Source organism: Anopheles ziemanni, chromosome X, assembly GCF_943734765.1.
Source record: "Anopheles ziemanni chromosome X, idAnoZiCoDA_A2_x.2, whole genome shotgun sequence".
Taxonomy (NCBI): Eukaryota; Metazoa; Arthropoda; class Insecta; order Diptera; family Culicidae; genus Anopheles; species Anopheles ziemanni.
The window spans coordinates 15,385,097-15,457,185 of record NC_080707.1 but is presented as its reverse complement, the minus strand read 5'-3'; the positions used below and the strand labels follow the sequence as shown (position 1 = coordinate 15,457,185).

At 42.5% G+C, this 72,089-nt stretch overlaps 1 protein-coding gene across 1 annotated transcript; it reads right to left on the bottom strand.

The window, feature by feature from the left end:
• Positions 1-36,442: 36,442 nt before the first annotated feature.
• LOC131291314 (uncharacterized) lies at positions 36,443-40,068 on the bottom strand. Its single transcript, XM_058320511.1, has 3 exons — positions 39,780-40,068; positions 37,074-38,541; positions 36,443-36,989 (listed from the first exon to the last, which is right to left on the bottom strand). The coding sequence occupies exons 1-3, from the start codon at positions 40,066-40,068 to the stop codon at positions 36,443-36,445; spliced, it is 2,304 nt and encodes a 767-aa protein (XP_058176494.1).
• Between the last annotated feature and the right edge of the window lie 32,021 nt (positions 40,069-72,089).

The following is a 72,089-nucleotide window of genomic DNA, read 5'->3' as shown; positions in this document are numbered from 1 at the left end:
AATAAATGAAAAGTGTTAAATCAAGTTTTTTTATATTCTTAAGTAATGCATTTATTGTTATTTACCTTTATTTATTCTGCACTATCTTATTTGTCGTTTAGTAGGTTGTAGCTATTTTGCAGAAAGAAGATATTCATAGTTCGAGTTATTTACACACCGCAGAAGCTGAAAGAAATGTTTGAACAATAATGAACCATACTTTCTAGAGACCAATTATTATTACACAAATCATTGGAGAATTATTTACCTGTCTGGTTGAAATTGATCCAACCTATGTTAATTTGCAGTCCCGTTGAGGTCTGATGACAGTTATCGCCGTCATAAATACACAGCGTTGAAACTGGAGAACAGAGTTGATAGAAGTTGAAATACAATATGTCAAGTGGAAAAAGCAACTAGCAAAGTACCTGTAAAATGCGACGCATTTGATTTATTGCTCGCAGATTCGGTCAGATTTCTCTTCAGTAGCAATCTGCCGCCCCTTCCCTGTTAGCATACGACACGTCAACATCGGGAACCGGGTCTACTTAAGTAAACCCGTTTACCGTCGGTGACCTATCGTACCCCAGCTGGCACTGCGTGGAAGTAGGGATAGGAGTTGCTGAACGTCAGTTCAGCTTTGCCAGCCAAAAATTTTGTTTGCAATCTGTGCAGTTTTATTTCAAACTTTGTGTAGATACATTACATCTGACATTTAACTTTCTTCAAAGTGACATATGCATTTGGACGTTTATATTGGCCTTACAAAAAATAGACTTCCTTGCTACGTGGAAACTATGCAACGAACTTATTTGATTGAGTTGGAAAATGTGAAAATTATTATATTCGTGTCGAAATTTTGATACACAACACAGCGAATCATTGTTACTTTCCAATGGAATTTTCCGAAGTCATTTTGATTGTTCTTTTTAAGTGCAACGACAAAATCAATACCGGATAAAACAATTTCGAGTCATACCAACGATTTAATAATTTGTCAACTCGCTGGAGGCTGAATCCTTCCGGCGGAGCGTTCAAACTTGTAATATGGCACATACTTTCTTCCATCTTTGTTGTCTTGTACACGAGCTAGAGTCGACATTCGATCGACATTCAAAGCGTTACTTAAAAGTAAAACGTATCATAAAATACACACGCGTGCTATCCTAGAAAAACCCCTGGAAGCTATATATCAGTTTAGATGGACTGTATATATCAAAGAAGATATCCGGGAATGCACGTGGAACGGAAGAAACTGGGGCCATCACACCTAATGGATCGCCGCATTTTATGATACAGTTGCCGGATTTTCACCAGCAGCGGCATGCATAACGTTATTCATCGTAATCTCACTCGTACTTGTCTAGTGCAGTCTATTCTAGTCGCAGAGCAACGCGTTTGCTTAGAGCCGAAAATCAGCTTTTACGGAGCTTCTTACTTAGAGGTAGACATTTTCAATACTGTACAAGTATTGAATTGAAAGTATACAAAGCAACGCGTTTACTTAGAGCCGAAAATCAGCTTTTACGGAGCTTCTTACTTAGAGGTAGACATTTTCAATACTGTCCATCGTGCTGTCCGAGGGTTAACTCTATCCCTCTATCTATCTATTCGTAAGGTTTCACAAACAGAAAATATATCAAAGGAGTTCCCAGGGGTTGCTCGTGAAAGTGTTTAGGGCTATTTAACGCAAATGCTTGCCGCTTTTTATAATACAGTAGCTGGGTCTAAACCAGCAGCGGCATGAGTTACGCTACTAAGCGCAGTAAATCATAATATTCTGGTGAAGTTATCATAGCCGTAGGTACTCAGTTTCAAATGTTACAAATGACTGACGCTAGTACCTTAGTCTAAATCACAATTATCTAGTGAAGTTATTACACCTTTTACCGCCTTCTAGTGTGATGGACAAGGCTACTAATAGCCTCCGTTCAACCTAACCTTTTGTTGAATGGATTAGTGATTCGAGCAGAGTTCGCGAACCATTTTGGAGCAGAAAAAGTTAGTCAATTTTGGTGGATACCACGAAACCTTTGCGCGAACCTTTTGACAGATTCCGTATGCATTGACCATTTGTTTACAATGCTTACTTTGATTTGAAGCAACTCTTTGAACTAAAGCGATCACAAAAGGATCATAAAAATGATTGCCGCTAAATGGAGCGCAAACGGACTAATAGGTGCGGCCAACGCGCTAAGCGTGTCCTCATTATTTTAGATGGGTGTGGCATCTTCTTAATACTGTGGACGGAGTTGCTCAACAACGCTTGCATTAACTTAATTGCTCCGACGATCGTATTAATAGGCTGGTCGGAGTCACTTATAGCCTTGACCGTCGCGCTAAATTGTGGTAAAAGGTGTAAAGCAATAGGTACTTCGTTACAACTGTTGGACTAGTAGACAATGGCGTTTCGTTCCTCATCCCATTTGACAGCCATATTCGGCTCATCAATGCTGTACAAAGGTTTGTGGAACTTTGCCATTTGAGAGTATACATAATCAAATACTGTTGGTAGAGTAATCGGGTGCCATCTTTCCAACGGGAAACATGGCTCCCGCAGACTATTCGTGGACTATGACTAGCGTTATACGCAGCTTTGGTTTCCGCACTTTGTGTTGCAATTGCTGGATTTACTGCAGATGCGTTATAACTTTTATTAGTTACTTTTCTGTAACCTAACTCCTACTCATCTAAAGATCGTTTTGCATCCTCCCGTACTTACTTCTAGGACTTATTGATGACGATAATCTTAATGCATTGTAATGGTGTGTAAGGCGTGCTAATAGCAATGTCAGACCCATCTTACTGGATAAGAGTGTATAACAGTTGCGTCATAAAGCAACGCTTTCTTCTTAGACTTTAACTTAAGTAAGTTGTCCAAAGTGAAATGAAAGAGGAAAGGTTGCTTGCTTAATACTTTGTCGACAAGGGAACGAACATACCCGTCCTCATTCGACTGAACGCTGATTGTCGTGCGGCGCTCCCACGAGCAGCACGCGCATGTGTGTGACAACAGCAAGTGTTGGGTAACAAGCGCCCGACAATAAAGTGTAAAGGTAGACACGTCTGGTTGTTAAATCAGATTGAATAAGTCGTTGCAACTCAAAGAAATCAATCAAACCGAATGGTAGCACAATGACTTACGTGTTGCTTAGCTGTTGTTGTTTTCTGAAGTCTACTTTTCTAATATGAGCTCGGTCAAACCAAACTAATCTCATTCACGTTCTGAAGCAGCTGTCCCCCTTTGTCCTGGTCAGGCATATGGACGATCAATCCAAAGGTTCCCTCGCATGTCGTATGCATCAGCGATCGGATGTTGAATCTGATTTTGCAAGCCGGTAGTGTATAAGACATCCTGTTGAAAGTATATGAAGTTGACAATTATGTTGTGTAAATCCTCAGCCTTTTCATGGTGCTTATTACCTGTCATATGCGTAGCTAGCAGCTTAAATTAATGCTAGTCCTCCAGGGCGATGTATCTACCATGGTGAAGTTCTCCGTTAGCATGCGACTCACTGACATTGGAAGCCGTTTCTACTCTAGATAAGCCACGTTCAAACTCACTTTACACTTTTTTCCTGTTGTGCTATTCAATGTAAGAAAAGTTTGATCAGATGTTGTACGAATCCAAGCACCTTATGCAGTACCTTTCTTAAGCGTAGCTAGATGATTAACTTGATACTTATCTAGCTCGCAAAATTGATTGATATAAATTGAAGAACTTAATATTTGTCTTTCGGGAACTATAATGATGCAGTTGTATGGCGCTGGCCCGATCGTGTTGAGCTTCCGAGGAACTGATGCTGAAGCTATAGGTGAAACCACCACAAAACTTTAAGTTCAACCATCACTGTGAGTGGGGCCACCTACCTTAATGATCCATTCCCATTTATAGAGTGTCTAAATCCTCCTGTCATCGACCAGAATGTTGTCAAACAGAAGGAAACAGCAAACTGCCGTTCCTTCCCAGTCAGACGAAAGCACGTCAATATCGGAAGCATCAGGGGATATGTCAACTTGAGCTCAGAGTCGCCCGGATCTATGGTCACATTGTACAACAATCGCTACTGCAAGTAAGAGAAGTTTAATGTTTTGTTCTGTAGACGCTCTTTCTCTAACTCCGGTATCACCTTTCATAAGCGTAGCTAGCTGCTTAATGTTCTGCTAGTCTTCTTGCGTGTGATAGCTTCAAAGTAATTGCATTAATTACGCACTATAATGCAGATGATATCGACTAGATGAACCGTCATCTGCCGCCCCTTCCCTGTTAGCATACGATACGCCAACATCGGGAACCGAGTCTACTTAAGTAAACCCGTTTACCGACGGTGACCTATCGTACCCCAGCTGGCACTGCGTGGAAGTAGGGATAGGAGTTGCTGGACAGAAGTCCAGCTTTGCCAGCCAAAAATTGTGTTTGCGAACTGTGTAATTTTATTTAAAATTTGTTTCAGAACCTTCTTAATTGACAAAATACAAATCTGACGTTAGCTTTTATCCTCTCCGGATGTTTTGTGGAGTGAGAGATGTCTCAGAGATTCTGCTTTAATCTTGGAAGTATATAGGTTTGATTTGGATTCCCAATATGTTTTTGAATCCTTTTCACAAATATTATAGACTTATCTCCTACATCATGAAACATGTTCGAAGCGTATTTACAAGCTTGATAAGAAAACTATATTGTTACAAATTACTTTTCGTATTACATTGTGTTACATGTCGTACTTCACTCATTGCTCCTTTTTTAACTCTCTTCGTCACATTCTCTTACATCTATCTGTAAGGATATTTTATACATCTGTTGTTGATTTCTAGTTGGACTATGTCGATTATTTGTAATCTGCTATTTTATTATATACACACAAAGAATATAAGGATATTTTCTCTACTTCCAAAGGATCATCAAGTCTTTCATCCTTAAATAAACCTTCTTTACTTTCAAATTATCTATCAGATCTCGCAAGCTATCACTTTCTCTGTTATTGAATGAGGCCGTTCGCTTGGTTGAATGTAAATTGGATGGCAATACTTGCACATGTTTCTACAGACAACAGGTTAGAGGATTGACTAAACACATCGAGCATCCGACTGATTGATGCCCTGCATAATCAACCTGGCTCTTGCGTTTGAATGCAACGACTTATCAAATCAGAGGCTTACAGTTCTCTCGTGTTATAGATAATAAGGCTGAGCAAAAGTGTACACTTGCGTAAAGCGCGTACTAGTTAAATAGAAATAGTCATACTTAACAGTCTTCGGTACACTAAAACCTAACCTAGTTTAAGATACTTGAAGAACTTGATTTGAAATAAGAATAGTAGAATATGAGGCAACACTCTAGGGAACTCTTGTATTTTGGAGCAATCCAGCTGACAAACATTTCTTTCGCTTATAAACATTCGCGAACGCGACGCATCAAAGCGAAGACATGGAAGACAAAGTCGAAATCGAAGTAAACAATAAGAGTAATCGACAGACGGGTTCATTCTCCAATCCATTCTGCTGTTATACGATAATTAAACCTCCTATAGCATCGTGTTGTCCAGACGACGGAGACTTTTTCCTTAGATCCAGCAGGTTATCCTTGCTGGATGGTACCGCGACCAAATTCGAACATTTAAGGTCATGTTGAGCATCAACGAGAAAATATAGCAAACACAAACTTCAATGACACAGAGTACGAAAGTGAGGCCAAGGAGGTTTTCTGGGAACAGCTATCGCTGCCAGAGACACCGCTTGAGGTCAACCCATTTGAATGACCAATGAACGATTTCCTAATGTTTTGTAAAAGACATCGATGACGGAAAAGACAATCCAAATCGAATCGTGATAACGAATGATTATATAAACAATCTAATGAAATACACATCGCAAGTATCCATTTAATTCCCACGCGCGCAGACAATTAACAATCATCCGATCCACGGCGAAGTAAACAAAACAAACTGTGGCGCAGCCCTAGCCGACCAAGCAAGCAACCGACCAAGCAAATACAGCCCAGCCGATGTGTCAAGACTACGGTATATCACACATCACGAGGGATCCAGTTTGCGCTACTAAGCCAACACCATGCTCTCACTACGAACAACCAGCAGACAGTGCAGAAAACTATCTAAACCGGGATGGAGTATATATACGGCGCGAACATGGTTAATTTTCTTTTCTAAGAGACTAGAAAGAGCCGAAAGTAGCCACAAGGCCGAAAGCCTCACTTACCACTACTACTACTACTACAGATATAAACTGTATGTTTGGAGAATTAAAAATGATTAGTCCGAACTTTCGGGATACGCCCAATGAGTTGTAAGAATAGTTATATAGTTGATATAAAATAACTCCCCAGCAGCAAAGTTACGCTGGAGTGTTGTAGTCGAGTGGATTTGTGAAAAATCAATCCGAAAAAGAACGTTTGTTCAAGCGTCTATAGCGACGACTCACACAAGATGAGTAACAAACTTTTTACAAACTACTCCAGGAAAAACAATATAACAGTTAGAAAACGCGATGCAGAGAGTCCATCCTGCAAATTGCCAATGGTAGATGAAGCGTCATTGCACCGATCTGGCGTTTGCATGGAAAACTCGCATTCGTTCGAGGAAAGCCATGAAATAGTACAAACTTTCAAGCCAACCCATTTGAAAAGCCATATTAAAATGACCAATGAACGACTTTTTAATGTTTTGCAAAAGACAGCGATGACGGAAAAGACAATCCAAACGATCAGGTAAAGATTCAGTTAACACACCACGTCGTGATAACGAATGATTATATAAACAATCTAATGAAATACACATCGCAAGTATCCTTTTAATTCCCACGCGTGCAGACAATTAACAATCATCCGATCCACGACGAAGTAAACAAAACAAACTGTGGCGCAGCCCTTGCCGACCAAGCAAGCAACTGACCAAGCAAATACAGCCCAGCCGATGTCTCACTACGAACAACCAGCAGACAGTGATGAAACAGATATAAACTGTATGTTTGGAGAACTAAAAATTATTAGACCGAACTTTCGGGATACGCCCAATGAGTTGTAAGAATAATTATATAGTTGATATAAAATAACTCCCCAGCAGCAAAGTTACGCTGGAGTGTTGTAGTCGAGTGGATTTGTGAAAAATCAATCCGAAAAAGAACGTTAGTTCAAGCGTTTATAGCGACGACTTACACAAGATGAGTAACAAACTTATTGTAAACTACTCAAGGAAAAACGGTATAACAGTTAGAAAACGCGATGCAGAGAGTCCATCCTGCAAATTGCCAATGGTAGATGAAGCGTCATTGCACCGATCTTACGTTTGCATGGATAACTCGCATTCGTATGAGGAAAGCCAAGAAATGGTACACATTTTCCGGTCATTCCATTTGAAAGGCTATAATGTAATGACCAATGAATGATTTCTTGATGTTTTGTAAGCAACATTAGAGCGAAGAAAAACTCTTCTTAAACGATTCTAAAGCGAGATGTCCGATCACGCACATACTCATTAATCAATCTAAGATCTCTAAGCCATCACTTGGATGGCATACGACACATATTACTTTCAATACTCTATAGTAAAGACTGTCCCCAACGCAGAGCTGACCACCGCACATTCATATGAAAGATTACGCTGCAAAGTTAACACGTTAAGCGCTATGCCCAAAATGCACTGCTTTCCGTTCTGCCAGCGATTCGTAGAAACGCCGGCCTACCCAACGGGCTCTGTCGGCCCGAGCAGACCGACGCCGGCTTACGGGGAAGAACACTGTCGGCCCCACGGGGCCGACGTAGCGCTTAACGTGTTAATCAGAAGTTTTAGTAAAAAATAAAACCAAAATGAACGCTCCGACCTGGATCGCAAAAGCAGACGGTGACAGTCAGTCCAAGTAAATGCAAGCTTCAATAGCTTCCTCCTTATAGTGAATAAAACGATTATTTCTCAAGAGAAAAATACCGAATCTATTGCTGAGCAAACTGTTCCAAAGTAGCAAGTGTTCTTCCATGAGCCTAAAGCCAAACGATTGCGTTGAATGAAACATCGAACAAAGGAATGCTCGTTGGAGTGACAAAAAGCAGAACAAACAAACAGCAGAACAAACATCCCAGGAACATCTTTTAGGAATAATGCTTTCCAAATACGATGAGCTGAACACAGGGATAGATGATTTGTTTGTCTGTGTCCGCTTCATGCTATAACCACGTACTACAGACTTTCCCAGGAACAGCTATAACTCGCTGTCACCATATATCTAAGATAACTGCGAAAAAAAGTTGAAAACAACTCGCGGTCGCGGACTGTTCGATGCGAAGGATTTTCTCATCGTGGCAAGTGGAACTTGGCGATAAGTTGTGTTGCGATTAGATTTATCACAACACCGTCGCTGTCAGCGGTACCAGCAGTCAATGTGACAGCGCAGCGGCCCATGCAGCAGCGATGGAGCTTAGACCACGAAGGGGATAAAAGGGCTGCGCGAGCCATCATAACTCTCTTCGCGATAAAGTTGGTGTGATAGAAAGTCGGAATAAAAGCACTAATTTTGTGGTTTTTTTCACCGGAAAGCTCCGACAAAACTTATTTCAACTTACTTCAAATATCACTACCAACATTCCACAAAATTAGTGGGTGTGGAACCAACATTCCACAAAATTATTGTGTGACGATTGTGGAAATACCATTCCACAAAATTATTGTGATTAGAGCAACTTTCACAACTAGCTTCACAAAACGCAATTCGTACGGTGCTGTAAATCCAGCGGGTGTGCATCGCGTATTTGGTACGTTTTCAAGTGAAGCTAGAACAATTCGAACGGTGCTGTAAAATCCAGCGGGTGTGCATCGCGAATTAAAGTTTCGTACAGCTGACCGTGAGTTAAAAGTGTCGCGATTTCGTACGGTGTTATAAAACCGGTGGGTGTACGCCGCGAATCGTTCGTTCTACAATTGCGTGAGTGCAATGGAGGACACACGGAACAAAACGACACTAAACTACACGGACTTCGAAGAAAGTGGGAGCGCGGTAGCATCGTCGTCCGCTAAACTCACCATCATGGAACGTGAGTTGAATCTAGCGCGAAAACGTCTCGCGCTGGAACGAGAAGCGTTCGAGATCGAAATCTCGCAAAGGGAGTTGGAGTTTGAGGAGCACGTCATCGCGCTCGAGAGAAGGATGGCCCAACGGGAGCCGTCCAAACTCCAAACTGCAATGGGTGTGCAACCTGCCAAACAGGCGATGGCGCAGGGCCACCCATCAAAACACTACACAGCTCCGGGTGCGCGGCCAGCCGATTTCGCGATGGCGCAGAGCGACCCGTTGAGCCACTACATTGCTCCGGGTGCGCGGCCAGCCGATTTCGCGATGGCGCAGAGCGACCCGTTGAGCCACCACACTGCTCCGGGAACGCGGCCATCCGATTTCGCGATGGCAACGAGAGACCCGTCGAGCCACCACACTGCTCCGGGAACGCGGCCATCCGATTTCGCGATGGCGCCGAGCGGCCCGTCGAGCCACTGCACTGCCGCCGAATCTACGATGGCGCCAAGCGGCCCGCCGAGGGTTCACCTCGCTTCGGGTAAACGACCTGTCGCAAGTCATGGCGCGGCAACATCAACGACCCCAGACCCCAACGACCGAAGCTTGCCCCACGCACTGAGGATCACGGTTGATCGTTCGACCCGGCCAGGAAGCGTCCAGGTACACCAATCGCAGGATTTTGCGCGATGTTCCGATGATTTTGACTATCCCCGAGTCGAATGGAGGCAGCTCAGCATCGGAGACCGGCACGAGACGATGACGGGTCCGGCAACGGAGAGCGGTGGGCCGTCGAGCACCGCAGGCGAGACGCGTGAGAGCGCGATGGGGACGAGATCGACGAGCGATGGAGGCGCGATGGCGGATGGGTGCAACACGCATTGCGGAAATGCGCAAGTGGCCAGCGAGTGTCACACCTTGGCACTTGCACACGGGCTGGAGTTTACCCACGACTCGGACAGGAAGGATGACCCCGTCGCCGAGGAAACCGTAAGCCATCGCGAGGAAACCGTAAACAAGGGTCAGTTTGTTTATGGTCCACTCGTCGTCACTGATAACCCAGAGATATTCGTAAACAAGGGATGCGAATACACTCACACCACTACCGCAGTCACCGATCGAGGACGCGCACTCGAGAACTGGAACCCGCACTTGCACGGCAACGACACTGTTTTTCGGTGTGTATCGGTTGAAATGTATGATGCTGATGGACGAAAGGTCAACCCATCCGAGCATTTCAATCAGGGGACATCATTGCCATACGATGATCGTCCGTTGAGGTTGGTCAGGGATCCGGATCAATTGCGCCTGCAGTGGACGGGAGATGGAGTGAGACAGGACGTACACTCCGTTGGATTGAAGGCGAGTGTTTCGGGTGTGCTGTCATCAACAAAGGCGTATGCACTGCCGAAAATCCTCACGGTGCAAAGCGTTTCACTTCGCAGACGATCCGTTTACGTTGAAGGGTCGCCGAAACAATCGAAACGCACAGCGTTTTATGATCGAGCGACGCTCGATGTCAGTAACTGCCGCTTAGGTACGGTAGTTACTAAAAAAGAAGGAGAATTAAAGTTGGTTGCGGAAGGGCCCCGACTGGGTTGTACGATGTACGGACCCACACAGTTGAGCCCTACCAGCTCTCCGCAATGCTTCTACAGCATCCGCTGCTACGAGGGAAAAAAAGAAGAGGGAGACAACGTTGCCATGAAAAGATGTGCCACAGAAGCGACCGTGCTTCAACGGATGGGTCTTCGCCGTAAACGGACGGAGGAGTTGCCGTCAACGATGTGTAATCTGAAAATTATCGATTGTATTATCAATTTCAGGACATCAACACACATACCGACCAAGATCGACTCCTTACCCATCACACCCGATAATGTTTTCCTGATGTCAGCAGCGTTTCAACGTCATCGCAAGAACAGCAACAACCGACAAAGGTGTCGGGTGCGAAGGCCACCAACGCGCATAAAATCGAGCAGCGGTGGTGGCAGAAGAAACGGCTCGGACGGAACCAGGCCCAGAGCGGTGCTCATCTTTTGGCGGCTTGACTCGTGCATTTCGTCTAGTAGACCGACAGCTGAGGCGCATCTGGGCAGCCAACCGATAGGATTTATCCCCTTCGTGGTCTAAGCTCCATCGCTGCTGCATGGGCCGCTGCGCTGTCACATTGACTGCTGGTACCGCTGACAGCGACGGTGTTGTGATAAATCTAATCGCAACATTCCCCCGGCCAGTGGCAAAACAAAGTGTTGCCACTCCACTGTCCGTCCTGCTGTCGGCTAGCAAAAAATAAACCTCGTGGTTCGATGTGTAGTGCTGCGTCTTTCGTGGCGGACCACAGGCAGACACCGCTATTCGTCGCTACGGCCGCTTGTACCTGTTCATCGCAGGCCACGATGGTCTTCTCGTCCTTTGGCCTGCTACCATGAGGTAAGCTACCACCAATGGCAACTACTACATCTCCCTTCCTAGTAGATTTTGTCGGCGCGAGCCATCATAACTCTCTTCGCGATAAAGTTGGTGTGATAGAAAGTCGGAATAAAAGCACTAATTTTGTGGTTTTTTTCACCGGAAAGCTCCGACAAAACTTATTTCAACTTACTTCAAATATCACTACCAACAAGTTGTTTGTCACAATTTATTAGTCAGTTGCTTGATACAAACTAACCCACCAGCAACAAAGTAACGCTGGAAGATTGGTATGATCACGCATTGCAATAAATAAATCATAATCATGGTGATAGTCAGTGAAGTTCTTATCCAAGAGAAAATAAACGAACCTACAGCAGAACGGAGTGTGGGAGACTGAGAAGGTTCCATCATGTCACCGAATTGAAATAAAGAAAATAATCATGTTAAAGCGATGCAAAGAGCATTGCTCACGACGACAGAGCTAAATGAAACGTCGTTTCACCATTAATTCAAGGAAAGCCAAGAAATAGCTAAATGACCAATGAATGATTTCCTAATGTTATGCAAAAGACAGTGTCGCTGTTGGAAACCTAATTTCCCTCTTTCAACAATTGGGATTTAAAGTGTGTCACATTGAAATTAAAGTTCGACCAGCAACAAAGTTACGCTGGAAGAATGTGTTGATCCGGCATAGGAAAAACTAAATCCAGCATGAAAGCTGCTCAATCCAAGGGCAAGATATCCACCAATGGAATAAACCACAACTGGTTACGCCTGAGCCCCTCAAGCGCTTCAAACATCCACAAGTAACAAGTAATAAGGTAAGCGCTTCTGATCAGATAAACCGTTGCATATAGACGAAGGCCCTCAAAACCAAAGGTAACGCAATAGCATACGTTTTTGCAAGCTGTGGATGTCACATGACGCCAACCATGCTGAACCGGCTCTATCCTATTAACTTTCTATCTTAAAATACCTGGTTTCGGGTAAGGCTATACCGTTACTGCAAACAGAGTTTCTTGTCTACTCGACCCTGATGATTCTAGTGATCGCTGTACTGTGCTTGTAGATCTCGTTATGCAATGTTCAGTCGTCAGATGCATTCTTAGAATAGAACAGACTTTTGAAACGTTGCAGGTTAAGACTATCAACATTATTTTAAATCATTACCTTTATCAGCGAAGAAGGCCTGAAAACGGTGTTGTTCGGATGAAAGTGCTTAAATCAGGTGCAGCTGCACTGAGTTCAGGTTGATAGAGGAACAGCGAAGCAGAATTTGCAGCTGTTATACGACGACTTCAATCAACCTGAAAGAAAAACTCGATCTCAGCTTTGCTGTTTTCACTTGAAGCCAAAATTTAGTTACTTACCGTGAACGCTGATGAACTCGAGATGTAATTCTGGATATTAATAAACAGTTTATTATTCCAACTGCTCCTTCCAGCTAAAACAAGTGAATAGAAAGGAATAAATTGAGGCACAACAAATCATTTTAGGGTGATTTACCATTATTTGAGCTGCATTATCCGATTGATCGCTTAGTAGACTATAGTGAATATGCGAGCGAATTAAAACTATCGCTTCAATAATGTTAACGCTGCATTAACGCTGCAAAATAGACTTGAACAATTATGAAATGCACTTCAACGAGAGAAATAATTGATTGACAAGCACAACAAACTTGCTTACCTTTCATGTCGAAACTGATTTATCCTAAGTAAAACTTGTAGTGGTTGTGAAGACAGGTGTACAACAGCTCTTAGATTTAAATGTTTCGTCCACCTGAAATAAATGAAAAGTGTTAAATCATGTTTTTTTATATTCCTAAGTAATGCATTTATTGTTATTTACCTTTATTTATTCTGCACTATCTTATTTGTCGTTTAGTAGGATGTAGCTATTTTGCAGCAAGAAGATATTCATAGTTCGAGTTATTTACACACCGCAGAAGCTGAAAGACATATTTGAACAATAATGAACCATACTTTCTAGAGACCAATTATTATTACACAAATCATTGGAGAATTATTTACCTGTCTGGTTGAAATTGATCCAACCTATCAATGTTTGCTGTCACGGTGAGGTCTGATGACAGTTATCGCCGTCATAAATACACAGCGTTGAAACTGGAGAACATAATTGATAGAAGTTGAAATGCAATATGTCAAGTAGAAAAAGCAACGTGCAAAGTACCTTTAAAATGCGACGCATTCGATGTGTTGCTCGCAGATCCGGTCAGATTTCTCTTCAGTAGCAATCTGCCGCCCCTTCCCTGTTAGCATACGACACGTCAACATCGGGAACCGGGTCTACTTAAGTATACCCGTTTACCGTCGGTGACCTATCGTACCCCAGCTGGCACTGCGTGGAAGTAGGGATAGGAGTTGCTGGACAGAAGTCCAGCTTTGCCAGCCAAAAATTGTGTTTGCGAACTGTGTCGTTTTATTTAAAAGCTATGGTGGAAAACATTACGTATGTGTCACGTCATAACGTGAGTGTCACGAATGGAAACAAGGTCCCACTAGTCAATTTAGCCGTTACCATACAAGTTTTCCCACCCCCGATCCCTCTTGGCCCATACTTCGGCCTTTGCACACAACATGTCGAGTATGCCATCTCTTTTTAGCGTGCAGCTCGTCATCGTCTGTCCCGCTCATCTGTATAAATCAACGTTCTGTTGGATCCAACCCGGGTGGTATAAACGTAACTTCCCGTATTTGGACACAGCGATTCAAAAATGTGTCTGTGTTAGTGGAACCGTGCGTGGAAAAAAAGTCAGTGAGCAAATGACAAGTTCGAGAAGCCGGATCAGTATCACAACAAGAAGTGAGTTGAACACACGCGAACGCGTCTAATCGTGGTAATTGTTTTAGTTTCTCCTCGTCTTTTATTTCTTTTAGTGATTCCAGAACATCTTCAGTTCGATGGAGACACTCAACTGTAAAAAGTAAGGAAAGCAGCATCTCAGGAAGCCGACAAAGCGACCGGGGAAACTACATCCGAGGTAGCAAAGTCGGAGTCGGAAGTTCCGACGCAATCGGTGTCGCCAATCCTAGAAGAATCCTAATAAAAGAGTATTATACGTGAGTATTTGTGAAAAAAAGTGTAAAAGTGTTCCAATATGTTTTGAGTGTTAAATAAATGTTTCATATCGTTTGCTATTTGTGTCTGACATTTTTTTTTGCGCCTTCAACCGAAAGAAATCATTTATCACTACTACATACATAAATTCCATGGTTCGCACCAACACATGCATAGATCTGGGCTGTACGTTCTCACTTACACACGCTCATAAGCCCGTGGCTCAAACTCCTGACTTTTCCTAACTTCTCCTAAATTTTGTATGGCCGAAATCGAGGTGACACCAAATTAGGAGTTTGCATACAAGTTTTTGCCTACCCACAAAAACTACAAGTTTTTGCCTACCCACTAGGCAAAAACTTGCATGCAAACTCCTAATTTGGTGTCACCTCGATTTCGGCCATACAAAATTTAGGAGAAGTTAGGAAAAGTCAGGAGTTTGAGCCACGGGCTTATGAGCGTGTGTAAGTGAGGACGTACAGCCCAGATCTATGCATGTGTTGGTGCGAACCATGGAATTTATGTATGTAGTAGTGATAAATGATTTCTTTCCATTGAAGCCGCAAAAAAAAATGTCAGATACAAATAGCTAAAATTATGAAACATTTATTTAACACTCAAAACATATTGGAACACTTTTACACTTTTTTTCACAAATACTCACGTATAATACTCTTTTATAAGGATTCTTCTAGGATTGGCGACACCGATTGCGTCGGAACTTCCGACTCCGACTTTGCCACCTCGGATGTAGTTTCCCCGGTCGCTTTGTCGGCTTCCTGAGATGCTGCTTTCCTTACTTTTTACAGTTGAGTGTCTCCATCGAACTGAAGATGTTCTGGAATCACTAAAAGAAATTAAAGACCAGGAGAAACTAAAACAATTACCACGATTAGATTTGCGTTCGCGTGTGTTCAACTCACTTCTTGTTGTGATACTGATCCGGCTTCTCGAACTTGTCATTTTCCACTGAATTTCAACGCACGGTTCCACTAACACAGACAAATTTTTGAATCGCTGTGTCCAGACACGGGAAGTAACGTTTATACCACCCGGGTTGGATCCGACAGAACGTTGATTTATACAGATGAGCGGGACAGACGATGACGAGCTACACGCTAAAAAGAGATGGCATACTCGACATCTTGTGTGCAAAGACCGAAGTATGGGCCAAGAGGGATCGGGGGTGGGAAAACTTGTATGGTAACGGCTAAATTGACTAGTGGGTAGTGGGGTATGGTTGACATTTGACAACAAGCTGGCGCCAACTACACCGATTAGACCAATTACGCCGACCAACGATTACGCCGACCCAAGGTTGGCGTATAAAAGCGGAAGAATTGTAGAGGCAGGGGCATTAAAAAGTTGTAAATCGATCGAGTGAATAAAGTTACTAAATTTTGGTCGCTTGTGGATGCGCCACAAATTCACCAAAACCACCAAAATCGGTGAACCTTTTCTGCTAGATAAAGGTTCGCGAACCCTGCTCGATTCTCTAACACATTCAATAAAAGGTTCGCAGAGCGTCAAAATTCGAGCAGGGTTCGTATCGTGTGACCGTACCTATTTTGGTGGATATCACGAACCTTTGCCGCGAACGTTTTTGACAGATTCCGTTTGGATCCACAGTTTGTTTACAAAACGATACAGTGAAAAGCGGCGAAAGATTCGTTACGTGTGAACGCTAAAAGGTTCGGCGAACCTTTTTAAGGCATTCGTTTGTAATAGTGTGCGAAAGGTTCGCCATCAAAGGTTCGTCTAGTGTGACCGTACCTAATCGGTGAACCTTTTCTGCTCGAAAAAGGTTCGCGAACTCTGCTCGATTCACTAGCACATTAGGTACGGTCACACGAGACGAACCTTTGATGGCGAACCTTTCGCACACTATTACAAACGAATGCCTTAAAAAGGTTCGCCGAACCTTTTAGCGTTCACACATAACGAACCTTTGATGTAGTTTCATTGATAGTTGGTAAGAATAAATCAAAGTAAGCATTGTAAACAAATGGGGAAAAAGAACGGAACGTCAAAAAGGTTCGCGGCAAAGGTTCGTGCTATCCACCAAAATCGGTGAACCTTTTCTGCTCGAAAAAGGTTCGCGAACTCTGCTCGATTCACTAACACACTCAAGAAAAGGTTCGCCGAGCGTCCAAATTCGAGCAGGGTTCGTCTCGTGTAAACGTACCTATTCAAGAAAAGGTTCGCCGAGCGTCCAAATTCAAGCAGGGTTCGTCTCGTGTGACCGTACCTATTAATTAGTGATGTGCGCTCTGAGTGAGAATGAGTGAGTGATTCGAATCTTAATATTGAATGAACGATTTAAATCCTAACAGATAGTTTTTGTGACTCCCTTTGAATTGAATCCTTAACTGGGATTCGATTCCTAAAAGAATGAACGAGTTGGTAAAAGAGTCGCTAGGCGCCATAGAGATTCGAATCCCAAGTTGTGATTCGAATCCCAAGTTGTGATTCGAATCCCAGTTTGGGATCACTACATGGGCGACTAGCGACTCTTTTACCAACTCGTTCATTCTTTTGGGTTTCGAATCCCATATAGTGATTCCCAAACTGGGATTCGAATCACAACTTGGGATTCGAAACACAACTTGGGATTCGAATCACAACTTGGGATTCGAATCGCAATGGCGACTAGTGACTCTTTTACCCACTCGTTCATTCTTTTGGGATTCGAATCCCAGTTAAGATTTAAAATCACCTCGAAGGTTAATAAATCATTTTTCACGTTTTAAATCACAAAAGAGTGACTTAAAGATTCGAATCATCGTTATGATTATTCACTCTGATTCAAATCTCTAAAAAGAGTTGTTATTCTCATCACTACTATTAATGCATACGAACCATTCATCGTACGCTTCCTTCGATTGTCTTGATCTTTTAGAGGTTCTAGCGTAGCCTTGGGAAAATAACGACGTATCAAATCTTCACTACGCAATTTGATTGGTCACGTATAAAACACTACACTTCTTCCATCAGCACCTGGAGGAATATTCTATTTTCTATTCCGTAACAACTTTCAGCTTATAAGCGAGGACAGTTTCTCGTTTAGAGAAGCATTCCGAAACATTTCTGACGCAGATACTTCATAAAATTCATGGCAAGTTAACACATGTGTCCTACATACATATATTTGATCAATTCTCAGGTGCCCAGAAGACACTCTTGAAGTCAAGTGAATCCAGTACAAGGAAAACAACCAAGGGTATTATGAATCTGCGTCCAATCTTCACCACACAATTATAAAGATCACGTATAAAACACTTCACTTTTTTCATCAGCACCTGGCACGAATATCACATAAGACACATCACTTCTGAATTCCTTTACCAGAATGAGCTGAGTTCCAGCTGAACGACGTCTTTAATACGAGCTAGAGAAAGTCATCATGAGATTCAGTTTCTCAGAGAAATCAGCAGTGCAAATGAGTTCGCTCATCTAAAATTCTCTTCTCGTTGCTATTTGTCTCACGATCTGAAGCAACTTAGAGAAATGACGTGTAAATTTGTATACTCTCTCGGTCGGCCTTTGTTGAGCGAGTACGATCAAGTCACTCAGTATTTTTCGCTCGTCTAAAATTCTCTTGGTCGGCCTTTGTTGAGCGAGTACGATCAAGTCACTCAGTATTTTTTGCTCGTCTAAAATTCTCTTTTCTTTGCTATTTGTCTCACGATCTGAAGCAACTCAGAGAAATGACGTGTAAATATGTATCTACTCTTGGTCGGTCTTTGTTGAGCGAGTACGATCAGGTCACTCAGGGTTTCTCGCAACACAAGCTCTAATAAATCCTACCACTAGGGGAATTTGTGTATCGGAATTTTACTGATTTAACTCCAATCAATGGTTAAATCCATTGATCTAAGTAAAATGCTGAGGGATCAAATATTATTTTTCAATTGCAATGTTTTTGAAACAAACAATTCCATATTAACTTGTTGAACCTCTTGTTCAATGTTCCTCTTAAGGAAATCGTTCCAACGTTTTTGAACATACAAGCTGCGCCTGGATAGGTGAGAGCTATATACTTTGCCAACATGTACATGCTGAATTCTTTCAACACGAATATGTCACGTACTGTCTGTATTTATGAAATCGATGCGCAATTCTCTCTGCGTCACGTCATACTTAGATGAAGTCATCCACTGTCGATCATAAGCAACCTTCGAAAAGATCACATACACACAAATGCGTTGTACATATTCGTTCACCAGATGTATGGAGGCATGAAGCCTACACGTGTACGATTCACACTTGCTACGCCAGGGTTTCTCGTACGTGCTTATTTGATCTGCAAGGCGAAGCGGGGACAACTCTTCATTAGATTTAACCGTCATCCGCTCGACACCATCATGCAAAGTGATGAAAACGACAAAAACTACAGCCGGAAAGGGAACACTCAAACAGGGGGGGAAGGTCTCAGTTTTCTGTCGCCATTGGATCTTAACACTTGAACAGGATGTTTCCGGAGGAACAGGAAAAGTAAAACCGTTGAAACGATTTCTCATCGCGGTTGTATGATGATCTGTGGATGATGTTGGAAAAACAAAGAGGGGATGTTGCTGTTGCCGTGCGCATGTATTGCAGTTGACATATTTTCTACAGAATTTGATGAGTCAGAATGAGTGAAGAGACAGTTGAGAAGTAGGAGGAGCAACATCGTCTCAACGTTTGATGTTTCATCTCGCGCAAGACACTACGGCTTCCTTGGCGACAATTTCTTTCCAAATAAAAAGCCAAATCTATTATTCATACAACAATTGCTCGCCGTCTGAATGCCAAGAGTTGACATAAAGAGAGATGGTCTGATCTGATAAGCTGGTGTTGTGTGCGAAATGTGCAATTGTGTACCTCCGTTAATCGGAAGCCTCGGTTGGCTCAATAATCTTGCAACTGATTCGACCCGAGCAGAGGATATCCTATTTCCTATTCCGAAACAACTTTCAGAATGTAAGTGAGAAACTTCGAGAAACATTCCGAAACATTTCTGACGCAGATAATGGTTCATAAACTTCATGGCAAGTTAACACATTTGTCCTACTTACATATATTTGAGACATTTTAAGGGGTCCAGAAGACACTCTTGAAGTCAAGTGAATTCAACACAGGGCATCTAACCAAGAGTAATATGAATCTGTATCCAATCTTCACCACACTATTGAATAGGTTACGTATAAAACACTTCACTTTTTTCATCAGCACCTGGCACGAATATCACATAAGGCACATCACTTCTGAATTCCTTTACAGGAATGAGCTGAGTTCCAGCTGAACGACGTCTTTAATACGATCTAGGGAAAGTCATCATGAGATACAGTTTCTCAGAGAAATCAGCAGTGCAAATGAGTTCGCTCATCTAAAATTCACTTCTCTTTGCTTTTTGTCTCATAAGCTGAAGCAACTCAGAGAAATGACGAGTAAATTTGTATACTCTCTCGGTCGGCCTTTGTTGAGCGAGTACGATCAAGTCACTCAGTATTTTTCGCTCGTCTAAAATTATCTTCTCTTTGCTATTTGTCTCATTATCTGAAGCAACTCAGAGAAATGACGTGCAAATCTGTATACTCTCTCGGTCGGTCTTTGTTGAGCGAGTACGATCAAGTCACTCACGATCCCTCTTGAAATATTTTTGATGCAAGCAACTGTATGCTCATTTGCCGATTCATTTTGTTCAAGGCTTAGCTCTTGCTGAAGGGACCTGCTGAAGGGGGGAACGCGAACGTTATATTATTACCAATAACCTTTCAAAAGGCACGTACTGGCTGTATTTGTTTTATTGATGCGCAATGGTACAAACGCAATGTCATCAATAGATGTTATTGCGTGTTATTCATAATCTTTCACCCGATCTGGCATGGAGATTCTCACTTGCTGATCTTGCTTGTTGTTCTGCAAGGCGAAGCGGGGACAACTCTTCATTAGATTTAACCGTCATCCGCTCGACACCATCATACAAAGTGACAAAAACGACAAAAACTACAGCCGGAAAGGCAACACTCAAACAGGGGGGGAAGGTCTCAGTTTTCTGTCGCCATTGGATCTTAACACTTGAACAGGACGTTTCCGGAGGAACATGAAATGTAAAACCGATGATGTTGAAAAAATAAAGGAGTGTTGTTGCTGTTGCCATGCGTAAGCAACCTTTAAATTAAAAGAAATGGACAAACTTTCCTTGGCGATAAGAAAAAATAATCAAATATTATTGAATTAAGAAAAATTTAGTTTACAGTTTGTTTGGTTTAATAGTTTAAAAAATACTCCAACGAGCAATAAGGAGGCTTCACTTTTCAGGAGGCAGCCAGGGAATGTCTCACAACAGCAAACATGTTCGTTACGCGATATAGCTGGAAGAGCGAACATAAAATCAAACCTAGTTGGTTTGCTGTTTTTGCCCCGAGAGATTCAATATAAACAATAAAGTTGGCAAACGTGTTTTCAGCACGAAAGAAATACTACTCTTGGTGTTGCTTTCAACAGAAAGTAGCTCGCATTTACTAATTTTGCAAGAAAAATTTTTAAATTTCGTCCATTTTTTTTTAAACAAAGGTTTTGCACTCGACATGCTGTTTAGTATTTATTATGGAATTGGTTGAGTAATAAAGAGTTAAGATGCTGGCGAGAAGTTAGTGGAGCAACAACATCTCAAGGATTGATGTTCCATCGTACGCAGGACAGAACGGCTTCGTCCTTCGCGACAACTATTTTTCTAATGATTGTTTTATTACCTACTGATCGATTGCTCGCCATCAGAATGCCAATAATGATAGGTGTAAAATCTGTTACGCTGATGTTACGCGCTCGTTACCGCAAGGTAATCAACCTGCTTTTTCTTTACACGTAATGGATCGTATGAAGGTTCATTATATACTAATAACTCAAAATCAGCAGCCAAAGGAAGATTTAGACATCTCATCTTAACTGATAAAGTTTACTAAAGCAAACACTCAAAAGCATTAGTGTTATCTTGCCTGTTATCTTGCTTTCTGTTTGTTGATAGGACACTGATCAGATCTTCACCATGCTGCAAGTCTTGGAGAAGATGGCAGAGTACCAACAAAACACTTTCCATCTCTTCATTGACTTTAAAGTCGCATATGATAGCATAGCCAGGGTAAAACTGTATCAAGCCTCATCTGGAAGCTCAGGAATCCCGGCTAAATTAATCAGACTTGTAAGAATCCCCATGGCCAACGTCACTTGTCAGGTGAAGGTGGATGGAAAACTCTCAAGTTCCTTTGCTACCACCAAGGGACTGCGCCAAGGGGATGGGCTTCTCTGCATACTCTTCAACCTAGCGCTAGAGAGGGCCATCCGAGACTCGGAGGTGGAAACTTCTGGGACCATCTTCTATAAGTCAATCCAAGCTATAAGCGACCGTGAGCAGTTTTGGATGGAGCTTCGTCAGGTCAAGACCACTCAGCGGTTGTAGCGCCATATAAGTAAGTAATTACGAATCTTTGCTGTCATCGCAATCTTTAGACCCGAATTTAGTATTTTGTGGTGACTTTCGTTCGTCTGAAGTAAGCAACAAAGCATTTTAAGAGCTTATCAATGTTATCTTCTGGTATTGCCATGCGCCACAGAGCCTATGAACCATGGGAACGAATATCATTCAAGCCACATATCCATGCAACATGCGATTATAAACGATATATTACATCATCTGTTGTAGAACGGACGCGACCCTCGATCTGGAACCTGTCGCGCTCCGGTTTTTTTTTTTTTTCAGGAGCTCAAAACCAGATGGGCAAGATATCGCTTGCCTTATGCCTCCCATCATGCTATGCACCTACACGGTAGAAGCAACGATGGGAGAGGCGCTCTTCCTGGGCAAAAATCTCGGTTTACGGACGCTGTGGCACGCAACTGACTCCTGAAGGGTGAAAGCACGTGATGCTAAGGGACTTACTGGGTAACCCCTGGCTATCAGGTAACGTTTCCCCGCCCAAAGCAATGGACTCGGTGCAGTGCAACTTAAGCGGCCGGCCGACAGCTGTCTTACCTGGCACCACTACCACCTAAAAACCCGGAATGGAGACGCGCGGTTCAGAATCGATCAGCAGCGACTCTAACGGTAAGTGGACTAACCAATGATACAAGATGGTCTACCGGGACTTACTGACGAAAATGAAAAACAGGGGACAAAATGTCCAAAAAAATATTTAAATTTGAAATTTGTTTAATCACCAAAATCTGGGTTAGAATTTCGCAAAACCTGAATGCAACTAAAAAATGTCCACAATCATTAGAATGCGAAAAGATCAGTTTCGATCTCTTACTCTATTTTTATAAATAATTTCAGAAATAACTTTGACGAAATCGTAAGAGAAGCTGTAGGAATAACTGGCATATCGTTTGATGATTGTAATGAGCGAATTCAAAAAATAACAAACATAAAAATAAATACAATAAAAAAAATGAACATATATCTATACCGAGAAAACAATTCAAAGTCAGTACGTTCTATCTAATATATGAAAGTATAATTGTTCAAATAGCAAAAAAGCATACAAATACGAACAAACTATTGAACAGTTCAAGATATTTGTTGACTGAAATTTATCAAAACAAACGACCATGCTGCGAAAAATGAAAAGAAGTTTACGCGAATGACATTGATGTTAATAATTCGGAAGATGGAATTGAACAAATTTTTTCTCTGTTTATACAAGAAATTAATGTAGCAGTTGACACGGAAAACGAACAAGTAAACTTAAATGAACTTCTTCTGCAAAATAATGTTGTCAAGTGAGTCCAAAACAAGGAAACCAACAAAGAGTATTATAAATCTCCGTACAACCTTCACCACGCAATTCAATAGGTCACGTATAAGTCACTTAAAACACTTCACTTCTTCCATCAGCACCTAGAGGAATACAGGATATCCTATTTTCTATTCCGTAACAACGTTCAGCTTATAAGCGAGGACAGTTTTCGTGTCGAGAAACATTCCGAAACATGTCAGCGGCAGATAATGGTTCATAAACGTTATGTTGTCCTACATACATATATTTGATCAATTCTCAGGTGCCCAGAAGACACTCTTGAAGTCAAGTGAATCCAGTACAAGGAAACCAACAAAGAGTATTATGAATCGGCGTAAAAAATTTCACCATACTATTGAAAAGGTCACGTATAAAACACTTCACTTTTTTCATCAGCACCTGGCACGAATATCACATAAAACACAACACTTCTGAATTCCTTTACAGGAATTTTTTTTTTATTTTTTTTACCTTTACAGGAATGAGCTGAGTTCCAGCTGAACGACGTCTTTAATACGAGTCATCATGAGATTCAGTTTCTCAGAGAAATAAGCAGTGCAAATGAGTTCGCTCATCTAAAATTCTCTTCTCTTTGCTATTTGTCTCAAGATCTGAAGCAACTCAGAGAAATGATGTGTAAATATGTATCTACTCTTGGTCGGCCTTTGTTGAGTGAGTACGATCAGGTCACTGAAGGTTTCTCGCAACACAAGCTCGAATAAATCCTACCACTAGGGAAATTTGTGTATCGGAATTTTACTGATTTAACTCCAATCAATGGTTAAATCCATTGATCTAAGTAAAATGCTGAGGGATCAAATATTATTTTTCAATTGCAATGTTTTTGAAACAAACAATTCCATATTAACTTGTTGAACCTCTTGTTCAATGTTCCTCTTAAGGAAATCGTTCCAACGTTTTTGAACATACAAGCTGCGCCTGGATAGGTGAGAGCTATATACTTTGCCAACATGTACATGCTGAATTCTTTCAACACGAATATGTCACGTACTGTCTGTATTTATGAAATCGATGCGCAATTCTCTCTGCGTCACGTCATACTTAGATGAAGTCATCCACTGTCGATCATAAGCAACCTTCGAAAAGATCACATACACACAAATGCGTTGTACATATTCGTTCACCAGATGTATGGAGGCATGAAGCCTACACGTGTACGATTCACACTTGCTACGCCAGGGTTTCTCGTACGTGCTTATTTGATCTGCAAGGCGAAGCGGGGACAACTCTTCATTAGATTTAACCGTCATCCGCTCGACACCATCATGCAAAGTGATGAAAACGACAAAAACTACAGCCGGAAAGGGAACACTCAAACAGGGGGGGAAGGTCTCAGTTTTCTGTCGCCATTGGATCTTAACACTTGAACAGGATGTTTCCGGAGGAACAGGAAAAGTAAAACCGTTGAAACGATTTCTCATCGCGGTTGTATGATGATCTGTGGATGATGTTGGAAAAACAAAGAGGGGATGTTGCTGTTGCCGTGCGCATGTATTGCAGTTGACATATTTTCTACAGAATTTGATGAGTCAGAATGAGTGAAGAGACAGTTGAGAAGTAGGAGGAGCAACATCGTCTCAACGTTTGATGTTTCATCTCGCGCAAGACACTACGGCTTCCTTGGCGACAATTTCTTTCCAAATAAAAAGCCAAATCTATTATTCATACAACAATTGCTCGCCGTCTGAATGCCAAGAGTTGACATAAAGAGAGATGGTCTGATCTGATAAGCTGGTGTTGTGTGCGAAATGTGCAATTGTGTACCTCCGTTAATCGGAAGCCTCGGTTGGCTCAATAATCTTGCAACTGATTCGACCCGAGCAGAGGATATCCTATTTCCTATTCCGAAACAACTTTCAGAATGTAAGTGAGAAACTTCGAGAAACATTCCGAAACATTTCTGACGCAGATAATGGTTCATAAACTTCATGGCAAGTTAACACATTTGTCCTACTTACATATATTTGAGACATTTTAAGGGGTCCAGAAGACACTCTTGAAGTCAAGTGAATTCAACACAGGGCATCTAACCAAGAGTAATATGAATCTGTATCCAATCTTCACCACACTATTGAAAAGGTTACGTATAAAACACTTCACTTTTTTCATCAGCACCTGGCACGAATATCACATAAGGCACATTACTTCTGAATTCCTTTACAGGAATGAGCTGAGTTCCAGCTGAACGACGTCTTTAATACGATCTAGGGAAAGTCATCATGAGATACAGTTTCTCAGAGAAATCAGCAGTGCAAATGAGTTCGCTCATCTAAAATTCACTTCTCTTTGCTTTTTGTCTCATAAGCTGAAGCAACTCAGAGAAATGACGAGTAAATTTGTATACTCTCTCGGTCGGCCTTTGTTGAGCGAGTACGATCAAGTCACTCAGTATTTTTCGCTCGTCTAAAATTATCTTCTCTTTGCTATTTGTCTCATTATCTGAAGCAACTCAGAGAAATGACGTGCAAATCTGTATACTCTCTCGGTCGGTCTTTGTTGAGCGAGTACGATCAAGTCACTCACGATCCCTCTTGAAATATTTTTGATGCAAGCAACTGTATGCTCATTTGCCGATTCATTTTGTTCAAGGCTTAGCTCTTGCTGAAGGGGCCTGCTGAAGGGGGGAACGCGAACGTTATATTATTACCAATAACCTTTCAAAAGGCACGTACTGGCTGTATTTGTTTTATTGATGCGCAATGGTACAAACGCAATGTCATCAATAGATGTTATTGCGTGTTATTCATAATCTTTCACCCGATCTGGCATGGAGATTCTCACTTGCTGATCTTGCTTGTTGTTCTGCAAGGCGAAGCGGGGACAACTCTTCATTAGATTTAACCGTCATCCGCTCGACACCATCATACAAAGTGACAAAAACGACAAAAACTACAGCCGGAAAGGCAACACTCAAACAGGGGGGGAAGGTCTCAGTTTTCTGTCGCCATTGGATCTTAACACTTGAACAGGACGTTTCCGGAGGAACATGAAATGTAAAACCGATGATGTTGAAAAAATAAAGGAGTGTTGTTGCTGTTGCCATGCGTAAGCAACCTTTAAATTAAAAGAAATGGACAAACTTTCCTTGGCGATAAGAAAAAATAATCAAATATTATTGAATTAAGAAAAATTTAGTTTACAGTTTGTTTGGTTTAATAGTTTAAAAAATACTCCAACGAGCAATAAGGAGGCTTCACTTTTCAGGAGGCAGCCAGGGAATGTCTCACAACAGCAAACATGTTCGTTACGCGATATAGCTGGAAGAGCGAACATAAAATCAAACCTAGTTGGTTTGCTGTTTTTGCCCCGAGAGATTCAATATAAACAATAAAGTTGGCAAACGTGTTTTCAGCACGAAAGAAATACTACTCTTGGTGTTGCTTTCAACAGAAAGTAGCTCGCATTTACTAATTTTGCAAGAAAAATTTTTAAATTTCGTCCATTTTTTTTTAAACAAAGGTTTTGCACTCGACATGCTGTTTAGTATTTATTATGGAATTGGTTGAGTAATAAAGAGTTAAGATGCTGGCGAGAAGTTAGTGGAGCAACAACATCTCAAGGATTGATGTTCCATCGTACGCAGGACAGAACGGCTTCGTCCTTCGCGACAACTATTTTTCTAATGATTGTTTTATTACCTACTGATCGATTGCTCGCCATCAGAATGCCAATAATGATAGGTGTAAAATCTGTTACGCTGATGTTACGCGCGCGTTACCGCAAGGTAATCAACCTGCTTTTTCTTTACACGTAATGGATCGTATGAAGGTTCATTATATACTAATAACTCAAAATCAGCAGCCAAAGGAAGATTTAGACATCTCATCTTAACTGATAAAGTTTACTAAAGCAAACACTCAAAAGCATTAGTGTTATCTTGCCTGTTATCTTGCTTTCTGTTTGTTGATAGGACACTGATCAGATCTTCACCATGCTGCAAGTCTTGGAGAAGATGGCAGAGTACCAACAAAACACTTTCCATCTCTTCATTGACTTTAAAGTCGCATATGATAGCATAGCCAGGGTAAAACTGTATCAAGCCTCATCTGGAAGCTCATCTGGAATCCCGGCTAAATTAATCAGACTTGTAAGAATCCCCATGGCCAACGTCACTTGTCAGGTGAAGGTGGATGGAAAACTCTCAAGTTCCTTTGCTACCACCAAGGGACTGCGCCAAGGGGATGGGCTTCTCTGCATACTCTTCAACCTAGCGCTAGAGAGGGCCATCCGAGACTCGGAGGTGGAAACTTCTGGGACCATCTTCTATAAGTCAATCCAAGCTATAAGCGACCGTGAGCAGTTTTGGATGGAGCTTCGTCAGGTCAAGACCACTCAGCGGTTGTAGCGCCATATAAGTAAGTAATTACGAATCTTTGCTGTCATCGCAATCTTTAGACCCGAATTTAGTATTTTGTGGTGACTTTCGTTCGTCTGAAGTAAGCAACAAAGCATTTTAAGAGCTTATCAATGTTATCTTCTGGTATTGCCATGCGCCACAGAGCCTATGAACCATGGGAACGAATATCATTCAAGCCACATATCCATGCAACATGCGATTATAAACGATATATTACATCATCTGTTGTAGAACGGACGCGACCCTCGATCTGGAACCTGTCGCGCTCCGGTTTTTTTTTTTAGGAGCTCAAAACCAGATGGGCAAGCTATCGCTTGCCTTATGCCTCCCATCATGCTTTGCACCTACACGGTAGAAGCAACGATGGGAGAGGCGCTCTTCCTGGGCAAAAATCTCGGTTTACGGACGCTGTGGCACGCAACTGACTCCTGAAGGGTGAAAGCACGTGATGCTAAGGGACTTACTGGGTAACCCCTGGCTATCAGGTAACGTTTCCCCGCCCAAAGCAATGGACTCGGTGCAGTGCAACTTAAGCGGCCGGCCGACAGCTGTCTTACCTGGCACCACTACCACCTAAAAACCCGGAATGGAGACGCGCGGTTCAGAATCGATCAGCAGCGACTCTAACGGTAAGTGGACTAACCAATGATACAAGATGGTCTACCAGGACTTACTGACGAAAATGAAAAACAGGGGACAAAATGTCCAAAAAAATATTTAAATTTGAAATTTGTTTAATCACCAAAATCTGGGTTAGAATTTCGCAAAACCTGAATGCAACTAAAAAATGTCCACAATCATTAGAATGCGAAAAGATCAGTTTCGATCTCTTACTCTATTTTTATAAATAATTTCAGAAATAACTTTGACGAAATCGTAAGAGAAGCTGTAGGAATAACTGGCATATCGTTTGATGATTGTAATGAGCGAATTCAAAAAATAACAAACATAAAAATAAATACAATAAAAAAATGAACATATATCTATACCGAGAAAACAATTCAAAGTCAGTACGTTCTATCTAATATATGAAAGTATAATTGTTCAAATAGCAAAAAAGCATACAAATACGAACAAACTATTGAACAGTTCAAGATATTTGTTGACTGAAATTTATCAAAACAAACGACCATGCTGCGAAAAATGAAAAGAAGTTTACGCGAATGACATTGATGTTAATAATTCGGAAGATGGAATTGAACAAATTTTTTCTCTGTTTATACAAGAAATTAATGTAGCAGTTGACACGGAAAACGAACAAGTAAACTTAAATGAACTTCTTCTGCAAAATAATGTTGTCAAGTGAGTCCAAAACAAGGAAACCAACAAAGAGTATTATAAATCTCCGTACAATCTTCACCACGCAATTAAATAGGTCACGTATAAGTCACTTAAAACATTTCACTTCTTCCATCAGCACCTGAGGAATACAGGATATCCTATTTTCTATTCCGTAACAACGTTCAGCTTATAAGCGAGGACAGTTTTCGTGTCGAGAAACGTTCCGAAACATGTCAGCGGCAGATAATGGTTCATAAACGTTATGTTGTCCTACTTACATATATTTGATCAATTCTCAGGTGCCCAGAAGACACTCAAGTCAAGTGAATCCAGTACAAGGAAATCAACAAAGAGTATTATGAATCGGCGTAAAAAATTTCACCATACTATTGAAAAGGTTACGTATAAAACACTTCACTTTTTTCATCAGCACCTGGCACGAATATCACATAAAACACAACACTTCTGAATTCCTTTACAGGAATGAGCTGAGTTCCAGCTGAACGACGTCTTTAATACGAGTCATCATGAGATTCAGTTTCTCAGAGAAATAAGCAGTGCAAATGAGTTCGCTCATTTCATCTCAAGATCTGAAGCAACTCAGAGAAATGACGTGTAAATATGTATCTACTCTTGGTCGGTCTTTGTTGAGCGAGTACGATCAGGTCACTCAGGGTTTCTCGCAACACAAGCTCTAATAAATCCTACCACTAGGGAAATTTGTGAATCGGAACTTTACTGATTTAACTCCAATCAATCGTTAAATCCATTGATCTAAGTAAAATGCTGAGGGATCAAATATTATTTTTCAATTGCAATGTTTTTGAAACAAACAATTCCATATTAACTTGTTGAACCTCTTGTTGAATGTTCCTCTTAAGGAGATCGTTCCAACGTTTTTGAACATACAAGCTGCGCCTGGATAGGTGAGAGCTATATACTTTGCCAACATGTACATGCTGAATTCTTTCAACACGAATATGTCACGTACTGTCTGTATTTATGAAATCGATGCGCAATTCTCTCTGCGTCACGTCATACTTAGATGAAGTCATCCACTGTCAATCATAAGCAACCTTCGAAAAGATCACATACACACAAATGCGTTGTACATATTCGTTCACCAGATGTATGGAGGCATGAAGCCTACACGTGTACGATTCACACTTGCTACGCCAGGGTTTCTCGTACGTGCTTATTTGATCTGCAAGGCGAAGCGGGGACAACTCTTCATTAGATTTAACCGTCATCCGCTCGACACCATCATGCAAAGTGATGAAAACGACAAAAACTACAGCCGGAAAGGGAACACTCAAACAGGGGGGGAAGGTCTCAGTTTTCTGTCGCCATTGGATCTTAACACTTGAACAGGATGTTTCCGGAGGAACAGGAAAAGTAAAACCGTTGAAACGATTTCTCATCGCGGTTGTATGATGATCTGTGGATGATGTTGGAAAAACAAAGAGGGGATGTTGCTGTTGCCGTGCGCATGTATTGCAGTTGACATATTTTCTACGGAATTTGATGAGTCAGAATGAGTGAAGAGACAGTTGAGAAGTAGGAGGAGCAACATCGTCTCAACGTTTGATGTTTCATCTCGCGCAAGACACTACGGCCTCCTTGGCGACAATTTTTTTATTCAATTTACTTATGGTCACACTTTATTTGCGTGATTTAATGGAGGAAACAAAATTGAATAGTTTGACATTTACAATGCAGAACTTGCGATTGTTGTATCGTTTATTTTTATTTATCAATACATAAAATTGATTTATTAATACATAATACATTTTATGTAATAATACATAAAAGAAACAATACAGTGAAATTATCCCTGAACTAGATCGATGCTCGACGTTGCATGGCAGATGCCAGTTTGTTACCGCACTGAGGCCAACCCAGATAACTGCTCCCAGGATTACAGTTACCTTACCAAGGTATCACTCTGATAGAAGCAAAATCGTACACAAAATTAATCTTTGCTAGTGCACTAGATTAACAATCTCCGGAAGTACAAATACTATTTATACGCAGTTTCGTAACGAATTCAAACAATTACGAAAAATTATCGCGTAAAAGACCGACGTTAATTTTGGAGAATGTTTTCACGCATAGTGGACATATTACTAAATGGTGTAGTGAACTGAAGTGAATAAGGTGCATACGCCGATTTTCATAATAAAAGTAACGAAAACCGGAATATTTACCTTTTCTCCTCGCATTATGTTGGTTTAGTTTAGTTTAGCACCAACGTGACAAGACGAGCACAATCGGAACCGGTGTCACTATAGCCGAACATCGTGGAACGGATCACCATCCGTCCCGGCCGGTAACGGTTGTGCTTAGAGTTGCAATTTTAAATGATAAATTCTGAGGCCAACGCTTTGAATTTTCTTTGAATATACTGAAAACGTCAATCAGAGGTAACTATTTTTATGATTTTCATGATTTTACTTAGAACGTTTTTGGACGACAGCTTCGTTTTTTTCGAAGTTCAGGCTTCGAGTGTGCTTAACAGCGTTTCCAGTGTTTCATGATCTCTTACATAATGTTTTCAAGCTTATTTGCCAATTTATATATGATTTTATCAGCAAAGATGTTATTTATAAATTCTATAACTATGTTATTTATAACTTCAAGCCCTGTACAATCTCGTAATGCTTGCTATCGTCCCTAAACCTCTCGGACTAACATTTCCCAAACCGTTTTGGTCTTTTCTGTCGTTCCGTAAGTTGTTTTCCACGGCCCATACTAACATTAAATTACAAATTAATACGTTGATTGCCACGGCACGCAAAACTGGGTGACAGCAGCAATTAGTTCTGAAATGTTTTTGACCCATACATATAAGAAAATGCAACAAAAAAACTACAGCAATATTAAAAACAGGTTCTTTGGTAAGCTATGTGTTTGGTTGGCCTTCGAAAACTGTTGGTTTAATAAATGTTATAAAAAAAGTTATTAAAAAAGATTGTACTGCTAAAAACGTTTGGCAGTCAACGTCCTAAAGCAAGAGAACTTACAAATTACATTTGCTAACTGGTGACATAGCTAGGAACAGGATTGCTTTATTAATTTCAATAAATTTTGAAGTGAGGCTATCATTATGTGACACCCGAGATTATTTTTAAATTTTTGGCCTTAATGATAATGAGATAAATTATTTTTCTAAAAAACCAGAACTGAAACAAATCTCTTTTCTGTTAAGAAATAGGTTTCTGTTCTCTGTGTCTCTTTCTTCTTTCTATTTCTTCTGTTAAAATAGAAAGGAAAGGAAGAAATTGCGCGATTTAGATATGAACGAAACGGGTGTAAAAATTAATTCATTGAAGTACCGCTTCCGGTAGACATTTCGTCCAAAGGGAGACAGCCAAAGCGATCTAGTCTGGACATTGGAATAAGCACGCCGGACTAAAACCACTTTGGCCGCGTCCTTTGTACATTAAGTGTATCGACAGGTCGAAACGTAGTACAGATATAATTACGTGTAACAATAGATTCAACATACATTTTTTGACTGTACTACTGTAAGTTTCTAACCGTAAACAAATATGATGCTGCATTGATCACGATTCGTCAAACCAAAAAAAAAAAATTATAACAAAAAAAAACAAGACGGCATTGCTCAGAGTTCCAAGCAAAACAAGATTACTTTAACACGTTAACTGCCATGGCTATCATTTTTTAATAGCCAGATGTCATGAGTTCTAAAAAGGTTTTGTCCCTCGAATAAATGAAAATGTAGCTAAAAAATTATCGTAATACCAATTCTTTGGGAACCTAAGATTTTGTTTAGCCTTCCAAAATCGTCGGTTTTGTGAAGGTTATAAACAAATGTTATTAAAAAAGATGGCACTAAAAAAGTGTGGCACACTAAAATTAATAATAAACTAGAAGTCATGAGTCAAATAAACAGGGTGTACAACAAATTGTTAAAATGGAAAATATGTTTAAATAAACTTGATACGATTTCGGTACAATTTGGAAACTGATTGAACTGAACTGATCTTCAATGCGCTTACGACGGAGTTCTCACTGCTCATCATTTCCAATGCTTGAAAATGCTTTCTAAAACAAGTCTTCAGGAGAAGTTTACATAAGCTGGTTGCTTTCTATAAAAAAAATATTCCGTAGTTTTTAAATATTATTATGATTTCGCCAATATTTTATCGATTTTGATAATCAGCATTTTACTCTAACCATCATTTTCACAAATGACTCAAAATAAGGTCATGGATAACTAACGATCATGTTTTTCGTTTAAAAAACGAAACACTTTCTTCGACGCGGTCAAACACATTTCTCAATATTTATATCGTTTTAACCCTCTAAAATTTTACGAGATTAAAAACTTTCCATGTATTGTTTCATCGGACCGTAGTGAACACACCACAGTCCAACATTCCAAAGTTGTATGGAACAGAAATTTTAAATAAAATATTTTGAAGTTGATCCTAGCTGAGGTTAACAAGCACGCACTCAAGAAAAAAAATCATTCGGTTTCGAGAAGGGTAGAGTATTATCAACCATATCATATTCAGAAATGCTGTCGAAAATTGGAAATTCTAAATGAGATTCAAGAGATCGGAAAAATTTCGACCGAACGAGCACTACTAAAAATTGCGATCGAAACGTCCAAGTAAAGTATAAAAAAAAAAGTCGCCTGGTATTTGGTAGCGAGCGTGGATCCAGAAAGAACATTTTCCTATAGAAAACAAACTGGAAAAATAAAAACATAACTTTCTTCACGATTCAGGCGTACCGCTCGGGCACCTTTCATTTTCCCGACTGTTTCACTGGTAACCAACAATGGTACGCGTTATTGCGGTGGATTATCCTCATCACCACGTCTTTGCAAAAAGCCGAGCACCCGTTTGCAACTAATTGGGTTGTACTGAAATATTTCACAACTAAGTCGCAACAATTTGAGCGCTAATAACGAACTATTTCCTCGAAAACCTGCCGCAAGCTTCAACTTCAAGGATTGATTGTATTGGTTGATGAAGTTTTGAATGAAGAATTTGACATTTGAAAAACAGTTGATGTTGACGGAGGGTGCAGTTGTGCTGATGAGTGATTTCATTGATTGAATTGATAGATGAAGCCTGAATGTGATGTGCGGTTGAATTGATAGATGAAATCAAGCCAGGAAACAAAATAAATTACATACCGGTGGACTGTTGGCGAAGTTAACACGCACGAGAAATTGTACACTAAACTTGATAGTCTTTTCGATGCACTTCCACTGCACTATACTTGTTTGTAATACGTTCACCTTCACTTCACGGATATTGCACAACACAACGATCTAACTCCTCCAACGGTTCACTGCAGACTGATACGATCACTTCTATCCATCACCTATAGGAAAAGGGCAATTACGGGATGTTTCTTCAGGAACGGCTGAAAAGCAATGAGTTCCTTGCTGGCCGATCGGCCCGTTTTATACGATCACTTAACCGAGAGAGGGAAAGAGATTTATCTCTCTCAAAACTATCATCCTTTTTGAGCACACACACAACAATACCGACGACAGTATATAAGACGCTACGTATATAAGCAGTTTTATGCTTAACCTATTGCTCACACCTCGGAGAGAGAAAGAACAACAAACACGGTGGAAGGAAAAAACGGGATGCAATGACGTTTCGTGTACGTACACAATGCAAAACAGTGGTAGTGAGCCACATCTCTCGGAAACGTTTCTGGTCGGTCTCGGATACCCCTTTACATAACTGAGACAAGAATGGAATATGTTAAGCGGATCGGAAATCTCACTCTCGCTGCCGGATTGGACTGCATATATACATATGTGTGTATACACGATCCTGATCTGATCGCGATCTCTACCTTGGAAAGTTTCCCCTCCCTCAGCTCAGCTGACGGTATATAGCACAGTTGTGAAAGAGCGATCTTACATCGGAAGAAGCGAAGCTTTGGTTTCGCCTCCGGTGCAAAGGAACACAATATAGCGCTGCTCACTCTTGCTGCAAGAAATTTTGCAAAAATTGTGGAGCACCGTGTGCGTAGCCCCTTGCAACAACATCATCTGCAATTTCGGCTACTAGATCAGTTTGCATCACGTTTTTTTTGTTTTAGCCAGGCTTAAGAAACATTTTAAAACAAAAATAAATGTCTTGAAGTTCATACCGTCTTGCAAAGCAGCAATTGTAACACAAAATACTCAAGTTTTCGCGACTCATTGTCGTACTCGACGCATTGTCGTACAGCTAAATTAAACCAAAGCTATATATATGCTTCATCTGTAACATACAACTGATTTATTTGATGTAGTTTTACTGTTGAATTATTTAATGGAAAATTCAATGCCACAAAACCCATTTTAAATAGAGTTGAAAACACATTTCCTCGAATTTCTAGCAATGTTTAATTATTTATGAATTATGAACTTGAAAATCGATAATAAGAATTCGTCTTAGTTTGTTTACAAACTGATGCATTTTACTCGACCAAAAGGGTGCATTACGTGATTAGACAGTTGAACACAATTTTACTTAAACTACGAGGAAATCTGAAATACTTACCAATATTTTCATATGCTGTTTGAACAGTGGCAGTAAAAAATTACAAATGTTTGTCTTTTTTACGTGCTTTTCAACAAAATCAATGTTAACTATTACTTTTATCGTCAATAAGTTTTCTGTTTTACTGCTCGAAGTTTAATTTTATTAATTTTCTCTAACGATGCTTATTTAATAAGTAGACATGAAGTATTCGTTTGAACACTTTTCTCGTTTTAGAAGACATAACGTTTTTTTTAATTTGAATGGTATGCAGCGTTTTCAAATGTCTGATAAAATCTAACACAATGTGTCAATGAAGCATTGCTCGATATCAGTTAGATGGAATTGTTTAAGTTTTTCAACGCATTATTTTACCCCAATGCTTGATATATTCTTAAAAGATGGTGTGTTGAAGCAAATAGATACTTTTTTTTCCCATTGGTTAACTGCAAAACATTCATCTTCTTTTACTCTGTAACTCTGTTTATAGATCGGTCGATCCTTTTATTATTTCGTTATGGTTACTTAGCATTAATTTTTATAAGCCACCGTAAAATTATTCATTAATGTCCGGTTTCAATTAATCACTTGTCGATCATTAAAGAAAATGAATGGAAGAAATGCTTAGAATTTTTGTTTAAGATATTGGAAAAGGTCCGTTTTGCCTCGGGGGTGCATATTACCCCAGTCCCTCCTAAACACTTTAAGAAACCAAAGGCTACAGCTCGTTGTGCGTTCGTTGTAAACAGGGTAAAGGGTCCAAATAGTTTTATAACAAACCCTCGCATGTTGGCATGTACTATACTGCGGTACATTGGGGTACCTTCTTTCAGCGATTCGAAACGAAGACCCATTCATTGTTGGCCAGGTTGTTGGTAAATAGGTTTCCCGGGATTTTTTATTTCGGTAGCACACAGGGCGGGGAGGTGGTGGGTGCAACTCGGACGCTCGGACTTTCTTTCAGTTTTGTTGTTGTGAGGGGGAAGGTTTGGTTAGCGGAACAGCTGCGAGTTCTGCAGCGTCTGGCGCAGGAACTGGCTCGGCACCAGGTTGTGCGAGTACTCGACGCCCGGCACGATCACCTCCTCGGGCTGCTCCGGCTTGGGGACGATCGGGGGGATGCGCGACTGGCGGACGGCTTTGACGCGCGGCAGCGACTTGGTGAGGTAGTCGGCCGGCGGCATGGGTGGGGGCGCTGGCGCGTCACTCTTCTGCGTGAGCAGGATGGGCCGGAGGACGGTGCCGGGCTCGGATTTGACCGTGAGCGACCCGAGCGCCATCGGTTCGCCGCGATGTTGAGCCGCCCGGCTGCCGGTCCGCGCGACGGGGAGCAGCGGCACCGGCCGTATGGCGTCGGGGTGCGAGGGGACGGCGGGTAGCGGGGAGACGCCACGGGCGCGCAGGTACTGGTCGGAGCCGGTCGGCGAGTCGAGGCCACGCTGCTGCAGCTGCTGGTGGTGCAGGAGCCGCGCGTTCAGGTAGTTGGCCTCGTGCTGCCGCTGGAGCGCCTCCTGGTGCAGCTGGAAGCTGTGGTCGTCCACCGGGTGGCGGGGGGAGAGGGAGCGCTGGGAGCGACCGGCGGCGAGGGACGCCGCCATCCGCAGCTCGTCGTGGTGGTCGAGGTGGTGATGGTGATGGCCATTGGCGAGCCCATTCGCCGGCAGCTCGTGGCCAAAGTCGTTGAAGGGGCTGCGACTGCGGCTGTCATATGAGCCGTCGCGCGGTCCGGGCGATTCGGTGTAGAGGCCGGCGAAGCGGGCCGCATTCCTCGCACTCAGCTGATTGTCCTCCGACAGCTCCCCCATCGAGGCGACGCCGTCACCACCGACCCCGTTCGGCAACGGTTCGCTGCGCGGCGCGGCGGCTGGCTCCGGAGCGGCTGAGGCGAGCGCTCGGCGGCTGAAGGCGAAGTAGGACCGCATACGGCCCAGGTCGCTCTCGATCTCCGGCAGCGATTTGTGCTTGGTGTTGGGCATGTGCCAGAGCACCAGCACGGCACACACCACGCCGAGCACGATGGCGGTGATGTAGTGCGCGGCTATGACGTCCTTGTCGGGCTCTTGCTCGACGTCGTCCGCCGACTCCTCGACGCCGAACAGCGTCCCATCGATGGTACCGAAGTACTGCAGCAGGGCGATGGCCAGCAGCTCGAGTGCGGTGCCCAGCGCTAGAGCCGCCTCGTTGTAGTTGAGCGGGGCGAGCTCGAGAATGTTGATGGCGGGCAGTGGCAGGGCGATGCCGAGGCAGGCGAACAGCACCATCGACACGGCACCGTACTCCGTCGGGCGTAGGTCGGCGGAGTAGAACGCGACGGCCAGCACCAGCGCGATCAGGTAGAAGACGGAGCCCAGCAGGAAGAGTAGCTTGGTGGAGAGCAGCAACGTGAGGAGCGTGGTCAGCAGGGCACCGGCCGCCATCAGCCAGTACACGCAGTACCACACCGCCTCCTCCTCGAGCAGGTCCACGGTAGCCCCCATTCCAAGGTCCAACAGCACCCAGTAGAAGGCTATGAAGCCCACCAGCTTGGTCACGATGGCGTACACCGTCCAGAGTGAGCGGTACCGACACCCGCCCCAGCCGCCCGCCGGACTCACGATCTGCTCGGTCGAGCCAGCACCCCAAGCGGTAGCAGCCGCCGCCGACGACACCGCCGACTTGCCCGGCTGCAGCGAGCGGCCAAAGTGAGCGAACGTACCGAAGGAGCGCCGACGGCCACTCAGCAGCCGCCCACTGTCGTGCGCCATCGCCGTGTCGTAGTCCAGCGGCTTCCGGTAGTCGACGATCGCTTCCCGCTGCAGCAGCTCCACCAGACCGATCAGCACGATCACCAGCGAGCTGCTGGCGAGCAGTGCGATCGCCACATTCTGGTGCAGCGTCTCCTCCACCACGGCACCGTCCGCCGCCGCGATACGCTCGTCCTCGTGCGCTATAACAGTCGCGGTCGAGGCCACACCGGACAGGAACCAAAAGGTGCACAGCGACATGTACATCGCCCGGTGGCGACCCTTGGAGCGGATGTGCAGGTAGCTGAGGCCGGGAACCAGCGTCAGCCCGATCGCTACGGCACCAACGTACACGGCTGGGATGACATCTGCAATGCGAATAGACCTCGATCAATAAGGGCAGTAACATCCGACCGCTGTCAGACTTGAGAACCTCTGTCATCACACCGAACACCGACAACGACACACCAGGTAATGATTGTACCCTATCTAGTACCAGCCACCTATTTTGGACGTGCCACTATTTTTTCCCCGTACGCATGCGTTATCACACCATCGGAATTTGGCCACACCGTACGCGCCATACATCGGCCTCTAACACGGTGAGCAAACAAAGCTCCCATTAGTTCGACCCGGTCGGGCGTGATAAGGAAAGCATCAAAACAAATCGATGTCGGTGGAATTCGGGTCGACGATGGGGCGGGGTGACACACACACACACACACACGCACAACATGAAGAACAACGACGCAAATTTTTGGGAAGATGCGCCACAGCACATCTCGTTCTCTAGATCTTGCGACTGTTCCTTTGCTCCAGTTGGTGACGACCGACTCGCTTGCGTTCTTCTCCTACACAACAGTGGATGCCCAGAACACGTCTGCCGCACTGCCCGGCCTTCCCTGGACACTTCCCCGGTTCGCCGCAGAATTCTCGACGGGTGCTTGTAGCTGTCGTATCACGATCATGGGTTGAAGGGTTTGATAGAGATCACGGGCCGGATTGTAGCGGGCTACACGCCGGGTAGCATTGGTAGGTAGCACCTATCTGCGACTCCGATCGCGTCCAATTGCCAGTATCTTGTACCGCACGCCGTCTGACAGGTGTCAATTAGTTCTCGAGACGGCATCCACAAGGGCGGGCGAGGAGTTGCCGGAGGTTGATTGAGCTGCACCCGGTTGATAGTGGAAGACAACGGGGGTACGTGACCTAATGAATCGCGAATCGTTCTATGCGTGACTCACGGGCCAAACCAGAATAGCCCTCTGAAGCAGGTGAGAAAGCCCCGTACCACCGTTGCAGGCCACACCACGCCTTATCAGATACATGCCGGGAACAAGCCAGTGGGGAGGAAGAGTGGGGGTCGGTGGGAGCGGGTACTGAGTTGGTTGAAGGGCATGTGGGCACGTTGGGGAGGGTGCGGTGAAGCTGTTGAGGCGGTATATGAGATAGTACGACCCGCTCGAGAGCCCCAATATTCGAGGCAATAGCTGCTGATAAGATAAACTACGCGGGAAAAATAGCGACCACTTGATTCACACACCGACACACACACACACATACACACATATTTAAAACATGTAGAGACACCCGTGATGGAACGTACCGTCCACTAGCAGGAAGACTAGGCCGGCCGCGAGCGAAAACAGGCACGCCACCAGATCAATGTAGAGATGGATAAACTGTGTCTTGCGGTAGTTGAGCTTCAGGCCGTTGGTGATCACGACCGTCACCAGCATCGCAACGATCGCGATGATGTACGGCCAGTACATCGTCTCCAGGTACAGGCATTCGATGAGCGCGTCCCCGGCGACCGGCTGTAGCAGCAGGTAGCCGAAGAGGATGCCAGCCGGCGCGTACGAGAGCCCGGTCGTCACCTCGGCGATGTGGTCCATCCCGGTGCTGGCTAGTGTGCGGTGGTATTACGTAGCCTTTTTTGCTGACCCCGTCTGCACTGCCATCCACTGGAGCATCTGGTGCCCGGGTCGAGGGACCAGATACCAGCAAACTGCACCACCAAAACACTCTCTGGATATCAGCAAACTATACTAAGTTCGCAGATACTACGGGCTGGTACACACGATAGTTTTATAGGCCGCGCGTAGGTGTTTCGTTCTCCTACGGTTCCAGACGGGGGAGGGGTTTTAATCGATGCTTCTAGCACTTCAACTAGCAGATACGACAAACGGGAAAGCACCTTATCATCGTCAAGTGCGTCCGACGACTGAGGCTTCACCGTCGGGACGTGCACCGGTCGGTCCAAAGCCGTGCAACCCCCGGTATGCTAACACATACACGCACGCACGCAACCTGTGCTTTGGCAATCGCTCTGCCAACGATCGATTGCGTCGTCGTCGTCGTCCCCCACTTCGGAGGTAGTTGTAATTCCCACCGGGACTATGCTACGTAACCCTCCCCCCAAGCTACGAACGAGCGAGTGAGACATCGCACATCGAGTTTGTCTATCCTATATCTCAATAAAAGATGGTACATAATTGTATAACACACACGAAAAAAAGTAGGTACACCGTAATCATTTAGATGCCTATCCCACTATCGATCATCGCGTTCGGTGCGACTAGATCGATTACGATTTGCGTAGCGAGGTCGCATGTCTGGAGTTGGTCGTAGTACCAGGGTTTAGTTCTGGAGATACCTCAGGGAAACCCTCAAACGAACCGCAACACTACCCTTACAGTGACGGCAGTGTATGGCAGACGAGCGCCCGGACGTCCGGTGATTACCCAAGGTAAACCCCCATCTACGAGCACCCTGAGTCATCTGTTCCTACAACGAAACCGAGACCAGGTTGACCAGGTAGGAACCGGTGGATATAGAATTTGCTTACACACCCTTACACACCTTCAGGTGCAGGTATAGCGACTAGTACCAGCAATCAGTAATCTGGCATCACGTGAGGGTTTTCGATAAACTCATTGCCTACGTTGGTCTCACACACTTCCAGTACATCAACTGCAAACAAAATGAAAACAGTTCTCCAAACATCCAGAAGGAAGGCAACAGGCGACGCTTCTCCTTCTAGCTATCTTTTCGCTTATTTCTCTCGATCTCTCTTTCTCTATATATATCTCTCTCTCTTTCGCATACTCTCTCTTCAACTGCAGCAACTGATGCAAAAATTCGCAGTCAAGTCCCAACAAAACCCCTCAATCGCGTTATCATATCATCATGAATAAAAGGGCACTAAGAACTACCCCCCGACTGCTCCTCGTCCTCCAGCGTTGACGCTAATCGATGGCGAAGGCAGCTGACTCCCGTCGGCCAACAATGGTGAGAAGAAAAACTGGTAAGAAACCCACCACCGTAATACACTGGATCACCGGTGCCAGGTGATACTGCGCTCTATCTTATCGCCATCAGTATGATGTATCGATTAAAGTGCCTCTGCCTACCCGCACCGCGCTACCTATCTGATGGCCATCTGGAGTAATCGATCGACCTGGAGGCTATCCCTTCCCCTCCTTGGTTTCGGAAACTTTAGACGAACATGTGGCTGCCTCTTACACCGGCACGTCAAACGCTACGGGAGAACCGGCATGGATAGGAGCGATGGGTTGGGGTGTCGAGTGAGCCGCAACCTTCAGGGCAGGATTTGATTGACGACCACAAGCAGCAACTTCCAACACACCGAACGAACTCGAGCGAAATCGTCAATGGAGGAGTGGAAGACAACCTTACGGCGACCGTAAATCGCCAACAGGTCGCCAGCTAATTCATTCATCATCGGCAACGGGGCAGCTTATGGTGATCACTCATTCCACTTATGCGAGGTACATGATACATAGCATATAACATATCGGTAAATCATATCTTATATATTTTTTTTCATGCAAGTTGTATCCACTCGATTAATTGTTTTATTGAAATAAAACAGTTCTGAATAACGCTTCGACAAAACCATGCGCTAGGTTGTAGTTTCTCCAAAATAGATTGAAACCTGGATATCCAGGAGTTGGATAACCAGAATTAATTGGAATAGAAAGTCTACTCTCATAGCACACATTGAGTCGTATATCAAATGACAGGATGTTAACGACTGGTTTTATTCTTATACCGTTTAGTTTCTTTTGGAGCAACTCCAAATTCCAATGAGCTACGATTTGGAACTTATTAAGGGAGTAAACCATTGGAATTAACCATCACAACTGAGACCGCTTTGATGTGGATGTGTCATGCATTATCTCTAGTTCGTTTGAGGGTGAAATTTTATTCTTTTTGTTTGTCGAACTCTTACCAAATCACTCGAAGGGTGAACATATCTTGCGGAAAGGGTGTATGGACATAGAGTAAATTTACAAGTGGGGCTGTAAATACCAACCCAACCGCGGACTGATTCTTACCTCAGTAGAACTGATGATGGCCTCGACCGGAACTAACGTCATCACATTCGATGTATCCATCGAATCTCGTGCCTCCCCCACGCGATCATATGCACCCGCGGTTCAATTGCAGAGCATTAAATGAGCGTCAGATGATTACCTTCTTGCCGACAGTGCCGTCAATCACCGGCCACGATAAGGTGCCTCTTATCCGCTGCAGATAGCCTTCCCAACCGTGGAGCGATAGGAGTCCCGCTTCTTGACTCCCGCGTTTGACCGAAACCGATCGTAAATGACGCGCGAGGCAGTGTCAAGTGGTAGTGGGTTGGCGTGCGACAGTGAGATGGGATTCCAACCCATCCCTCACCTCATATAGGTTCGTTCACTTAAGGGGTTGTTGCGAGGTTCATCGTTGCTTTCATAAAAGTGGAATGTCAAAATGGGAAACCTGGACATTCAACAAATCCCAAGAGAAAAACAAATTAATCCCATTCAGGGAGGGTGAAGAGAAGACAGTAGAGAAGTGGAAGCTAAATCACGGAGAATTTTTGTAAATATTACTCATAGACAGAGGCGGATCACAGGGGGTACAATCGACAACAACTGCTTGGGGACCAAACTTTTCAAGGTCATGAACGTTTCGGCCATATTTTTGCATGTTTCCAAAGACAAAATACTTAATTAAGATTGTAAATGTACAAACACCTCTTTCTTTCTGTGTTTTTCTTTAATGAAAAACTAACAGATTAATGCACTGACATACATCGCCTTTGAGAATTACTTTAACAATACATGAAGAAATTTTCACAACTCGAAAGACTGGTTTCATGATTTCGGAAACCTGCAATATGTTTTGGATTATTAAAGGATGCAAGTGATTTCCTGTAATATCGATAAAAGCATCAGTTTCCTAATACCAATAAAATGTACAAAATTTATTAACACTGTTTCTTTTCCAACCGTCATCAGAGAAATGATTTGAAGCAACCGAATGAGACGAAAAAATAATGAAATTAGTTATCAATTGTTCATAATACTTTGCAAATAATGACAATATTTGATGAATCGTAAAAAGTGACACTAAAAATATGTAAGTGAATAAGGAAAACTTTAAGTGAATAAGTTTGTTTTATCATTCATTCAATATGGGTTTTTTTCTTTTAAACTCGCTATATAATTTAAATTGAAATTGTTTCTCATATTTAATTATCATTTGAAAAGTGTGATATTTACTTAGTGTAAGCTACAGGTCTTCAATTGCTAGCTGCGACCCATAGAACCCTTAATCCGCCTCCAGTTGATGCTTCCGTACGGCAAGCCTCTTCAGCCTGTTGAAATCCTGCTTTTGCTGCTCGTTTATTAAGAAGTTTGATTAATATTTTCTGTTCGTTTATATTTTACGGGGCGACAAAGATGCTGTATGAACTTTATTATGAGAAAAATGTATAATATTGTTCGTTTCTAGAATACTCATTCATCCATACTCTCGTTTGTTTTTATTTGAAACTGTCAAATCATTGGAACGAAAACATATTGGAAACAAATACTGTATCAGGTAGATGCAATAATATTCAAACGAAAATTTCCCTCATTTCCCTTACGATGCATTGCAATGCATCGAGAAAGTAGCTTGGAAAATGCCATATGCCCAGAGACACGTTGTAACAGTAATATGCTTTTTTCAAAAAGAATGGAAGCCTTTCACCAGCTTTCCGTTAACCGATTGACAGCTGTAAAAAACGGTCTTATCCATGAAGAATCGTTCATCGTTTCCAACGGAAAACCAATGCTTGAGGTTTTCTCACTGTCGTATCATTCTCGAAGGGTTGGAGCGAGTGAAAGGCACAATGTTGAGCTGCGGACCAACGTACATGTTCCTTCGAGGTCGACAGGCCGTTCACCTCCAATGAGTGGAAAATTCCCAATATCCGGTTGAAAAGTGCAGCTGCAATATGTTTTTTTTTATCCGTTGCTAGTTGCTTCGCATGCACTAACACTGTTTCCTTTTCATCTCACCGAACACTGAAGAACACACCGATGCTTGCGATGCTCCCCCTTGCTTCCCCTGCTCCCAACCACCGGTTTGCAGCCTCCGCAGATTCCAAGAAAAGTTTTGCAGTTTCGTCTTATTTTACGACTTTTTAAATTTTCTCCTCTCATACAGTAATGTTGGTAAAATTTAACTTCTTTGTTCCCGCCGTCAGCGGAGGGGGGGGGGGGGGGGGGGGAAGGTCGGTAGGGTTGAAAAACTAATGGGGAGCGTGCGTGCGGCATTTATAATGCGAGGACCACACGCGAAAGAAACTTTTCGGCAGCGAACAAAATGAAAGAAAATACAAATTCTTTAACACTTCGCAAACGGTGTGGTGCACAAAAAAAAAGGTGACAGAGCGCAAGAAAAAACACCATACAGGGGACGACGGGGGATAGACCCCACACAAGGCACATCTTTTAAACGACGACCGGAACACATACAAAAAAACAGCCGAGAACAGTTGTTTATCGCAGAAGCTGTGGTGTAAAAAAGACTTGAAAGGGGAGAGACAATTTTTTTTCTGAAATTATGAAATTCTGAACTTAAATTGGAGGCTGTATGCATAAAAAAACTAAACAACTGGGCCGTATGATTTAAAGCTTTACAATTGAACAATTTGTTGGTTGGACTAATAAATATGAAGAAAATTATCATATTCGAATTTGCGAATTGCGATTCGAATTTTTTTGAAATATGTTTGCACAAATCAAGTTGAACCAATTATTTTATCTTCTATAGTTAACATAGATTATTTAAGTACCCTGTATGCTGAAGATATCATTAATGAATATGGAAAGAAAGACGCTAGCAGAAAATGAATAAATCTCTCCCATATAATATAAGTCATTTAAAAAGTTGATTTGATAGAATACCCATTACTGGTACAAAGAAAACAAATACTTAATACTACTTTTCGAACGATAATATTGAAGTTTGTAGTTTTGAAAGTATACGTTGCTTTGGAGTTATCCAAAAATTATGTAAAATCCTACGGGGTAAAACAAATTATCCAAGCAAATTAGCAAGCTAATGTGTTAGGCTGGATGCGTTAAATTAACACATTATCCAATTTTATGGGGTAGATCGAGGCGACGCCACCCGACCCTTCTTCCCTTCCCCTTATGAGATAATGGACCGGGAAACGTGCGTGTGTAGTGGTAATCCATGATGGCCGGCACGGCGCACATCGTGAAGGTGCGAGCGATCGTTCCGATGTGGAGTATGGAAGCGTATTGGCTAGAGCGAGACAACCAGCTGCTCGCGCGTCGATCGTATCGGATTTTTGTGGTGGGGGGTGATCGTTCACTTTCACTCTCGCTCGCTCGCGTGTGAACTGCGGAGATGTTTGTGTATGTGAAGTGATTTTTCTTATATACCCGACTATCATTGTTCTATTGTATTTCAAAACTATTCTCTTTCAAATTGTATGAGTTCTATTGTATTTTTAACCTATTCTCTCTCTCGAATAGCAGTGAGTTCCGTCACTCAAAAAAAAGCACGATCTCTAACAAAAAACGAGAAAAAAAATCGTATGACTCAGCAGATCATGCAACATTCCATTCGTGTTTGGAAAGGAGTTTGCCCAATGTGTCTTAACCAACGCAATTCGCTGATGCAATGTAAATTTCCTTGCTATACGCATAAACCTGTTTCTTAGAAAAGGGTTCTGGTGGAGGTTGTTTGCGTTGATTTTTTTCTCATTTGTCAATGGTTTCAAATCCCGTGTGTCAGCAAGCATCTGCCACCCTGAATCCGAACATTTACGAACGCAAGCGAAATAAAGCCCGAGGGTTGTCGTACGTTTGTGATCGTTCACTTTTGAGTGTTTCTTTGAATTCTGTAACGTCAGTTCTATTAGGCATGGACCGATGAAAATTTACACTGAGGTATCATAACCGAAACTAAAACGTACCAAAAAATCATATTTTCGGAAACACTCATTAACGTTTATTAATAGCTATTCATTGATGACACCCAACGTCTGCTTAAATTTAAACTATGGTACAGTATAACAGTACATAATACACATCAAAAACATAAAATTGTCATAAGTAATTGTTAATTGTTTTGTTACCAGGCTAGCACCTTCTTTTTTCTTTTTTCTTTTTTTTTGCTACAGTAGGAAGTTGTGTTACAAAGAGAACTGAAGCATGGAAGATGAATTGTAAAAATACCTTGAAGTTAGTAGTCGGCCCAGTAACAAGTGTTTTCTCATCACATCATTTTAGTGAAATTGAAAATATTTCCAACTGTCGCCAATCAAAATGTTCAAGCTACTAATTGAAAAATGAAGCCTAAAGGAAATTGTTTGATTTTTTAAATTGATTATCTTCTAGAAAAATATGCAGAACATGCCAGAAGCCAATGTATTCTGAACTCTCACACAATACTGGTGCAAATCCCGGGTCTATAAGAGACTTTATCAAACCATCAACCAGTTTTTGATAAGTTTTGTTGGTTTGTCGTTCTAGACGGTGTGATAAGGTATCTGAAGGCATAAGTCAACTAGAGTCCGAGGAGGATCATAGCGTAAGAAAAGCATACAGCTGCTTGGGGCTATGAGATATTTCGAGATATATTTTTCCAATTTTCATATTGCTCAATTGGTTGCTTTACCGAAAAGTTTACTCATTTCATTTCATTAAATGAAAATGCAACATCCAACAGCTTTAGTAATATTAAAAAAAGTTCTTTGGAAAGCCTTCGAAAACCGTCGGTTTGATAAATGTTAGAAACAAAGCTTTTTTAGTACAATCTTTTTAAATAAAATGTGCTTAGAACATTTACTAAGCCGACTGTTTTTGAAGGCAAAGCAAAGACTTAACATCCCAAAGATTTGATATTAAGTATTACTATAATTTTTATGTTGCATTTTCATTGATTTATGTGACAACCACTTTTTACAACTAATGTCAGCTAGCTATAAAAAATGAAATTCTCAGAACCCTTTAAGTGTTATAAAAAGAAAATGGATCAGCAACAGAAATGCCCGCCAAATTTCTAACTATAGAAATAAGGCTTAAAGTTGTGTTAATTGTGTTGCCCATGTGAATAATTTTCCTTGACAAGTTTTTTTTTCAGGTTTGAGGTATGTAACTTAAAAAATATGTAAGTAAAGTAATTGGTATAAGAAAACAAATCAATCACTTATTCATTTGATCTCATAATTGGTTGTCCAATATAAAGTTGTGGTTGATCTTAAGTGAAATTTTATTTGATTAAGTTAAAAGCAGGCATTATCTGGCAAACCCTTTGACATATTCGGATTATACATAAGAATAAAATGGTACACATAAATGTCGCCTTGTGTTTCATGGTTTAAGAAAGCAGAGTGCATATGAGTAGAACAAAACAAGGTGGGAAGAAGAGCAATGCGTCATCTGGCAAAATGCAGCGTAGACGCATCACGCTCTTGGAGATGCATCTTGGAATACGGTGTGTGTGTATGCAAAACCCCCCCGTCGCATCTGCGTCGTGGCGTGTGTCGTATGTCGGCGGGAGTTCCAATTGCGATAATTGTGTTGCAGTCTAAGAGGCTTTGGAACGGAAGGGGTAACAAAGAAGTAGCTCGGTGCAGCTGTTCGCGACCAGTGTGGGATGTCGAAACGAGACAGCCTGCAAGAAGGCGCGGTGATGATGAAACGGGAAGTACAAAGGCACATGGACTGTCGGAGCTAGTCATGCAAGAGTTCTGTGGTACGGGGCAATGCCACGCTCAACCCCGGGGGGAGGAGGGGGGACGTCGAAGATGATGAACCAGCAGTAGACAGCTATCGGGCGAAGACCATTCCAGTGGTGAGCCCGCAGACGACGGTGTTCAGTTTTGCGCTTTCCTCCAACGCGTTCAAGGCCTGCAAGCTCCGACGATCGCCTCCTCAGCACCGTTAGTTCACGGTTCATCAGGGTTTTTATCGCGCTATTAAGGATGTCCAATCTCCACCCTCAAACGACACCGACGACTCCGGTCTGCTGCCAAGTACCAGCCGTCCCGCCCATCGTCCAGTGCCAGTGGGAGATGACGGTACCGCTACCGATGTTCGATGGCAACCCGTTCGAGTGGATGGGCTTCTACACGGAGTACAATTTTTCGACGCGAGCCTACAACATCAGCAACGAGACCAATGTCCGGCGGCTGTGGGAAGCGCTCAAGGGCGTCCCGTTTGCCATGGTGTACGGTCTCTTCCGCCAGAATTGGCCGGCCAACGAGATCATGGACATACTGCACCGGAACTTCGACACCATCAGCCGCTTTTTCTCGTCCCTGCTGCAGCGCGTGTACGACGCGGCCGGCGACACCTCCGGTGGCCCGCTGCACCAGCTGCTACGCTTCTGCCAAGCGCTGGAGGTGCTGATACACAACACCGCCGCGTACGCGGTACCAAACGTCATCTACAACGCTTCGCTGACGCGCTACATCGCCCGTTCGCTACCGTTTTGGTTCTACACCGTCTGGGAGCGCTTCTACGCCTCGGACGCCAATCTGTACCTGCTCCATTACTTCACGCGGGAACTGATTGGGGTTTTCATACAGCTGGGTACCGGGGTACCGCAACCGGTTCCGACCAGCACCGCGCCCGTCGCAGTACCGCCTCAACAATAACGCCGCTTCAACAGCTGAAGACTACGTTAGGTGGTTAGTATAAACCTCGGGAAGGTGAAGAATCAAAGCTAGAAACGTCAAAATACCATCATATACTCATCGAGTGCAGTGAATAACAGCCAAACTATCATGATTTGCCAAGGTTTCATATAGCAACTCCATTTATTCAAACAAAAAGGGGAGTTCTTCGATAGTTTTAATATCTTGAAAGTGAACAATCATAGCTAGAAACGTCAAAATACCTACATATAGTCATCGAGTGTTGTGGATAACAGCTGAACGTTGAATATTTGACAACGTTTGATACAGAAACTACTGTTTCGGAAAAGAAATGAGGGAAGTTCTTGTTTAGTATGCAACTATTATCCACGCGTATTTAAAGACATTCCCAGAAACACGTGCCATATAATCGCCAAATGAAAAATCGAATAAAAAATGTGTGGGATATGTGCCTTGTTTTGCATTTTTTAATTATTATCTTGATATTATGAAAATACTAAGTCGCTAAAGACAAAAATTATGTAAAATGTAGTAAAAAATATAGAAATGAAATAAAGCCCATCCAGGGAACCATAAACAGTGTGTTGTTTTGCCCTTGAAAATGTGAAAAGAACATTTAAATCCACCGCTCACAGTTGGTATGAACAAAATGTTGATATTTCAATTAAAATAACTTTTCATTGTTTGACCTAGTCTAAGTCTAAGGCACCCTCCGGTATTACGAACGGCTGACAGATAATCAAACTTCTCTTTCAGGTGCTCAACCGATACAGACTGCGCCGGAAGGGACAAGGAGCGCACAGAGTGTACTATTGGGCGCGTAAACACTGGCGAATCCAGAAATACTAAATGCAACCTCGAACCGAATCAGCTTCCTCTTTGAACACGAATGAACGTGTTTTAGAAATGCGCGAAGCGCAACGAAAGTAGATACAAAACGAGCGACCAAAGTCCAAAGTACAAAGTCCACATCCGCTTGCCCGAGTCCTGACTCGCGGGAGGAAGCTGTGCTGGGGTTAATTTTTGCGTAACACGCACAATTAATAAAAACAAAACCGTGTGTTGGTTACCATGGTATCGCGAAACAAGAAAAGTCGCACGAGCGAATCATTATAGGGCGGGGTAGGAAGGGCGGATCAATGGGGCGAAGGGGAATCGATAGGGATAGGTAGGAGACGGTAGAGGGGCAAGAACTTTTCTCAGCTCGGGTCAACTGATGGTTGGGGGAGACGATTCGCGGTTGCGACGGTAGGTGGCGCTGCAGGCTCGACCGTGAGCTAGAGTGAGACGGAGATGTATATGTCACTCCAGATTGCTACTAGGGGATGAAGCTGCAGTAGACAGCTATCGGGCGAAGAGTGGTGACGCCGACGGACCGTGTTCAGTTTCGCTTTCCTTAAACGCGTTCGAGGCCTCAGCGTCGTTAGTTCACGGGTTCATCCGGATTTTTAGCGCGCTAGTAAGGATGGCAGATCTCCAACTTCAAGCGGAAACGGCGACTCCGGTGTTCAACGAATTTCCGCTACCGGTGTTCGATGGCAGCCCGTTCGAGTGGGTGAGCTTCTACACCGAGTACGATTTATCGACGCGAGCCTACAACATCAGCGACGAGACCAACGTTCGGCGGCTGTGTAAAGCGCTCAAGGGCACCGCGTTTACCATGGTGTACAGCCTCTTCTACCAGCGTAAGCCGGCCGGCGAGATCATGGACATGCTGCACCAGAACTTCGACACCATCAGCCGCTTTTTCTCGTCCCTGCTGCAGCGCGTGTACGACGTGGCCTTCGACCAGTCCGGTTGCTCGGTGAACAAAATGGAACGCCTCTGCCAAGCGCTGGAGGTGCTGATACATAACACCGCCGCGTACGGGATAGCGAACGTCATCCACAACGCGTCGCTCACGCACTACATCGCCCGTTCGCTACCGGTTCCGTACAACAAAATCTGGGCGCGCTCCAACGGCTCGAACGCCAACCTGTACCAGCTCCATCAATACACGCGAGAACAGATTGCAATTCACGTAGAGTTGGCCGGGCTACCGGGAACGGTTCCGCCCCGCATTACGCCTGTTGTACCGCCACGACACTAACGCTACGAGGTGGTTAGTTATACATCTTTATCTTATGAAAATACTACGTTGCTTATGACAGACACTATGTAAAATGTAATAAAAATATAGAATTATAAATAAAGCCCACCCTGGGAACCATAAACAGTTTGTTGTTTGTGTTTAATCTACAGGTTGTTTGCAGGTGACTTAACCGGTATTGATAAGGGGGATGGGGGGGAGGTAATTTGTTGTTCTGAAATTAATTATTAAATTAATGAAAATGATACGTTAAAACTATAGCAATATTTAAAAATAAGCTCTTTGGGAAACTAAGTTTATGCTTGGCCTTCGAAAACCAACGGTTTGATAAATGTTATAAACAAAGTTTGTTAAAAAAAGATTGTGTAAAATAGTGTGCTAAATACGCAAAGTGAAAAAAAAATTGAGTACAATAGATTTGCATTATAAGTGGGCAGAGCATTACTTTTGCTTATCCATGTCCAGTATCCTCAAACTTTTCTGACAAATGTTCACATTTTAGCACATTGGCTACCATGTCACCACAAAAGTTGGTGACATCAGCAATTAGTTCTAAAAAGTTGTTGATCCATAAATAAAAGAAAATGCAACATAAAAACTATAGTAAGACAAGTAAAAAGTTCTTTGGGAAGATAACTGTTTGGTTGCCCTTCGAAAACCGTTGGATTAAAAAATGTTATAAACAAATGTTATCAAAAAAGATTGCACTAAGGAAGTATTCTAAAAACGATTGGCAGTTAACGTGTTAATACGAAAGTGTGACACTTGGGGTTCTTTTCCTGATCGAAACAAAATTAAGATAGCTCAATTGCTTCATTAACATATTTTCGTAAGCTTCATGTACTTTCATTCGACAGTAAATTCACAAATTCATCATACATTTGAAAAGGCAATCTATTGATTTTTAAAAAATAATTTAAAAAAAACTATTCCAACATTGGAATTAAAAGAATGTAAGCAAACATATGATGAAGAAGAATACAATATTTTTAAGTAAAATGTAATGTATGCCCAATCAAATTTAAAAAAAAGTGCCTCCAGGGTGGAACAGTGGTGGAACTGCTAGAGCCTTATCTTACCCCTCGGTAGGAAAACCAGGAACCGGAGAAACGGAACGGCTCAATTAGCACCCACTTTATTTCCTCACCTGCGAAGAGAAAAGTACTGAGGAAGAGGGGAGTGGTTAAAACATGCCAATCCGATCGGATACCCTTTACTCGCACGTAAGCCTGCAATCCAAGCAAGAAAACGAAACTTGTGACGAATCTGCCTCAAAGGCTACATACGTAGGGCCAATGTCATACCCGTCAGATCCCCTCCTGACCCGGGCTGAACATTAACGATCGCGCAAGTCCAGCGAGCGGTCCCTAATTGACTTGTTTTCCTGCTAATTATATGGTTTTAACGCCGCCGCTCGTAATACGATCATTACATCAACGGGAGCATTTTGCGGCGTCGGTTGTTTTGCTTGCATGTTGTTGTCAGTTCGAAGTGTTTACACTTATCATTAAATGATACTTTACACTAATTATTAATTTGTAATTTTCTTCGCCACCTTTACACTCGGTGTGATAAAGCACGACCATGGTATTGCATTTTTATTGGCATTCGTTTGGTGTTGAACTCATTCCAAATAACATGTTGTTGTTGAAACCCGAACCAATCTCTGTGGCAATCTTTCAAACATCTGTCTTGCAAATGTACTCGATAGGACGGACCAAGCTCGACTTTCTTTCGTAAAACACAGCAATGGTGAAAGTGCAATTGTTTTGTGCTAATGTTATAATGTGACATCATGTCTAGTTTTAACAAACAAAAAAAATCAACCTCAAAATATTCATCAAAACTTCGTTTGCCTATTTATAAACATGTTATTTGAAACTATAGTAGAAGAATTGTAGCAACCAAAATACGATGAGGAGATTTGCTCTCCTATACCTACAATATAAATTAAATTGTAAATTTATGGAATATAATAAATTAAAAATTATTTTATACTAATTTAAAATAAAATTTGATATACTCAAGATACGAACGAATGCTCTCAATTTTAATAAAATATCATTTCTTCAAATCATAAGTCGCAACGCCCTGTTGCTTGTTTTACTCCTTTATCAAAATTGTGTTTCCGTTTTCAAAACCATCTACATTTTCACACACTTTTGAGCAGTTTGCTTCTTCTTTTCACTAATGAACGGTACGAAAAACTGCAATTGCACAGAACCGATTAGTTTGCCATATTTAGCAACCATTTAGCATTGTGAAGTTGCCGCCGGAAGAAGAAAAGAAAACACACGTTGAAAAAGAAACCATTGAAATTGGCTTTCAAGCACAAGGGTGGTGGTCTCCAAAACAGCACGGACGCCCCTCGCAACACCTCCCCACCCCATTTGCAGCGAAACACCGACACTGGCGAAGGGCAGCTGTAAGCGAAGACGTTCTCCGACCGTAATAGAATTCCAGGAAACCAGAAAACACATTCCTCGGACGGACAGAACAAAACAAAAAGAACAGGCACGGCAACAAAACACAAACACAAAAAAAAACAACAAAAACAAACGAACAAAATTGCAAAAGAACGACACGGTTTTTACTTTCGGTGACCCGAAGTTTTGTATTTTTATTCGAAGGAAGACTCCTATGAGGTTTGTGTAGGAGAGAGAACAGGGTGCAAGCTTACAGTTAGACGTGCGTTACGTATTTCGTATACCAAAAGAACGAAGCCCTCGAAGGTGTGAAGGTGCGTCGGAAAGGGGTTAAAGGTGCGTAAATAAGTGCTTAACTCGAACTCGGGGTTGCGGCTCTTCAGCCGCGCGCGGCGAAGCAGTCCCGGATGGTGCCCAGGCAGCGCTCGACGGAGTACAGGACGCCGGCCAGCAGGGACGACTCCGGCTCCGGCTGCCCATCGTAGGTGATCTTCGTCTCCTCACCCCCGATGGTGATGTAGCGTGGGATGTGCTGGCGGATCACCATGCGCACCAGCAGCACGCCGTTCGGGATGCCGGCGTACGGGGTGTCGCCCGCCCAGCGGACCACCGACATGGCCACGATGGGCCCGTAGGCCCCCAACGCCGCCTGCACCTCCAGCTCCGGGACCAGCTCGGACAGATCGTGCACCACGACGTCGGTGGTGCCGTCCTCGATCGAGAGACGGATGCGCGGATGCCCGGCACCGTCCGGGAAGCGGTGGCGACCGCTGTGCACCCCGACCAGCCGCTCCGCCGTGGCCCCATCGCGCATCTTCAGGAACAGGCAGCGCTCCTTGCGGCTCCACTGCATCCGCAGCAGGTCGGCCGGCGACACCTCCAGGAAGCGGGCGACGAACTCCTGCTGCTGATACTGGCACGGCTTGTAGCCCAACCGGGACAGGTCCACCCGCACCGTGTTGACGCGCACGTCCATCGCATCCTCCATCGCTACCGAACGCTCCTATAAGCTCCTATCTGACCACCGGAAACAACAACAACAACACACAACGACCGGACAACAGCACCAAACAAGCGACGAAACCCGAAAAATGCCAAAAGCGAATGCTGCGAAACGAAAACTGGAGCGCGCCTACCTTTGTAGGACGGAAGCTAAAGTCGACTAAGTTGGCAATCGCGTACGCTGCCGCTACTTAAACCTACTCGGTGTACCGTACTCCGGCGCTCGCCGTCCTACTCCACCGGCTGCTGAGCACCGTTCCACGCACCGGTGCAAGCGAGACGGAGTGGATGCTGCGCTGCACGGAACTCAGAACATGACGCCTTGCACCCTCTCACACGTCCACAACGGCTAAGCACGACAATTAACGTAGTGTTCTTCTTCCTTCTTCTTTATTAAACACAGTAACAACACCAGCAACAAAACAGCCTCACGCCATACAGCACCGTGTGCCCGCGCGGTGTTTACAAAGGCCAAACCCACCCTCCCTGGGTCCACCACCCCCACCATGGGCGGATTATTGTTTACCATATCCGCCAAATCGCGCCCCGGACGTGGAAATCGATTAAAAATCCATCCCCTTCTGGGGTACTTAAATGATTTACGATCTCTATCAGACGTCGTCGTCGTCGATGTTGCTCCTTCCCGTCGGCGCATCCTCCAGCCAGGTCAGACGCTTGGTTTACGCTTTTTTTACACGTTTTGAGTTTACGCTGACTGAAGGCTCGACACTGGCACGTGCCGATTCCAGGGAACGTTCATTTTTCTTCCCTTATTGCTTTATTGCTAGTGCGAACGATCGATTTATTCATGCCTTACTCATTACCGCAGGTCACAGGCACCATCACCCATTTCGGGGTGACACCAGCAACCCTTTACACTCATATTCACAATAATATAGTGGACATGTGCAGAAGGTAACTCATATAATAATTATTTAAATACATTCTTTGGGAAGCCTAGTTTAAGCTTAGTTTCCCAAAACAGTTGGCTCAGACGTTTTCTATCCAAATTTAATAGAAAAAAACGGTTGTACTAAAAGCATGTACTAAAACATTCGAAGGCATTCGACGTGCTATACACTATTAGTGTCATGTTGTTTTTTGTGCATGTTGTTCGTAGTATAATGATCGTTTAACTACCAAGCGTTTTTAGCACACTTTTTTAGTACAATCTTTCTTGTTAACATTTGTTAAACCGACGATTTTCGAAATCCAAGCTAAGGCTTAGCTTCCTAAAGAATACATTTTTAATAATACTTCATTTTATATTATTATACTTTTTATATTAATAATTTTATATTTTATTACGCATTTGCATTCATTTATGGGATAAAAACGTTTTAGAACTATTGACAGCTGGCTATCAAAAATGATAGCCATGGCAGTCACGGTGTTCAAAATATTAATTTTGATCATATTATTTAAAATTAATATTAATATAATTTAACAATATATACAATATTAATAATAATGAAACTAATGTAATCATATATGTGATATGATCATTAATATATTAAATTAATTATAAAGTTTATAGAATTTAGCAAACAAACCATTTTCGAAAACAAACCTAAGAGTAGGTTTCCCAAGGAATACATTTTTGAGGTTACTACTCCTTTTATGTTTGGTTTTATATTGATTTATGTTGAAACAACATTTAGAACTCGCGAAAAAAAGGCTATATACATATATGTAAAATGACTCCACCGTATCGTCAGCTGAAAATTTGTTTTGTTTTTTTCAGCTAGTCGCGATTGATTCCAACAATATCTTCCATTTCGCTAATCCATTTGGATGCTGGGTTCAAGTTTTTTTCCCTCAAGTCATCATGGTGATGGTCGTCACCTTTCTCGTCAACAGCCGCCCGAAGCCGTATCGAATCATTGCCCTCTCTCCTTCCCTCGGCACCCGATAATAGCCAACCGCGTTCCCAGTTCGAACGCTGTTCGAGTTGGCAAAAGGCGTTTCCATTCCAAGAACCTCGCTATCGTTTCATCTCGCGTTTGAAGCAAACGTCTACGGGCCGATTGGGTTGCAGATGTTTCGATTGGCTTGCGGAAAGGGTAGAGGGTGGGAGGTATCGGTAACCCGGTGCAATAACGGTGGAGGTACAAGTGCGCTATGGAAAACGCAAATCTCGCCTTCAAATGGTGACAAACAACTGTCTCCTCCCTCCCCTTACACCCACTACCCCTGCACCTTTTACCTCATCCCGTTTACCAGACCAGAGCCGCACGTGCTTGATGCAGGAATGTCCCCATGCAGCTTAATAACTGTGTTAGTTAGCCTGCTAAATGCAACCCTTGACTAATTTGAGAGATTTGCACCCTTTGACCTATCGGCTGTTCATTGTTTGTTGATAACACCGGGCGTCTTGAGGCGTTTTGAATGAATGAATCATCTTCAGTTTTTTTTTCACTGTGAAACAAAAATAATCCAGCTCAGAAACATACATCGTTACATTTTGTATGACACGTGTTCGAAAATGTACTGTTTTATAAAACAGCACTGAACGGGTTTGATAACAAACTGTATTAATTTGCGTTAGAGATACTCGAGATATGAATAAATGAAGAAATAGCTATTACTCTCATAAAAGTGAGTTATAGCTGTTATTGCAGAAATTTAAATTAACACGTTGACTGCCAAGCGTATTTTGTACACTTTCTTAGTACTTTTTTTTTTAAATAAAATGTGTTTATAACATTTATTAAACCAACGATTTTTAAAAGGTTAAGAAAAACTTAGCTTCCCAAGGAATTGATATTAAATGTAACTATAGTTTTTTATGTTGCATTTGGGTCAAAAACTTTTTAGAACTAATTTCTGCTGTCACCCATTTTTAGGTTACATGGCAGTCTACGTGTTAAACAAGTTACACTTTGTGGATGAATAAAAGAGAAAGGATAAATTTCATCTCAAGATTACTTATTATTTTTTCCATTTTTAACATATTTAATGCAATTCGTTTTGGTTCTAAGGAGGATGATTTGATTTTCGATATGAATTGAGCACGCATCAACTATGAACAACAATTGGGTTCGCTAATCTTCTAACACTAGAACAGCCAAGATGGTTCCATTTTAACATTTTTTTAATAGCACGATTTTGTCTCACTCTCACTTTCGCATATGAACCCTCCGTACTAACTACTTTAATTTTCACTACATGTTTTTGCGCATGGCGATGAATTCCACACGCGTAGAGCTTGCCCAAGACTAGAGACCAACATATTAATACGTTGAACGCTGTCATTAGTTCTAAAACTTGTTTTCCCCATAAATGAATGAAAATGTAGCATTACAACTATAAAGAAATTTAACAGTCTTTGCTTAATCTTCGAAAAACCACCTTTGCTTGATCTTCGATGAGTTTATTTGATAAACAAGTTACATCAAAACAGATTGTAATAAAACAAAACTGTGCCAAAAACGCTTGGGTATAACGAACGGCTGACCACCGATTTATTATATACCGTCTATCGGACTCAGTCACTCTCTTCGCAGGGAGGCCTTGTCCCAGAAGGCTATTAAAAAAAAAACAGTTGGCAGTCAACGTGTTAACACTTTTGTTTTGAAATATTTAAAATATTAAAGATTGGTTCACAACCTCAACACAGAAAACGTTTTGTTTATTTTTCAAAATTTTATTGTTGGTTCAAAGATGGGCATTGCTCAATAAAACTAAAACCACTGGCTACGAAAGGAAAATGTTCCAGATGTTTGTTTGTTCCAACCCGAAAGAGCCAATTCAAACACATATATTTGTATACGCCGTAGAAACTTATTGTTTACGGCATGTGAAAACCAACTCTGCGCGGTTGGCACAAACGCTTTCGATGTATTTTTTATTTTTTTTTAACCAACAAATGCAAATGGGCAGCCCCGGTAAGGCTAGTGTAAGTGCCAAGTCAGCCGGGATTGGCCTTCGATCGGATCGTTCCTGTTGTACCTTAACGTTACAGTACGTTTGACCTACGATCTGCTCGTTTATTTTTCCTTCCCATACCCCCCCCCCTCCCTTCCCTCACCAACCTTTCATTCGTCAAAAAGCAGCATTTCGAAGCCAAAGTTTCGCGAAGGTGTGACGAGTGTGTTCGTGACATGTGTGACATGTTGAAATAGCAGGCGCGCTAAAACAATCCGCGGTTTTTGCGCGAACAATAATATCAACAATCCGCTGGACCCCGCGAGCATCCCCGTTCCCCCCCCCCCCACATCCACTTTCCCATCGCACATGTTTGCGTGTGCGTGTGTTTGTGTGCCCAAATTTTTCCGCATACAGACGAACGTCTCAAACTCATTCATTAAATTTTTCGAACCGAGTTCGCGAGTTCCCCGTTTGTGCCTCCCCCATCCCATCCCCCCACCCCCGGTTCCGCAACCCAGGGATGCCTTTGTTTATGTCACGTTGATGGTGACTGCCTTGCGCTCGGTATCAGCATTTCCCTCCAAGCGGTGTCACCCACTCTGGCTCAAGACGATCATTTCTATGATCGTTTGTCGGGTGAAGAAAAAAAAAATGCGAGGAATTTTAGGGTCGGAAAAAATGCATTTTCCTTCGGTATGCCTTCGATCGAGATCGGTACCATCAACCATCACCTGCGATCGGTGACACACATTCTCCTATCGAACCGCTCGATGCGTCACAGTGGGATCTGCGAGGAGTTGCTCGCGGAAAACATATAAGACACCGAGCGTGAGAGAATATTTTCCACCGACACGGTATGACAATTAGGTTGCTGGCGAAGGAGGATGCTGGGGAGAGGGGAAGGGGGACAGCCAAAGTAGAGGGCGACACGTTCGCGCGTGTACGGGGGGACCGAAGGGTCGTTGGGTAAGGGGGGGGGGAGCACATATTTTTATTATTTTTAGACCACGGACCGATATCCGAACGAACTCGCGAACGGTGGACAATATTTTTGCCGGCCATGACCGATTCTCTACTGTGTGTGTGTATGTGTATGTGTATGTGTACGTGTGGCAAAGATTAATAGATTGCGAGAGCAGCGCAAAGCAGCGGGCTGAGCGAAAGTGAAGTGATCATGCATCCAAGATATAAATGGACCCGCTGCTTCGCGTGGCTAAGCATCTTCGAGCGTTCACTTAATCGATCGTTTTCGGCTCGGTTTTTGCCGATTTTCGCTTCTGAATGCACCTCACCACCAGCGAACCGTTCGCTCTACCTCTACCTGACTGTTGCGTTTGAGCAGATGCATTTAGAGTTTACCCTAATTTGTACTTCTTCAGCTTTTAAACGAACTTCCAATCAAATTCCAATGAGCTTCTAGTTTGTAGGTCAACCCCTAATACATTGTGGATTAAAATATTTTCCATGGACGGACACACACTTTAAACACTATATAACCACTACGACTAGCAGCTTAGAAAAGTAGAAAAGTAGAAATAGTATTAAACAAGAAAAAGTAAACACCAAAACAGATAAGGATCGCTTTAATTTGTTACAATTTTCATATTTAACAAATATATAGCATTTCAATCAAAACCAATCCAGAAGAAAATTTTAATGTTCCACTTCGTTCAGTAATAACGGCGCACGAACGAATTGTAAAAAATATTACCAAAAACCAAAAACAATTCCCAAAGATTCCCGTCCGCACGAAAACTGGAAAGAAAACAAAGATTTAGCAAAATCTGAAGGTAGGTTTCGAAAAGTAGAAAAGTAGAAATGGTATTGAACAAGAAAAAGTAAACACCTAAAAAAGATTAAGATTACTGCTTTACTGAAATTTGTTCTAATTTTCATATCAAACAAATATATAGCATTTTAATCAAAACATCTAGAAGAACATTTCAATATTCTACTTCGTTCGGCGCACGGCGTATTGTAAAATAATATTACCAAAAACCAAAAACAATTCCCAAAGATTCCCAACCGTACGAAAACTGAAAAGGAAAAACGATTCAGCAAAGTCTGAAGTTAGTTTTTTAGTAATAATAGAACAACAAATTGATTTCAAGGAAACAGTTGATTAAAGCGAAAGCATCGATGGTCAAATTAGTAATAGAGATAATAAATCAATGTTTTAATGAACTATAGTGTAAAATATAAACTAACTTACTGCATCGAAAACCTAGTTTTCGTGGACTGAATAACTATTTAATATTTATATAAAAATGTGAAAGTAAAATACAAAACAACAAGCTTCAAAGCAAACGCGTTATTTAAATAATTCCTTTCACAGTTCGACGTTATACGCGCTTGAGAATTATTCACATAAAACCTGCATGTTCCCAGAGCTGGCGGTTCACGGTGTAATTTAAAACATTCCAGCTTGAAAAAGGCAAAGACGTTTGATTTACGATTCTTCGCAACGAATGTTGGCGGGCGAAACATCGAATTCTTGTTAAAAAGAACTCGTTAAAAATGTCAACTCTTCCAAAAACCCAATGGTGGTCGTCGTCGTAGTCGTCGTCGGAATGTCTGCCTTTCACGCGCGGTTGCGCCCATTCGATGCACTTGCATCGCGTTTCCCGGACGGTAAGGGGAGCCTTTCCCTTGGTGGAAAATTGGTGGCTTTCCCCTTATCGGAGCCCAGAGTAGCGCAAAGTGGCAATTGTCACTTGTCACGCATTTTTACAACATATTAATTTCTTTTTAACGACACCGCCATCAAAGCCCGTTCCCGACGGTTTGCTCCCGATGAGCCGAAGTGGGAAATGGTGCAGATCCTGTTTCCCGTGCAGCATGGAAATTTTGCCCTGACACAGATGTGATGGCTTTCTTTCCCAAAACCATTTCACGCCCATCTCCGAACGCCCAGTGCTGCCCGATTTTCCCGGAAAGCGAATGGGAGGGCCCCGCGAAAGTTCTGGTGTTCGAGAAGAAAGTAACCCAATCTGTTCGCTTTCGTCACGCAAGTTTCGTTCGCCAGCCCACTTGCCGAGACGGCCTGTCGCCGGGCGCATTGTGGAGGAAAATTTATCGGTTGCAGCTTTTTCACTTGATCGGCTCCCGAACTAGTGATCCCTTCCTTCGGCGGCTTTGTGCCCGGGATGATCGAATTTCATAAAGGTTAAGACCGACCGACGGCCGGCGGAGAGGACAAAGGTTTATCGCTTGAAAAATAAAAATGACTGAAACATATGCTGCGTCTTGGCGGGGGGTTCTGTTTGCTTATGGTGTAACGCAAGAGAAAGCAAATGAACGCTAAACTTCATCTAGTTATCCATCTGGAGTTATTTGGTATTTTTGGAATGGGAAACGAACATGTTTAGAAGGGAACTTTTCGTTGTTAAACACTTAATACATTCAATAATAAATATCGTACACTCGTGCAATTGATTATGATTTATTGTTGTAAATAATATGCAACGCGTGAAACTGATTTCATGTAAACATCAAAGCATATTCATATTTTCGATTGATGTTAAACCTTATTTAAAAATACTATCTTACTAATTTATTCAATATGATATATCAAGACTAGATTTCAAAGTTTAGGACCATCTGAAACCCACATATTTCTTTTAAGTTTACGTTAAATTCTTAGCCAAAATAAAAGAAAGAAACTGTTACGGGTTGAGCACGGAAACTTTTTATGGAACATAGAGAGGATAATGCAAATTAGACAATAATTTTTAGAGGCTGAAAAATATAACACGACTGCAGTGTAATGAGCTGTGGTTATTAGAATTCATAGAAATATTTTCTTTTATAAACAACAGTTTACATTCATGCATTAACATGAAAGCTTACATTCATTCACTTAGTAAAATTATGGCAAATTATAATAAGCATTACGAATCTGAAGATCTAAGAATGTCAAAATCTATGTTTATATATCATTTTAAATCCAATTGTCGATCATTTTAATCTTTATATTAACTAATTTTATTTAAACTAGGAATATGCTATCTGTAACCTTTTATTTGGTCTACTTGTTTGACAAAGGTAAATAAATATATAAATAAGCGCAAAATAATAATAAAAAAACTAATTTTAGCTACGGAACTACAATTTCATTTAACGTAGAAATGTATTTCACAGCTGCTTTCTAAGAAGTTAACAATTTAAAGTAATTTAAAATGATCGCTAAACGAGGTAAACGGCACCATTTTATGCAATTTAAGTTTACTCGCACGATTGTCAATGCCAAATCAATATAACGATTTATCTACTTGCACATTTCCATCATATCTAGAATAATTTTCTCTTGTTTTGCATCCATTAAGTCAACAAGCACTCGAAAACATTATTTAGTCCTACGTTTGACCAAGTTGTTTCCTCATACGGAAATGACATGTTGAGAAAAAATAGTTATGATATAAACTTCTCGGCCTTTCGTTGTTTTCATACAGTTGGCAATTAATAAATTCTGGAATGTCTTGTTTCTTTAAATGGTAGCAAGCTCCTCTTCGAGTGTGTCGATTACTCGTAAATTGAATTTTGATGTAAATAGATAAAATGGGTATAGTGTTGAAAATTTTGCTTTAAATTATTACTGATCAGTAAGTCAATAAGTTCTTCGGATCTCAACAAGCGAGAAATAATAAAATGAGATATTTGTAGGATGTACGTAAATCAGGAGTTCCTCCTGGAGTGCCCTAAAGTACCCGTAGAAGTCATAGAAGGCGTCCAAAGATGGTCCAGATGGTCTGACGTAACGCCTGGCAAAATTTTGACCCGCTGTCAATGTGGATTTGCCAACTCGCTCAAGGTTCTTCCGATGTGACGGCCTGTGTTGGTTCCAAATCTGGGCCTCACATGGTCTGCTTGAGGTTCGTTCCGGCCAAAAAAAAAGCCGGTTCAAGCCTTTCCTACGATCTGGCCGCTGTACGCCATAAAACCATCAAAACATTCCGCCACCTTCCCGGTGCTCTCCCTCTCGCAACCCCCTCGCTTCCCAGGCATCGAAGTAACGCACACGTGTTCCGATCGAACAAACCATTTTATGACGCCGACGCTGCCATGCTTGACCGGGCAACCACGCCGTCACCACGTCTCAGGGTGTTAGTCTTTGTGTTACGTCTACGTTACGACAGATAAAGGGAAGGCAAAGGGTTGCACCCTATTAACCCGGAAACCGGCTGGCCTCGAGCCACCGCAGACATTGCGCCTCCGACGCAGCCCTCTGGTCTGGCACAGTTCACAGACGAACCAGTTTATGGCCAGCGCAAAGGGATGCAATGGTTCCACCGACGGCGTGGGTGTCATAAAAGTCCGCCAGACTCCACTCTAGCCGGTGTTCAAGGCCAAGGTGAAATGATGAGGACAACGCCGGCAAACGGTTTACGGCTTCGAAAAAAAAACCCCAACAGCGAAAGTGTTGTCTACGGTATTGATGGGATATTGAATAACAGTAAACCATGCCGCTGGAAGGCTGCGCATAGGCATGAATATAAATGTAACAACCATCCAGGCCTTAGGTGAAGGGTCAGAAGGGTTCCCTTTGGTCTTGGAAAAATGTAAATGAATGATTTACTTTTCTCATTACACTGCAGTCATGTTATACTCTTAGCCCTGCAATATATCTAAGAATTATTATCTAATTTGCATTACCCACTCCGTGTTCAACAAACACTTTCCGTAACAGTTTCTTTCTTTTATTTTCTTTCTTCGTGTGAAGTTCTTAGTTGTCGACGCCTACTGCAGGTCCAGGAAGGTTCCTTCCGACTCGGGTCGCTCATGAAACTACGCCCCTGCCCTGGCTAAGGACAAGTTTCGAAGCGAAGAAATAGATTGAAAGAATGCAGGTAGAGAAGAATAGAAAAGAAAGAAAAAGGAGGCAGAATTCCGTTAGAAAACAGACCAGTGTTTACATTTGTGACAAGATCGGCAAAGGAGGATCGGGATTGGAGAAAGAACTGAAAACGTCAAATAAATAGAGTAGGGGACGTTGGAAGAGAAAGTAGGTAGAGAAGGATAAAAACGGACAGAGCCTCGGAGGAGGTAAGAAAATAACAGAAGAAAAAGGAGAAGCGTGGAGAAGGAAAACAGCCAGACAAGGCTGCGGGCGGTGATTCGGATTCGCACAAAAGGGAACCGAGACGCCATCCAATTGTGCGACCCTAACGGGACCGATAATTCTTAGAAGAATGGAACCGCAGTAGAAGAGGATAATTAGGGATCGCTCCGCTTGCGCTCCGGGTCTCCGAGTTGTTGAGGGTTGGGCCTGGTGCCTGTTTCATGGCTGTTAAATATGCAACCGCTGCAGGCGGCAGAGTTAAAGGCGTTAAAAGATTCATTTCTGTACACAGAAACTGAAGGAATTCCATGGAAAGATTCAACGTTTTCAATCGCACCATTTTGACGCTTTTCACCAAATGTTCATCTATTGTAAGATGAGCTGAACAAAGTCACAAGACACAAAAACTAATCTTCGCGAAAATATGGTTCTATTTAGTGTTCTATAACAAACTTGTTGAATCGAACCATGTTGCAATAGTACTTAATGTCTTTCAATACCTTTTTTACATCTCACTTGTTGACTTTTATTTAACGTTTGCCTAATCACTTTGCACTTGGTGTAAATAAAAATACATGTTGATCCTAATGTTTTTACTTTATTTTTTCTAAGCCCTTCTAAGGATCAGCAAACTCTTTAAAAATGACGGAGCAGAAGCTTGCTGTAAACGTTTGAAATTGAGTTATCAGATTGACAGCTTTAAGAGCACTTTTGAAATTTTTAGAAAATCCTACTTTTATAATGTACCATCTACGTATTGGAAAAAAAGTAAAATCAGTAAAATTTCGGTTGTAGTTTTAGTAAATGTGTAGTATGTATGTAGAATAACAGGAATAAGTAATAGATAAGAGCAGGAAACAAGAGTTAGTTGAAAGATTCTATCATCTAGATATTGAAAAAAAAAAACAATTTAAAAACAGTCAAATTGCGATTCTAGTTTTGGTAAATGTGTAGTAATGAGGATAAACAGTTATGAAAACCTAAGAGGAGGAAAATTTAGTCAAATATAAATCTCGATCAGATCACTAAGACAGGAGAGTTGATGGATTATTTCTCCTAAACCCTAGAAAGGGTGAATGGTCACCATCGAGAATCCTATGATCGTAAGAAAACATCAACTTTATCGTATAACAACAATGTTAACAACTACAGCTCGTTTTGAGCCTTGCAAATATGCAAATTTTTGAGATCATCCATAACTATCTGATCATCTTGATCCGCTCTCACGCACGTTCTAGTTTTCCACTCCCGCTCGCGAGAGCGCGGGAGGTTTTTTTCTAGTTCGCGCCGCGTGCATCGGATCGCGCGCGATGGTCCGCGGTTTCGATATTCTCTTTTCCCATACCGATATCTCGCGGTTATTAGTCTGCGCGACCTTCTTCTCCGATCGCGCGATGACCCAACAAAAACCCTTCGATGCGCAGTGTGAAGATTCCGTACCGTATAGTTTTGAACGGTGACAGCCTAAACTTCCAACCAAAATTAAAGGAAATGCAGCGCTTATGTTACATTCAAACTAACAAAAAGAAGGTGTATTTTTAAAAAGTGAGGTGTATCTTAAAAATTGAGAGAGTAAATAGGACCAATTAGAATAATATTTAAATACCCATGCAGCACGTTTGTTTCCACCATTACAAAATGTACAAATTTATCTCAAGGAAGTTTGGTCTATTTGTTATTTGTTTAATTTGTTTTGCCTATTTGTTTGACTGCGCAGCGTTTTTAGCACCCTTTCTAATACACTTTTTTTATTAAGTTTGTTCATATAATGTATAAAACCAACGGCTTAGCTTTCCAAAGGATTAGATTTTAATATTACTGTAATTTTTAAGTTACATTTTCAACTGGTTATGGGACAAAACACTTTTTGGAACTAATGACAGTATTTGACTGCCAAGCGTTTCAACACACTTTTTTAGTGCAATCTTTTTTAATACTATTTGTTTATGTGTTGTATATTATTACATTTGCTAAACTGACGGTTTTCGAATGCCAAGAAAACACTTAGCATCTCAAAGAACTTGTTTTTAGTATTGCTATAGCTATTAGGTTGAATTTAAATTTATTTATGGGGGCAAACACTGTTTATAACTAATTGCTACTGTCACCCAATTTTTTGTGACTTGACACTCTAACGTGTTAATAGAGTTTATCACTTCGAAAGTGACTCAAACTCAAAACCGATAACACTTACTTGCTGTTGTGTTGATTGTTGCATTTGTTCTCGAGGGGTTAGCGGCGCATCTCGTTGGGGTTTTGAACACTTTTGGGATGGCACTACTAAAAACAACAAAGCACACACACACACACACACACACACATCTAACAAGCTGCCGGATCATCCGTATTTTGGCAAAACGGCGTACGCGGGCGCACTTCCTTCGGGGGGATTTTTTTTGGTCCGAACGGAAAAAGAATAAAAAATGGGTCGAGTTCGCGCAAACTAAAATTCCTCCCGATGCGTGTGTATGTGTGTGTGTGTGTGTCTGGTGGCTTCCCGCTGTGTGTGCAGATTTCGGGGATAGCGGACCACCCCGTGCGGGCAATTACCCCTTTTCGTCTGGCGCCCCCTTTCGGCCCAGGGACAAAACAGACACGCACGCACACACCCTCACCCAAAGGCAGGTATCCGAGAGAGGATCCGCGCGAAAGAGAGAGAGGGAGAGAGCGATCAGCGCAGGGAGAGGGAGCGGGAGCGAAACCCCTTTCGGGAAAAATGGAACCTAGCCGTGCGCGCGGGGGAATGCCTCGGTCAGTAGTGCTTCGATCGTGTTCGCGGAGTGAAAATTTCGGTAACGACGCGTGTTGTTGTGACGTTTTAAGTTTTTTTTTCGCTTTTGTTCCTCCTTGGCCGCTGGCCGTTTTGTGTTGTTGCGCTCGGCAGCAAATTCCGCAATAGTTGAACGAAAACCGGGACCGGCAGCCATGTGCAAAAAGAGAAACCGAAAAACAAAAAAAAAAACAAAAAATAGCGGAACTGCATTCGGGAGTGATTGATATCCACACCTTGAATTCTCGAGTCTCGAAACGGTTGCAGAAGTGCAGCCCTCTGAAGCGAAGCCTCCGTTTCCATCCCCCCATCCCACCCCACGTGCTTTTCCATGACACACGCTGTGTGCGTTGGTTTGTGTGTGTGTGTGTGTGTCTGTGTGGAAGTAATGTGTGTGGTAATTCTCTTGAGTTTATCCTTTTATCAACCACTTTTTGGTCCTTTATCCTTTGTCGGGAAGTATTTTCCCATTCCTCGATTTTCGTTGCAACTCACACACACACACACACACACACACACACACACCCACCCATTGACACCGGGGTTCGATTGGGGGGTTTGTTTTTTCATTCCGAAACTGGACTACCGCTCCTCAATTGGTCGTCGTTAATATTTTGCAGTGATTTTCATCGCAAACCCAACGATTTATTGCTCCGTTTAACGTGTTTGTGTGCGATATTTAACCGTGTGCGGTTTCGTATAAGCAGGCGGCAAACTGGAAACAAAGGTTCAGCTAACCTTACTTACGTACACCCACACACGCACGCACACGCCGTATCCATCGTCCTCCAATAGTAATATTTCAATAGGTTTCCGATTTAGAAAACAAATAATAAACATTCTTTCGCAAACGAACACGCTCGACCACCCCCTCCTTCACCCCTCTCACCACCCCGCATCGCTTGGTCGTACCATTTTTCCCGATCGCAACACCGGACGTAAGGGGTCGGGAAGGGGCGGGGGAGGGGGTTGTTTGCTGCCCTTCGAAACCGATCGTCGCTGGGCCGCACGATGTTTTCCACGCATTTTCCTCTCACCGTCTCGCGCCCGTGTGTGTGTGTGTGTGTGTGTGTGTGTGTATGTTGGTGGTGGTGTTCTCCCTTTCCCGCCGCTATCAACTGGCACCACTTTTCCGTTTGACGAAACGAGGGTGGGTTTTCTGGGGGTGGTGGGTGGAGAAGCACAGTTTTGCGGTGCACTGAAGTACCATGCTAAATCTGTTCCAATAATTCCAACTCGCGCTGGGGGATTTCGCTCTCTCTCTCTCTCTCTCTCTCTCTCTCTCTTTAGGGCTTCGGCGAGAGCCGGCGTGCTCTCCAACTAAACTGTTTCGATTTTCCGTTTTGCAGCGCGGACCGTTTTTCCTTTCCTTGCTATTCGTGTGTGCGTGTGTGTGTGTGTGTATTTGATCAACTGTGGGCGGACGAGGACACACGGGGTTAGGTTGTCTCCCAAAACACCCTGCTCCCACTGCCCACCCTCCCCCCACGCACACAAGGACGTTGGACGTTGTTGGTCACCAAGTCGCGTTATTGAGGGCACACCAGCTTTGCATCCATGAGGTTTTTCTTTTTCCTCTGTACCGACATGCCCTTATAGAACGCTTTGGAAGAACTCGATAAAGGAAGGTAAACATGGTTTTACATTCCTTTATAAGGTGTATATAGGAATTACACTAAAAGCATAAAAGTAGCAACATTTACATAGCAAGGAATATATCAAACATGATAACAACATTTCCACTAAAATAATAAGGGTAAAAATCTTCCAAATTTCTTATTGTTTATCTTTCTCACATTATATTTACTCAATCTTATCCCTGTTTTTGTCAACTTTGATCTCTATAGTATGTTAATTTAATCCATACTGCGTTTCAACTTATATCTCCGTTTATTTATTTCACTTACGAACAAGCTACTGCTTGTAAGTCAATTGCAACGATTGATTTTCAATTAAGACAATCACGTTTAGATAGACACGCAGGAAAGCGTTGGCTCATATGGAATCTGAGTCTGAACAAGGGACTGTTTGCCGAAATTAATCATCCCAACAATTATATTTAAATGTTGGCTGTTTGTGTGTGCGCACGTTTGTCCATCGGTAGAGGATTTTTGGAGGTTTTTCTCTGCACAGAGATAAACACATACCGTGTGCGTGTGTGTATGTATGGCATCTTAAAGAGGTTTTTTTCCGCGCGATTGAGGAAAATTGGGAAAAAAGATCGCGAGAACTTAACAGAGAAAAAGAGAGATAAGAGCGTGAGAGAGGGAAAGAAGAGAGCCTGCGCTGGATAGAATTTGTATTTACACACATACGAAAAAACCCAGCTGGTGGTTTGAAGCGGTTTAAAAATATGTCTACATTGCGTTCCTTTCCAATCGCTTCGCACAATCGAGTGTAGAATGCAAAGTTGTCATGAATGTCCGCAGTGCCATAAATATCCAATTCTATTATGTTTACTGAAGCAAAACAAAGCCGTAAGGCTTCTCTAAAAAGAACAGTTTTACTTTATCACCTATAAGTTCGTGAGTACTGTACAGCTATTACATTTTCCGAAGGATGTTGGCTTTTTCCTTCTGTCATGTGTATATTAAAAAGTAAACTTTTCTGTACAGCCAATTAAACAATCTTATCTAATGTTAAACTTCACTATTAAATTGCAACACTTTTCAGACCAAATAAAGGAAAAGGTTTAACACATCAATTCAAGCATCTGATAAGTGAAAACAAAAAAAGTTTGGGACTTCCGCAATATGTTGATATTCCATTCGTTAGCAGACTCATCATTACAAAGAGTAACTTTATTTTTCAGCATGAAAATTATTGTTTTGAGATTTAGTTTTTTGTAAAAAGTGGCTTACAAAAAGAACTTTCAAATCTTCAATTCAAGAAGAGAATATTTTGGTTCATTGTTCGAAAGATGGAAAAACACAATGGCTGGAACAGTGTCAAATGAGAAATGTGGCATTTGAAAGCAATTAAAATACGTGTACACATACTAGTGTTTACAAACGTTGTGTGAATTTCGCACGTAAAGAGAAAAATTCAATCACCAATTCACAACATTAGAATCAATTTAGTTATTAAAACATAAATCTAGGAATGTTTATTATTGTTGAAGATGTATTATATAGAACAGGGGTCGACACACGTCTCCCGCAAGGGGCCAGATGGTGAAAAAGAGTCAAAAACCGTGGGACAGATACCTTAAACGATGTTTCGATGTTTTGAATGTAATATTAAACCCTTCTGGAAAATATTATCAATGCTTGAATTCGGTTAACATGAGATAAAATATTCCATACTTACACTTTTAACCATTTTTTTTATCACTGGTTTTCGTTGAATTTGGTACCTTTTTCAACATATTGGTATTTTGTTGCACTTTGAATCAGTTGCTTTTATCTTACTTGAAATAAATCACCAGCTAAATGTATTTTACTATAGAAAAATTTTACTGGCGTAGTCGCTGTTGTTAAAATAACTCAGCTTCGGGATGTTTTCAATATAAGGGAACCATATTTCAATTTGTTCTATTTCTTATTTTTGTTATTTTCCCGGAAGACTTAGAGCAAGATTCACGAAACAGGCAAACTGTAGATCGATAGTAACAATGTGTCCCTAACAGTTTAATGAAAGTATACGAAGAAATCTCCTGGTATTGGACACCTTGTTTAACAGTTTGAAAACTGTTTGACAAATGAAAACTGTTTGACAAAAATAATCACTGCGAAATCGTGATTATTCGTAAGCCGCCACTGATTCCAAATCCCACAAAGCACGCCATTCCGTTCGCCATTTGCGAAAACGGCGGCCGCCAACGAACGCAGTGCAAACAGCACACGCCTCACTAATCACAATTATACCCCCTCCTCCCGTGCGAGCCAACCAGCGGGCTCCGAGGCTCCGACGGGCAGAATGGAATGTGTCATCCATTGTTAGCCAATGGCTCACGAGGGGGTTGCGCGCGCGCGCGCGTGTGTTGGTGTGCCTATCTCAGCGGTGAAACAAAATGAAGCGGCTCGCGGCGGGCTCCTCAAAACAAAGGCAATTTATGCCGGATGGACAATGGCCAGGCGGCACTTTTCTATGCGTTTCTATGTCGCCGTCCCTCCAGCTATGCCCCGCTTCGGGCGTGTTTTCTTCCACCGTCCTTTTCGTGCACCATTCGCCCGAAAACCGGTTCTCCAGGCGAGCGAAAAGAAGGTTGAATGAGAGGAAGAAAGAGATAGAGAGCGATGGACAACATAGCGGCGTCATAAACACGGAACGGGGTTTTCCAATTGCATGGCAGCGGATGAAGAGCCCGCCAACCGTTTGGTAATTGATGTCAACGTTGTGGTTTTGTGATTAACACCCTCAAAGGGTGCGATTTTTAACAGCGACCGCCGCTGCTGGACAGCGCAAAATGGTGCGCGACGTGAGCTAGCCTCAGCTCACGCGCGTGAACGTGAGCAAGCAGAGTGTGAGCAGCGATCGACTCACGCTCATCTTTCACAACGTTGTCAAACTCGCTGCCAAAACGCATCATTTTTTTCCAGTTTTCTAAAAACTGATCAGCTTATGCGTGTATTAGTGTGTGTAGACAACCAATACCACCAGTTTTTGTTAAACCTATGGTTTTTGTATGGTTTTTTTGCCTGCTTCATTGAAATGAAAAATGTTAACAAAAACATTGCAACCCTTGTGGACTTTGTTCACGATATGACTTAGTTATATCTTAGTT

Bases quoted from the DNA above. Each gene is read 5' to 3' on its own strand.
- LOC131291314 (XM_058320511.1), bottom strand. From the start codon at position 40,068: ATGGACCACATCGCCGAGGTGACGACCGGGCTCTCGTACGCGCCGGCT. The intron at 38,542-39,779 runs GTACGTTCCATC...TTCGCATTGCAG, and splicing joins AGTCTTCCTGCTAGTGGACG to ATGTCATCCCAGCCGTGTAC. The intron at 36,990-37,073 runs CCTCGACCACCA...CCGCCACCCGGT, and splicing joins AATGGCCATCACCATCACCA to GGACGACCACAGCTTCCAGC.